General features: G+C 42.4%; 4 protein-coding genes and 1 long non-coding RNA gene across 6 annotated transcripts; 2 read left to right on the forward strand and 3 right to left on the reverse strand.

Moving 5' to 3' along the window:
* Positions 1–4,738: 4,738 nt before the first annotated feature.
* Positions 4,739–26,745, forward strand: LOC119216952 (uncharacterized). Its single transcript, XR_005120180.2, has 4 exons — positions 4,739–4,974; positions 15,122–15,236; positions 23,618–23,733; positions 25,891–26,745. It is a non-coding gene; the product is annotated as an uncharacterized LOC119216952 (long non-coding RNA).
* A 4,861-nt stretch (positions 26,746–31,606) lies between these two features.
* Positions 31,607–41,103, reverse strand: ankle1 (ankyrin repeat and LEM domain containing 1). The gene is made up of 9 exons (XM_037470263.2): positions 40,084–41,103; positions 39,515–39,667; positions 39,102–39,207; positions 38,843–38,966; positions 36,341–38,584; positions 35,865–36,033; positions 35,331–35,493; positions 35,044–35,176; positions 31,607–34,626 (listed from the first exon to the last, which is right to left on the reverse strand). The coding sequence occupies exons 1-9, from the start codon at positions 40,146–40,148 to the stop codon at positions 34,460–34,462; spliced, it is 3,324 nt and encodes a 1,107-aa protein (XP_037326160.2). The 5' UTR covers positions 40,149–41,103; the 3' UTR covers positions 31,607–34,459.
* A 137-nt stretch (positions 41,104–41,240) lies between these two features.
* On the reverse strand, positions 41,241–46,516 carry LOC119216988 (intestinal-type alkaline phosphatase-like). The gene is made up of 11 exons (XM_037470264.2): positions 46,370–46,516; positions 45,487–45,603; positions 44,684–44,799; positions 43,881–44,055; positions 43,350–43,522; positions 42,849–42,974; positions 42,656–42,725; positions 42,293–42,427; positions 41,899–42,090; positions 41,682–41,792; positions 41,241–41,523 (listed from the first exon to the last, which is right to left on the reverse strand). Exons 1-11 carry the CDS (start codon positions 46,443–46,445, stop codon positions 41,249–41,251), a joined length of 1,566 nt encoding a protein of 521 aa, XP_037326161.2. The 5' UTR covers positions 46,446–46,516; the 3' UTR covers positions 41,241–41,248.
* A 956-nt stretch (positions 46,517–47,472) lies between these two features.
* Positions 47,473–55,466, reverse strand: alpi.1 (alkaline phosphatase, intestinal, tandem duplicate 1). The gene is made up of 11 exons (XM_037469718.2): positions 55,320–55,466; positions 54,625–54,753; positions 52,608–52,723; positions 51,885–52,059; positions 51,010–51,182; positions 50,707–50,841; positions 50,543–50,618; positions 50,093–50,227; positions 49,758–49,949; positions 49,399–49,515; positions 47,473–48,676 (listed from the first exon to the last, which is right to left on the reverse strand). Exons 1-11 carry the CDS (start codon positions 55,411–55,413, stop codon positions 48,402–48,404), a joined length of 1,617 nt encoding a protein of 538 aa, XP_037325615.2. The 5' UTR covers positions 55,414–55,466; the 3' UTR covers positions 47,473–48,401.
* A 12,137-nt stretch (positions 55,467–67,603) lies between these two features.
* Positions 67,604–70,170, forward strand: srek1ip1 (SREK1-interacting protein 1). Of its 2 annotated transcripts, none has more exons than XM_037470528.2 (5): positions 67,604–67,805; positions 68,220–68,267; positions 68,443–68,592; positions 68,695–68,773; positions 69,038–70,170. In XM_037470528.2, exons 1-5 carry the CDS (start codon positions 67,781–67,783, stop codon positions 69,279–69,281), a joined length of 546 nt encoding a protein of 181 aa, XP_037326425.1. In that variant the 5' UTR covers positions 67,604–67,780; the 3' UTR covers positions 69,282–70,170. The 2 variants fall into 2 exon arrangements, with proteins under 2 accessions (XP_037326425.1, XP_062419617.1); XM_062563633.1 differs by lacking the exon at positions 67,604–67,805 and adding an exon at positions 67,860–68,002.
* Positions 70,171–70,913: the final 743 nt, after the last annotated feature.

Consider the following 70,913-nt stretch of genomic DNA (forward strand, 5'->3'; position numbering starts at 1 on the left):
AGTATGTTACACCGTGTTCACCATTTTTTATTTAAAATACTTGTATAAAAATGTTTGTCAGGACTAACACCGAGGACACTGTGATTAAACCTAGAACCAAAATGTAATTTGTCGGGTCATTTCACTTGATGCGATTGCTTCTGAGACCCAGAACTGAATTTTATCTCTAGGTCACAAAAAATGGTTGTTAAAACCACCTATAATACCACCTGCTGGTCTTCATCAAGAGGCAATATCACAATTTTAATGTAAAGAACCCCCCGCCGATCTCAAAAACATAATTTCAGTAATTAGTGTTCCTGTCATCGGGCAGACTTTTTTGTCATGAAATCTTATTTAAAATAAATCACTGCAATCAAAAGTAGCCTAGAATTAATTTAATTTGACTCACTGACACGTTACGTGAGCCAACGTTTAACATGAAGAGTAAATGATTTGTCCAATATGACACGTTAAAATGATGAGGTCAGTGTTGCTGAACAAAGAAGGACCGTTTTCTGTCATTCTACAAAGGACAAGATCAAACTCATGTTAAACAATGAGTTAGAGCGAGTGAACTAGAAGTGATTGAGTTGCTGTTAGCAGCACAGCAATTAATGTTAACTGCAAATGAGGGTTTGGAACAAAATAGAAAGAATACAAAAATAGAAAGCAAATTATAATTATGTCAGTGTCAAATGTAGTGAGTGTAATGTACTGAACTTATTACATTATTGTCTTTCCCTTCCAATCAGGGCTTTCGTACGTTGTCTCCAAAATATATTTAAAAGAAGTAGGACAATCGTCTTCCCGTACAGGTTTTTGTGCAAAAATGCAATAAGGAAATAAGGAAAATAAGTTAAATAGCATGTGAGTCTGTTCAGATCATGTTTTTAAATGAGTTACATCATATGAATAATGATTTCCAGAGGAATTGAGAAGTTAGATTTCAGTTCAAGATTCAATTAGTTAACTGCGACATTTTCTGCAGAATTACATTATTTTTGTGCCTTTATCAGCAACTGCAGCTTATACCAATTTGTGATTCCTGAGAGCGAAGGCTTTTCTCATGAGCACACAAATCCATACACGCTTCTCTGAACATTGGGCATCAAAAGTGCTAAACGTTAAATACTTCAGGGACAGAAATTTTTTGTCTTAACTCTGATATTTGACTTTTTGGGCGCACACACACACGCACACACACACTCGCATCCTCCAGACCAAGCCTCTTCCTCTCAACACGCCCCCCCCCCCCATCCAACCAACCAACCAACCACCCCCCCTCCCTCCCACACACACACACACACATGTACACTCATGTGGATATTATCAGAGGTGCTCAGCTGAGGCTCCAGGCCTGTCCGGTCCCCACGGCGGCCAGTGACCAAGGGAGGAAGTGCTTATCTCAGCCCCAGGCCCCCTCCCTCGGCCCCATGCCTTGGCTGCAGGAGCTGGGAGGCAGATGCCGTGCAGGCCCCCGGTGTGGCGTGCTACTGTGGCCAAAGCGTGTAGCGTTTTAATGCTAAAGAGACAAGCTTTTCAAACAGACAGTCCATCTCGCCGGCGTGTTTTAGAGGAAATGTGGGTGTTTGTGCAGGCCGCGCAGCAGATGGAGGTAAAGGCTTTCAGTCAGACCAACTCCCTCTGGCCCACCTCGACCAGATCAGAGCGTTTGGTGCTCACACACACGAGCATTGACACGTGGACTTAAGCCGGCTGTACTCCCTGGGTAGTAATAAATCGGAGTGAAGTATTACCAGGTGTGGTGATATTCCAGGAATAGCTTTCCTTCTTTGACTTTATACAGTAAAGATAAATGTGGTGTTAAATTGTGTGATAATGACGGGCGTAAATGACGACAAGGCCTTCGTAGATAAGTTGGTCAATGCCGAGGGTTCTTTTTAATCCTAAATGGATGCCATTATTCAATTTGATTTCAGGTGAAGCCAATTCTCTCTTATAGCTGAGAGGATCAACTGACCATCCACGGCATGCTCCCAAGGTCACGCTGCACCCTACTCTCCATTCATAACAAACTATTTTCCCATTGAAAATGCAGAGCGTTTTACAGGTCTAAGCAAGAACAGGTGTTTTAAAAACTCCAACTGAATGTTAAAGAGATGAGGTTAACAGCTCCGAAAAGCTCCTTTCGTCTCAGCGAATTATGCTAAGTGTTCACAAAACATTAATCTAAATATAGAGCTGGAACGCGCCGCAGATCATCCTGCACAGTGATGGGTCCATAAGACACCGGCACAGGCCCTTCTTCCCCTCTTTTTTTTGACTGGCATGGCTTTGAACCCCACTGCTCAAATTCCCTCCACGGAGAATAAATGCAAGCGTGTTTGTCTGTTTCTACCTCGCCCCTGTGTATTCCTTCACACGACCTCGGGGGTGAATGGATTGTGTGGGTTCGGATCGGAGCGAAAGCCTATGTGTTCGACTGCTTGCTGAAATCGCTGAATTGTGTGAGGCGCACAGGGCACCGCAGTTGGAATAGAAATGACGCCACTGGGGTTCATTTCAGAGTGAGAGCCCTTTTCCTCTTGGCCTTTAATACGCGGTGAAGAAAGACTCGCATTTTGTCTCGTTAGGGCTAACCATTCACACAGACTTACCACCCCCACCCCCTCCACCCAGAATATAGAACGTTCGACTTGCTTTAGTCCCGTTTCAGCGAAGACACCAATGGGCTAATACTTGAGTCTTGCCTTTGAAGTTTTAATCACATATGCGCATGTCTTCCACTCACACACTCACACGGGCACAATACATTCGCTGAGATAAAGTGACTGCAGTGTGTGACCCATTTTGCAGAGGCAGGATTTTGCTTTCCCGATGATGGGGTGTGAGTGAACGCGAATGCACAACCAGTATCTTACACAATGATGCAGCACGACAGGCTTTTAAACCTTGAAAAAGAAGTCTCAGGTTGTTTCTTGGTAAAAAAAAATGCTACTGTGACACTATGCCCCCCTCTCCCCCCGCCATAATGCCGTTAGCCATACTCCACGCCATGGAGACAGGCCATCTTGAAGGTACTCACAAATGGCAAGAAAAGAGGAATCGCGATCTTGAGTCAAAAATTCAAAAAGGTAGTTCACGAGGTGTGCTGTGGAATATATTTCATGTTCCTCAAGTGTAGCAAAAAGCTTCAAAAAACCCCTGTACATGCTCCTCAAGCAGTTAATAATCATTGTTTCACGGTGTTGGAGGAGAAGGGCGGAGATAATGTTTTGTGTCGAGATAACGCGGTGCCTTATTCCTGCCGCCTCCTGTTAACGCATGAGACAAATGGAATAGGCGCATCGCCTTGGAGCCATCCAAATGAGGGCGTCTGCCGTGAAGTGAAGTGAAGGAGGAGGAGGAGGAGGACAACGCCGACGAAGAGGGAAGGGGGGCAAGTGCCACAAAAATCAGGGAGCGGCTGCTCGACCCTCGCGGCGCATCACGGCAGCAGTCAAGTGAATGTAGAAAACAAGGGAAAGCTTTGCGGAATATTGATTTAATGCCGCAGCCGGAGCAGAGGAAGATGCGCGCACTAGATTACATGCGCTCTATTTCCCACCCATACAGAACCTTGAGTTGCTTTGCCTCCACACTCTGGAGAACCAGAGAGGGGGGTGTTTTTGTGTCTGTTTTCACCCAATGTGAAGTCCAGTGTAAAAAAAAATCAACTTATGAATATAATAGAACAGCATGAATATATAAAACCTACGCTCCCTTTGTTTCTATTCATATCAATTAAGGGATCTTACTGCTCTACCACAGTACCTTTGTTGATATCCACCTTTAACTCCAGCTCCCCTTATCCTAAACAATGAATTAGCTTTGGAACATGTTAAAATGTGTTGTAAAGGTTGGGTTAGGTCTTAGCACCAATAACTGGAAGGCACTAGGGATTGGTCAAATAAAAATATTTCAGACGATAAAAGGTGTCATTATTTTGTAGAGCATTAACTTCTTTCTTTTGTATTTCCACTTCTTTTTATATCATAAGCTGGTAAAAATGACGGTATTCCTTATATTTGAGCTATGATCGTTGCTTTGTTAAGTACAATTTTAATATTATCCCCAATCCACATGTATTACCGGCATTACCCAGCAAAAACGTGTTATTGGTTGAATACAAAATTACAGAAATAAAGTGTTAAATATGAATTGCATTAAGGATGAAGGTCAATTGAATGACACGGTTCTCATCATCCGGTGAATGTATCTAACTTCCACCTTGACGGATACAGTTACTGTTCCTACGCTATATCGTTTTACATGTTACTTTCTTTTTTGCTGTTGAAATCTTAGTTCTGTACATCATAACGCTGAAAACGTTCAGCTCCAATGATGCTTCATTTAGAATGATCCACCAAGTTGACAGTAACGTAGACCCACCAGACATTTTCATTCATTCCTCTTTATTAAAGAGACAGAATGCTTGCATGCCCTCTGTGTAACTCGTACATGTCAAAAAAAAGAAGAAGATGATGATCTTTGGAACAATTTGTTGTTGCAAAGACCCCCCCACCTCCCCCTCATCTCCCCTGGCTATTAAAAATTATGCACAGTGAGCGGCACTCACATTCTTGCGCACGGCCAAGAGAGGAGGCGCCCGCCCTCCCGTTCTAGGCCAATGGCGCCACAGGAGCCTCATTATCCTCCGGCCCGATAGGCCAATAGCGCAGCTCTCCGCCGCTCACGTGACGCCTTCCTGTGCGCTCCCTCTCCTCTCAGAATCTCGATCCCGGCGAGTGCGAGCATCACTGAAGACTTGACACCGGCGGAATCGGACGTCCCCCCCCTCCCTCATCCCCAGTGCTCCCCAGACTGAACCAGGTGTCCTTCTTATGCGAACGGGAGCGTCGTCCCACGTCCTGTCCGCGGCAATCTGTCCGCTTCCGCCGGAGGGACAGACTTTTTTTTCCTTCTTTTTCCGCGCCCCAATGTCAGAAGAGGCGCAGACCCGAGACAATGACGCCCAGAAGTTATAGAACCGTAAGTAGCACGATTTTGTATTTTCTTGTATCTCTTTTAATAGATGACGTATTGTTCCCATTACGTAAAGTAGAAGTTCTATTGATCTAGTCCTATTTTAGTGGACTTCAGTTTTGACTGAATGTCCTAAATGACTGCGTGTATGACTTTCCGAGTGCTTAGTGTCTTTTTATTTTTATTTTTTTTAATTTACAAAGGCTTCATTCAAATGTGAATTAAACATTAAAAACGGTTCGATAGTCTCATTTCACAAATTTGACTTCGCTCGACGCTTGAGTTCAGTTCGCGAGCGGAGCTCGTTTCGTCCGCTCGACGTCCCTCGCGCGTCTCAGCGAACGTCCTCCGCGTGTGTGTCTGCGCGCCATAGCATGACATATAGAAAGAAAAAGCTCACGGCAAACCCGCTGACCCCAGACAGGCTGCTCAACCGGTCCACACGGTTCAATGAACACAATTAGGAGGGGGGGAGGGAGGGATGGTGGAGTACTTGAAACGCACTAAAACAGGGCTGCACTTCAATCCGACCCGACAGGCAGGATGAGGGTGGATCTTCAATACCATTTGTGACATCCCTAATGCTGCCACACACACACACACACACACACACAAAAACTGCACAAAACTGTAAAATGTTTTTCTTGTAAATCTTTCTTCAAACATGTTAAATGACAGTGAATTTGACAGACAATCAATGTGGTCATGTCTTTCCACTAACCCTTTTATTGATTGGAAATTGGGCGACAGACGGGTCAGAGGAGGAAGAGGAGGGTGTGAGGGGGGGGGGGGGGGGTGTCAAAAAATGTTTGTACATCTTAGAGGCAAAGCAACCTGTGACCTCTGATTTTCCTGATTTTTCCACAATCAGAAGGGAAAGAGTGGCGGGCCGGTGCCATTTGATGTTTTGAAAGGCTTCAGATGGCTTTAATTAGGACCTATAAAGTCTGTCTGCCCCATTCTCTTGAGGCGGCGCTCTGGAGAAGCGAAAAGGGAGGGGAGCTGAAAAAAAGAGAAGAAAAAAAAACAGAACAGAAAGCGACACAGAAAGTCACTTCATCGAGGGATCGTCTAATGAAATTTTTATAACCCTTGGTTTTTTTTTTCTTCTTCTCGTTACTCCCTCCCACCCTTCTTTCCTTGATGCTGGTGGTAGACGAAGCCCTCTTATTCCCTCTTTGTCTGGCTGTTGAGTTATCTGCATCCCCCCCCCCCCTCCCCTCTCCCAGGCCCTCGACCTAACTACCACCTACAGTCGGCCAGACACCTGAAGGCTAGACATAATGATCAAGAGAAGTTTCAGTCCGTCTGGAGCAAAGCCAGTTGTTTGAGGTTTTCTTCCTCTGCTTCTCCTTCTTTTTTTTCTTCTTTTTTTTTCTTAATTCATTCTGGCCCGGATGGCACTATACCCGTGCCTCTGCCTCCTTATCCTTTCTCCATCCACAATCAAGACCCCGCTATGTTGCGTGTGTGTGTGTGTGTGTGTGTGTGTGTGTGTGGCGCAGAGTTGCAGTTGCATCGCTCCTGCCACTGTGCAGCCTGTATGGATGTTGGATGGAGCGTGGGTGACTCACACAGCTGCAGTACACACGCTCATGAGGAAACATCAAAGACTTCTGTGTGTGTGTGTGTGTGTGTCTCAGTGCGCGCGTGTCAGAGTGAGATTTCAGCTAAGCTGTTCTGACGAGCCTCTGCAGGAATATGGCCTCTGTGCCTTTTAGTTATTTCGATTTGGTTCATTTACTTGGCTTTTTAAAATTCTTTTAAAGCATTTCTTATTTGTACGAAGCCTATTTTGATTTTTTTTCTCTAAAGCTCGACGTTGTCCCTTTTTTCAGTTTTTCTCGTCTTGTTTTCCGTCGTCTCTGGAATTTAAAAGAATTGAATAAATATACTGCTATTAATGAACTGGAGTTGAATACCTTGATCTTCCGAAAGGAACATTAAATAAATTTGCTGCTCATAGCTTCCATTTTGCCCGTACTGGAGTTTTTTTTTTTTGCCGCACCTCGAGTCCGACGGTGGGCGTCTTTAAATTCCGTTTGTTAGCCGATGTGGCTTCTGGAATCGAGCTCCAGGAAATTAGAAAAATACTAATTGGAAGCGATAAAATTTGCTTTGATGTGTTCGCTTTCATTTCGACGGACGTATTCGTCTTCGAGAGCGTTTTCTCAATATGTGTTGGTCGGGGATTACGTCATTCGGCTGCTGCTGGGTTCGCTAGATAAGAAGCTAGCTCGCTTTATGGAAAATGGCCGATTGGAGTCTTTGTCTGACGGCGCAGTGGAAATCCAGACGTACGGACTTGAACGTGATGTTTTTCTGTTTTAGTCGAAAGAGCCTAATCGCTTAGGGGGCTGTTTTTGTCAACTATGTCATTTGTTTTTATAGACTTGTTTGTTAGAAGATTATCCCCTACCAGCTGGGCTCCCTTCGTACCCTCAACCTTGTAATCTTCTCAGATATGACATTTTTTTAAAACAAGTGTACAATTTGCACAAAGCTCCAAACGGAACCCGGCCACAGGTTCGCGTGTGTTTTCCGCGTATCGTCGCGTCAAGGAGATGGAGGATTTGTCTTCCTCTGCCACCACACTTTGAAGGGGGAAGCAATAAAAGCTCAATGGGTGCAACAAGCTGTTTTTCCCCTCCTACACTTTGAGGCTTTCTACCTGGAGATGAATAGGAGGCCCCTCCATAGCGAAGGGGGGGGAGAAGACAGCATTTTATTGAAGGCTGAGGATGTGGGGGGATGCGCCGCAGACACTCCGTGTGAAATAGTCCAGTCGTACCGATTTGCCAAATAGCACGGTCTACTGAGATGAAAAAGGAGAATAATCATTATTTCAGGTGAAATAACGGCATCATTTTCTATATCAGCCGTCTGTCAACATGTTGTGAGCGGTAACAATGTATTGAGGCTTAAGTAGGTCAGGCGGGTGTTACGTAAACATTAACAAGCTGTCTCGTTAAATCCCATTTGATGTAAAATGCTGTCTCCGTGCCGCGATAACACAACGCCAATGCGGATGACATTGGACAATCGCAAAGCCTCAGATTAGGATTCACGGTGACCAGATTTATGCGTGAAGGAGTGAAGTCACGGTCCGGAATGTAAATGGCGGAGTCATTCAATTACCACTGTGCCCTTTCCCTGGGAAAGGTCCCCAACCGTGAAGAGGTTAATTGTTTTTGAATGTCCGTCCGAGGGGAGAAAATGGGCGAACCGGAGGGATAATTGAGCTGCCGATAGTTGAGTGGATTATGTATTACTGCGCCCCTTCCAGAGGAGAAAGGAAAAGGAGGTGAATGAGAGGGGAAGGGGCGAAGGAAAAGGAAGGGGTGGGTTGAAAGGCCTGCGTTGTGCGTGACGTGCCCCGCCGCGGTTGCCTGGCCTTCTTAGGAAGATGGAGAACTCCAATCCTGTTTAGCCCACAAAGTGACCCCTTGACCCATGGCATGCTTCTCCCTGCTCCAGGTGCAAGCCCTCACTGCTGGCAGCTCACACACAGAAAGCTGATTTTTCCACACGCTGTGCGAGCAATGGGGGTGGGGAGACATTTACTGAAAATAAAAATCTTCTCAATGTTTCCATTTCTATTTTCAGGGGTTGAAGATCCAAGCCTTCTGGACGGGTTGGTTATTCAAGGCCTATTCTAAAATTGTGTCGTCACTGAGAAAGGGTGGAGAAAAAGATGATCGGACGTGGCGCAGTAATCACAGACAGTTAATCGGAGGGATGTCATGTATAATTAGTACAGTATTTGATAACACCACAGCAAACCACCACAGGCCATTAGGGAAAGTTCCCTGATGCCATTAATGGGCGTTAATAAAGTACAAGGAAACCAGGATGGAACGAGCCCTCTGAACGGCCCACTGGCTTAAGCACCGTGAGGTTAATGGACCAATTTACATACTTTCTGCTGCCATCTGCGTGGAGTGACAAGGCAGATGCCCGCTGCTCGCTACTGTAGCTCGCTGCTACTCAACGCAGAGAAATGGGTCAGCTCCACAGAGTTTTGGTTCAGCATTTAGCCTGGGGTCAAAAACACTAATTTAATTAATTGGGAAATCAATGATTCTGAAAAGGTCCTGTACGAATATAGTGATCAACCAGACTGCGTGTGTAGTATGCTTGATCGGATTCAACCCTGCTTCATATGGGCAGATGAACCCATCAACGTTCAAAGTGGTTGCGGTGGATGGGGTCGGATTTGACTACAACTCTGAAGGTCACCAGCCGAATCGATTGTTCTCAATAAAAAGTGAGGCTTATACGAGGATTACACCCTGAACCCTGACTCATTAAATAATGTTAATAAGTCAGGAAGAAAGGACTGATCTTGGCTTCGGGGCAAAGACTGAGTTGACGGGCCCGATCCGGAGGAATCAGCGCTCACGTGTCCGGAGACTGGGGCGAAAGGAGGATCGCTGTGCGTCCACCTTCCTCCCATCTCTGTCATCTGGGGTTTCACATCACAGATCCCGCCCCCTCCGAGCGCTCTTTGAGCCGAGAAACACCGCGAGCTCTGTTGGCGATCAATAAAGCAGTATTTAAGTAAAGGGATAAACCAAAAAGAAAAACCAAAGGCTCTGGCGTCTCTCCCCCTGCCTGCTGGAATCAGATAAGGCAGCAGGGCCTCGCAGGAAAGGTGGTTTGGCCCCAGGGCTGCTCCTCATGACGGAGATCCCTCCGACTGGCAGCCACCTCGGACCGATTTGGTCCGCGAATTAGAAAAAAAACCCAAACGTCTTTGCGTCTATCTGGTCGCTCTCTGATACATGTACACATGGAAGAGCAGTTTAAGGGTAAAAGGAAGCATAATGTCTAATCCCCGCTGCTCTCTCTCTCTCTCTCTCTAACCTCTGCATGTTCCTCCATGGATGATGGCTTTCACCTCATGCTTCACTTACATGGTTTAAAGAAAAATAAAATCACGCCGGTTTTGCTTCACAATGTGTCAGAGCTGGTGCGAGTGTTCGTCTCAGATTAGCTCTTTGTGCCATGAGGAGAGAGGAAGGAGGAGGAGATGGGGGGCGGGGGGGGGCAGGAATGGTGGAACAAAAGCACCGCGATCCCAGTTGAAAGGAATCCTTTGCACAGTTTTATGAAAGCTGTGTTTGTCCGGTCGAGTTGTTCTATCAGAGCCTAACAGCGAGCGCGGTTTTAAAATGAGGAGGTGAGCTACAAAGCTGGCGAGGTGTCGGGTTGGAGTCATTTCTTAGCTCAGCGCTCTCCAGGTAAAAGAAGATTATGCGCTCTGGAGTTTTTCCCTTTCTCTTTCTTTAAAGAAGTCTAATTTCTAAAGATTTCTCTGAGCTGAAACCAGCGCAGCCCGAGCCTCTGTTCTCAGAGCTCAGCTTGTACAACGGCTATGTGTCGAAGATGAAAAGACGTGGCTCCAATATATTCCTTTTAAAATCACCCCTTAAAACTGCATAGTTTCAATTGTGTTTAATTCAAAAGCAACTTTAAAAAAAAAAATGATTCCAACTTTTGAAACTTTAAATAGGAGGGTGGTACATTTGCGTTGAATGAGAGTTCAGGTAAGTGACCTGTTTTTTACTCAGACAAAAGGAGAATCTGTTATTTTGGTTTCAGGGCCCCCTATGGTAATTCCTGGTGACTCACTTCTTTCCAAACCATTAAGGCTTTAAAACTTCCTTTCGGATGAACCACACAAATTCCGAGTTTTATCGCCGATGGGGGACCATTGGGCATAATGAAGTTCTGTTTCTTAGCACGAGTTTGGGAGGCTCATGATTATAAATGCTTTTCTCATTGTCTCCCATCATCTCCTGCCTAATTGAAGACAATATAACGAGACAATGGGGTCTCGCTCATCATTCTGCATCGACGGCATGCTCTATGGAACGTGCCAGTCGGTTAAAAGCGGGGTGTTTTTGTAATGGGAGGGTTGTGTGTGTGTGTGTGTGTGTGTGTGGATACTTGAATATGCTCCAGCTTGTTTAATTTGCACCAAGAAGATGGACAATTAAACAGCAGCTCCCGGGAGGTTCATTTCTGTCAGCTTTCCCACTTCATGGCCGCTTGCTCTTGAAAACCTCTCTCGGATGTGTCTGGGTCATGCATTAGGGGGTGGGGTGGGGTTTGTGGGTGGGAAAGGGGGGGGGGGGGGTTGCGCGGGGGCCTGCGTCTGGAGGGGTTGTCTCTGATGATTAGGACAGCCGAGTATAGGGAGAGTCCCTTAGTGCCTGGCCTCCTTCACCTCCCTAATATGTTCTGAATAAGTCCCCCTCCGCTGTGCGTTTGTTGTTGGGTTTGGCGGGGCGGGCGGGGGGGGGGGATTATGTCTGGCCATGGTTTAGGAGTGTTTGTCATCTGCCCCCTCGAGGCCTGCACCGGCTTCTTTGTCTGAGCGTCAGGCGTCGGTACAATGTCAAATCACACAATGTGGCTCTGCAATCGGGGCATCTCAGGTTAAGAACTGACACAGGGTTTCATGGCCGTATTTATTGTGTTTAAACATTTGTTTTCAATTTCAATTTCCTCCATATCAAACTAAAATATTGCAGACACTGCATATTCATTTAAAACTCCAGACTCCATAAGCCCATTCTGCAGTCGCATTTTGTATTTTTTACATGTCCGTAGATATTTCGTGTTGCATAAATGAAGATATTCTCAAATGGGGAGAAGCACATTAAGAGATGTGTGGTTAGTTGCTCAAAACGGGATCTGCCATTTTGCACTTTGACGTTCGACTGCAAAGAAAAATCCATCACACAAGCGGTAGCAACGCTCATTTCTTTGCAGACTTATCAATAATCCAGACTGCTCCCGCAGTCGCAGCGTGCATCCTTGCTAATCTACGATGGCTAGTGTGAGAAATCAATCAAACTCTTTTTTTTCTAATTCAAACAGGCGCTGTTGCATTGCTTATTACCCATTTATCCATTCTTGAAAATGCTATCACTAATGTTGTGTCACAAAGCTAACATAGAGGGCTCCTGTAAAATAAGAAGATAATGCTTGAAATCCATCAAAAACAATAACTTCCCTTAAAAACAAGGCGTGATACTTGCTTCATATTAGTTCATATATAAGGGCCTATTTAGTCTGGAATTCAGTGTCATGGTCTCCGAGGTGTTTCTATAGTTTCTCACAGTGCATCTCTGTATGAAATTGGCAAGAAAGATTCATTCATCTCCACACAATGGCTAACAAAGAGGGCACTGAGTCCTGGCCAAATATCACAAGTGACATTGAAGACAAACAAAACGGTCTCGCTGCAAACTGAGGAGGCGAAACCTCCAAATGAATGGTAGCAGTGGGAGAAAATATTTCTTTTGCATTCAAGTCCCTTGGCCGCTTGGAGTACGAGGAAATGGCAAACATTCCTCCTTCCCAGTAACAAAATATGCGCCAAATCTGACTTCCTTCTATTTCTGCACAACGACATCTACAATTTCAATCTTCATTTATTTGCTTAGAATTGTTAAACTGAGTTATTATCCTGATTTCGCTACAAATATATAAAAATATCGAAATTGTTGCTTGCGGAACATTTTTGGCCTTATAAGTATTTCCACCTCATTTGGCCGTGCCTAAAGGTAAATTAAAACTATTTTTAAGTGTTTGAATAAGCCCTTGAAGTATTGTGTCTGTAATAGTGATAGTGGAGTAAGTAATTGTGTGTGTGTGTTTTCCTCGGTTTAGGGTAAAAGTCTCGTCCGACCCACAGATATATAAATATATATATATATATATATATATATATATATATATATATATATAAAATGTATTTCTTAGTGCTTTTCTTTAGCCTGTTTTCTGTTGTAGAAGAAGGAGAATGTGGCTTGAATCTCAGCACGATTTTGGCGGATATTAAAACAAAATGAGTTCCCACCACCCAGAGTCCTCAGAGGTGAGAAAATGTGGAATCTAATGAAATAGAAATTGTTCTCGCACACAAACCTCTCTCTTTAAACACCTTTTGAGATTTGGAAGATGTTGCAGACGGTTGCGGTAGATATATCAGCCTATGCAAATCAGCTGTGAAATGATTCTTTTTTTTTATTTTTTAATGTGATACGAGGAAGCCAATGTAGTATTGATGATCTCTGCGTGAGCTGGAAGCCTCGTAGGCTGGCGTCACGTCTCCCACGTTTCTCCCAGAAGGCAATCTGCTTCCTCAAACGCTGAAACACACGCGCGAGCCACCGCTTTCCCCTCGCGGCGCGGCAGGAGTCGGTCTTCATCTGTCCTCTTGATTGATGAAGCAGGCGCGGCAGGGTTTCCGGGAGAGGCAGGAGTCTGGATCAAGGCTTTGCGCTGCATCACTCGCAACCACGGCACTAACGCACACACACACACACACACGCACGCACACATTAGCTCTCTTCTGCTCAAGCACTTTTTTTTCTCCGCTGTCTCCGTCATGTTCTCTCTGTGTCTGTCAAAGCAAAGACTGGAGACACAGGCAGTGTAGACGTGCATACTGAGAGACATGACATTCACAGCAGTGCTGACACATACAATGTCGTGGCTTAGACAGCGTGACACCCACACACACACACACAGAATGAATCGGCATGGCCTTGGCCGTGCGTCTTTTATGAACATAATGTTTTGGATTAGTTGGGGTTAATGATCCGATTGCCTTGGAGCTGCCATGATGTTTGTGGATCTGTGTGTGTGTGTGTGTGTGTGCGCACACATACGTTTTGGGGAAAAGGCAATGTTCTACTGTGCTATGTCTCCATCACTTCGAAATGAGAGAGGCCCAAGGCCCCGTTACAAGAGCGGTACTTATGCTATTAGGGAGATGGTTTCGTTGCACTAGCAGTGGTACCGGGACAAAACGGCTAAAATTACCTCTCTAACCTCGGTGGGCAGCTCAAGTATTTTTTTTTGCATTAATGGGAAATTATATGTTGTGTACTTCTACTACAAATCGACTTTGGAATATCCCGCACATGTGTCTGAGTCGTGTAAATCTAAAAGCTTAGGAATAGAGCTGGTTCTTTCAGAACAAAAATAGAAATGCAGTCAGATTTTTTTTTTCATCTTTACTGTGGTTCTTAAAATAAACTTCCCTGTCCAAACCAGAAATAGTCCTCTGCAAACAACTTTTCTTTCTGTCAACTGGAGTCGGTGGGTTCCATGAGGGTGTAGTCCCTCCAAGCCCACCACACACCCACACCCAACCCCCCTCCCCAAAACACACCCTGAGAAAACCCTCACATCGACAAAAAAGTAGTGGAAGAGAGAATATAAAAAGAACTGTAAGACCCCCCTCTCTTTCTCTCGTCCCTCCCTACATCCATCCTCTGGCGTTCCTGACGAGGCATGCCTCCGTCCCCCGACAACCGGCATCATCCGGGGCAGGGCAAGTGGGGGGGGGGGGGGCAAACAAAGGAGCACTGTTGCTGGCTCGCTGGGGTTTATGCGCAGGGTCCACGCGCGAGTGGAGGGGGTGCAGGACGGAGCGAGACAGAGAGGGTTTATCATTAAGAATAGAGATTAAAAATGTGAGGAGAGCAGGGGGAGGGGGGGGGGGGTCTGTTCTCCTCACAGTAATAAAGAAGACAGTTATTTTTTCACACGCATCCAGACACACACACACACACACACACAAGCCTTGCTGCAGTTAGTTTGAGTGAGTGGGAGATGCAGGGGAGGGATGGGGATGGTTCATTGTTTCCCCGCCATTGTACAACATTTGCTTAACCCTCACGCATTATCTGTGCAGCTGTATGCTGCAAATAAGATGGGGCGAAAAGCGTGTATGTGTGTGTGTGTGTGTGTGTGTGTCTGTGTGTGTGCGTGATGCCTGGTGTCACAGCTGTTAGCACTATCACCGTAAGACACCACCTCCACACATGCACACAAACCGCAGTTTGTTCAAGATAAAATCAATCTCCGAGCGGGACAATTACAGGTCAACTTGGTCAAATAGAAATTGAGTGTTGAAAGGGACACAATAACAGGCAGGTATGCAAACTGTAAACGGGCCGTACAGGGAGAATAATAACCATCATCAAATGGCTCCTTCTTTTTTCCACTGGTAACTAGTCCTCCCTGACCTCAACCTCAACCGTATTCCTCCATCTTTCCTCTGCTCTGCATTTTTCTAATGCGCAGTGGTGGTACTAACAGTTTTCTGTCCTCTTTCCTGTCTATAAAGGGTATAAAAGAGATGGCAAGTGAAGAAAAAACCCCAACCGATCTAAGCCTTCGCCGCAGAGGGAAGGAAGGGAAGCTCAAGAGCAAATGAGGAGAAGACGAGCGATGAAAGAGAGGTAGGAGAGCTTGGTTCCTCCCGTGTGTGTGTGTGTGTCCGTCTGTCCTCTGTTTCCCTTACACCTGATTGTCTGACTGAACTGTGCACCTAAAGGGTTGTAGGGTTGCCTGTTTTCATGCATCAGTGTGTTTTTGATATGCATTTATGTGCGTCTGTTTTTGTCTTTGCATGTTGGACACAAAGACAACTAAAGTCCCCCCTTCTTCCCCCGTCCCTCTATCTGTCTTTTTCTTTCTTTATTTACCCCAAACATTTGATTGGTACGGTATATAATAGAATTCATGATTAATATGATATTTTTTTATATTTCTTAGTTATATTGACTGTCTAACCAATGGATGAAACATTTTGTTCAGTAGCATACATTAGCTTGACGTCATCCACTTAAAAGTGTTTCATTTATTAACAAATCTTTTTAATGTAATACAGAATTCATCAAACTAATTCATTTCCCCTTTATATTAAATAGGCAATACATAATCCCAAGACGCCATGGACACTAAAAGTATTATCATATTATAATAATCTACCATGATCTTTTACAAAATCTTTAAATGATATACAGTATACGCTTTGGTAATGAATTTCACCTAAAAATCGAACATTTCCTGGATGCAGGTTGTAAAAACTATACAAAAGCATTACTTAAAAAAGAAAACGTATTGCCTAAAGGAAAAGAAACCGAGCGGTACTGGGAAAAGAGGCTCATATTGTTTCACCGGTTTCCCAAAGCGAGCAGCCGCAGAAAGTAATCTTCTCCCTCTGTGTGAGGCTTAAAGCAGCAGAATGTCATTTTCTACCATGAAGGCACAGCGAGGACGGCTGCCACAGCACACCGATAGTGGTTCACAAGTAGAGGCAGTGTGAGGAGAGGCAAAAATATTTTTTCTCAGTTCTGGTCGTCCTCAGAGGTTAAAATAGCAATTGTGGTATTTTTTTTGTTGTGGCCCTTTTCTAATTCAGTCCAGTTTCATACTTTCAATCCCTGGAGGTTCAGTGAGATTCTTACATACATATAAGTCATTTACATGATATTGCATTATCAATGTGGTTGTTGTACAGTGTTATTATTGTTTGCTCCATCAATGTTCATGCACAAAATTATGTTTTCATTTTATTTAATATTTGTTTTTTTCCTCCATTTTTTTTTTTTATCAAAGCTGACTTTAATAAAAAGTCAACTTCTTCTTCTTTCAGGATTTCCTTAGAACGCATAAATGTTAAAATATGTTTTTAATCACTTTAACTGTACCTCACAATAATAATTTTGACAGCTGACAGAACAAACGCAATTCAGCTTACTTCAGTTGAGCTCAACTCATTTTATATCAGTCCAGTCCAGTCCAGCCCAATTCTCTTTTCTATTTTCTCTGTCTTTCACTCTCACCCACATACTTTAAAGCTGCCTGCGCCATGTACCTCCCTCTTAGTCTTTCTCTCACTAGTCACACTGCTTTTGCATGACCGAATCTTTGTTCAGTCCACAACCACCGAAAAAAAGAGCAGATTGATGTTTTAAAAATAATTAAAAAGGGTAAAATGGGAAGCTATCCTCTGAGGGATTGTCTAAGGCTAAAAGTAAGGCATTTGAATTTTTTGAATCCCCAAGGTTTCACGTCTATGTCCATGTCACCCCGGGTTGGATGTGCAACACATCAACCAAGATGGATGAGTCGGGTCACGGGTCGTACCAATGTACACAAACTCCTTTGCCTTTGGAACGGGTCAAATGATGCGAGCGTGGTCTGGGGAAGAGAAGGAAGGGAAACGGTGGTGGATGTTGTAAACACGTGTCCACCGCTCTCTCGCTCCCCCCCCCCCGTTTGCCTCCCCAGTGTGTTTGCCCTGTGTGGCGGCAGGAGGAGGCCTTTTCGGGAGCAGCCGAGTCTGCTTAAGCTGGCTTTAGACGCCGCTGGGCCCAAGAAGCACCGCGGTGCTCTTTTGCTGTCCGTTTACTGCACATGTTGCACATGTTGTGCATGTCGAATGCACGGTTACGCGTCACACAGTTTCATATTTCCCAAAAAACGCACACGTGGCAAATGACAGGCAAATGAGTCACTCCGTCAACTCGTATTGATTCACTGCAGGACCGGAGGACAGAGCGAGTAATTGTCAGGTTTCACGCTCGCACCAAATAACCGGTAAATGATGGACGGTGCGTTACAAAGGCGATGGGGGGGGGGGGGAACATGCTCAGTAGCTCAGTAGGGGGAGCAGGCATGAAAGCCTGATGGACAAGTGTCGAAAATGGTAACGTTTGTGTCCGCACAAAGGGAAGCAGAGTGCTCTTCTATCAAAGCCCCCCCCCCCCCCCCCCCTCAGCGAAGACACCCACCAACCAACAGAGGTTTAGGATTAGAGTGAGAGCTTTTATTGAGTTTGAAGCCACAGCAGTATCAAAATGACTGGATGGGGGAAAGAGTGATGAGGATGAGGGGGCAGATATTGAAAAGATTAAACGGAGAAGGACTGTGGTGGGCAGATGAGATTTCTGAGGGAGTAGGATTGCACAAAAAGAGGGAAGATGGGAGATGTTGGGGAGTGAGCATGAGAGAATTACCCACAAAAGGGAAAATCAGTGTAGAATTGGTAAATAGAAAGGAGGGGTGAGAGTCTCTGGTGTTTATATAATTTCATAAAACATTGCACTTCCTGGGCTCTAGTTGCAGCGAGAGATGAGACTTACCTGTTTTATGTCAAAATATTTTTGTAATTCTTGTTTTGCAAAAAAATGAAGAGTCTCCAAAGAGACGAAAATAAATGAGATCAGTAGGTTCCGTACTTTAATGATCCCTTTAGAGTTAACTGGTTGAAAAATAAATTTGAATAGGGAACGATTGAGGTGGGAATAGGGGGAACATCCAAAGACGGCAAGTGAAGAGTGAAATTGCAATGTACTGCTGTTCCCAACAATAAACTCTTGCGTGAGAAAGAACACAGTTAAAGAAGGAACAGGACTTATTTATATTTGACTCAGCAGGAAACGGTCGTAGAAATGTTGACGTTTCTCCAAGGAGTTAAACGCTGAACTCTTGAAAATCTTCACAAGTGACGCTTGCCATCGTTAGGAAAGCAAACATTTTCTTTTCATTAAGTGCTTGTCTAAGGAACCCTGCCCGACTCCACTCCCACTCTGCAGCAGGCACATGGACCGAGTCCTCAGAGGCGCAGAAAAGCTTTGTTCCACACACTCATCGAAAAACGATCTGCTCCTCAACTCAAGATATGTTTCAGTATTTTTAACACAATATCAATGTTTGGTTTCAAATGAGACCGTGTCACTTCAAAAGACTTGGGAAGCGTGACTCAAAGAGGACAATAAATAGATAATGATCCATGCCAAAAACTTCTTTTTTTTTAAATGTTAACTTTAAGTCTTTAACTACATCCAGATATTTCATTTTAAGACTAACCAGATATTAGAAGAATAGGAGGAAATAGCCGACAAATGAACAGTGTCATCACTATTTAATATCTAATATTTCTTTTTAAAGGCTTAAAACAAATCCAAATCTGGGAAAAAATGCCAAAACAGACACGGTATATCACCGTCATATCATTATGTATAATATAATTGTACATTTTCTAATCTTTAACGATATACTTTAATTGTTGCCCTATTTCCCTTTACATCCAGTACTTCCAGTATTTGCTGCGTATTTAAAATGAATAGTAATTTCAGGCATTCAGGTTCCTAAACCAAAATGTAGATTCCAGCATTCATTTGAATCTTTTGTCAGTGATTCACACCGAGTTCATGAGCCGTGCACTCAACCTTTGCTTATTTTGATAGCGGGGGATGGGGGGGGGGGGGGGGGGGGGCACAGGGATGTATTGTGGCTCCACTTGTCAAACCACAGGCGCTGTACAACAGTTGCCTTTTTTTTGTGCCGGGTTTTATCAGTGGGTGAGAGAATGAAAAAGAGTCAAAGGCCCCCCCAAGCTTTCCATAATGCGTCCCGAGAGGAGACAAAGGACCCGCATTCACTGCTGGGCGTCGATAAGGCCTGTCAGTAGCGCGCCTGTTGGAGGCATTACCAACGCACACAAACACACGCCGAGTGCAGCCGGGTACTTATTCCTCTAGCCATTCTCTATTTCCACGCTCACGCGCATCCATATTTGCGTGCGTGCCAGAGAAGGGGAAAGGGGCAGTCGGGCTTGATTTTGAAATGAATAAAGCCAACGGCAAAAGATCAAAGGTCTTTACGGCAAAGAACCTCAAAGTTAATAAGCTCTTGAAAAAAAATAATACAAAGTTTTACTTTAACATTTTTATAGCCACCTTGCATTTACAAAAACAAAAAGAGTGTGGTTGGATAAGCTATTAGGGTGTGGGCGTAACCCCCCCCCCCCCCTCGTTTACCCTCAGGAGGAAGACTGCACCTCTGTCTGGGTCCTAAGTAGATGATGGAGCGTAGCTCGTATTCCCATTCTCATTCATTCGTTCTCATTAGCTCAGCCCTTGAGAATAGATGTGGGGCTGCTTAACTTTCCTCGCTATTTCCCGGCCAAAAGGCAAGTGTTGGCACGGGGTCATTAGCCTCACTGCTCGGAACAAATGGCCTCTGATACAATCCCCGCTGAAATACAAGCTGAGCAGATTAACCCCCTGATCCTTGGTGGATAGCATATTGAAAACTAAACCAAGGAGCGGTGATGACCAATTTCTCTATTTTTAGCCTCATCCATCTTAAATTAGCGATTTTGTGCTGGTGTTGGTTGTTTTTGCTGCAGCCCCTTTTAAGTTGCTTTCTTTTTTTAGAGGGCTTTGGATCTCTATGCACTTCGGCTAAACATCACAGTTTGCCTAAAATCCCAAAACACGGTGAGAGAAGTGGGCCGAGGATCAAAGCTGGGAGGATTTGTCTGTCACAGAGCTGCTGGGGTCGGCCTGTGCATCTCTCTGTGTCTTTATATCCCTTTCTGGACATCAATCGGTTTCCCCCCTCACACTGCCAGCTGAAAATTATAGATGATAAAAATAACAGTGCAGTCACAACAACCTCCTCCCTGGAGCAGACGCCACTTTAGTGTCGGGGAATTTTTTTTCCTCCTCTCTCTTTCATCGTAGTGTCAGGCTTCGTGCAGGTTTGGATGTTATTGGTTTTTCATCCCACCTCTTTTGATATAGTTAAACAATTCACCCGCTTGATTGTATTTCGTTATGAAAATAACTTTGTACTGTGAACATGATGTCAGGGTTTAGTGTCAGGGTACATGAAGAGATAATCCAACTGTAAACAACATAAAATGAAATTGTCCGTGTGAAAACAACTCCTCGCATTGCTGAATAGGTTTATTTTCATCTTGGGTCAATGTCTCTGTGAGGTTTGTGGCCTGGTGGCGGGCGGGTGGCTTAGATGTCTGTTTTGGGGCAGAAAGACACACCCCGAGGATGGATATAATTAAGACGAGTGACGAGTCTTTTCTTTTTTTGTGAGGAAGGAGAGTGTTTGGGCAACTGCTCTGGGTGGTCTAGCTCTACGTGCCTGTGCTTGCTTTATTTTTAAAAAAAAAGACACAATATGGTAAGAACACAGACATGTTGTGACTGAGCACAGAGATCGGTGCATATCTGTATGTTCGGACATAAAAGGTAAAGAAAAGCAAACTGTCGTCTTGTTAGGACATGGCGCAGCAGATTTAAATATACGTCTGAAGTGATCAAAGCGGTTGGAAAACATACCTGACATTCATAGAGGTAGACATGCACTTACAAATGATTCGTTCACTTTAACAAGGACGGAGTGTCGGCGCCCTCTGCATTTCATCACAGAACCAACTTCGACTACTTTTCACATCAGGCTATTCATCTGGAAGCCTTCATCCAATCAGTTAACAGTTGGATGCTGGCCTTCACTTATGTGTTTACTTAAAATAGACAAATAAAGGTACCATTTAGAGCATACATAGTCCTCCACTCTCTGAGACATCTAGTACCCTGACCATTTCCCATTTCAACCCTGGGTGGCCCAGTTGAGCCCCTTAACTCTTGTTGTGTTGGTGCTTTTTTTGCCCATTGAGCCATGCACAGAATTAGCCAAATTGAACGGGTGTGTTGGTTACATTCTTGGCGGGTTTGTTTGCTTGACCTCGCATCCTCTAGAGCAGAGCCATCACCTGTCTGACTAGCAATGAGGTGTTTTTGCCACTGTTGCACCACTGGCAGGCAAACTGCTCCATCATTCTTCTGACGTGGAACACTACAGTTTAAAAAAGGCTCAGGCCTGACCCCGGACAAAATAACAAAGCAACGATGGTCATTAAAGAGAAACATCTAACATTTTCAATCTAATCCATCCCAGACTTTTCACCAACTCAATTAATGCCGAACAAACACAAACATCCATTATACCATCGAACCTGACTGAACCTTGATATGCAACCTTTTTCTTTCCATCCTTGTAAATTGGCTCATTTAGCCACACATCTTTTATTGTTGCATATTATTTTGAGGGGCATAAACCTGTGGGTGGTCCCGTGCATTTTTTATGTACTGAGAGGCACACAGATCTGTTCATAAGTTATAAATTGGTGACTGCGTGTGGGGACCGTGTTTCGTCAAGTCTGCTTACTCGGAGTAGAGGAAGAGGAGGCCATGGAGTGGAGGAAGTTGAGAAAGAAGCATAGAAAGGAGCGGTAGCTGAGGAATACGGTCCTTCGGCAAGGCATGAATAGTAAATGGCGTGCATATTGTGGCAGATGCAGGCAATTGAACAGTTGAACTTAAGAAGAGAGGCGGGGGGGAGGAAGTTCTTAGTGCGGCATAAAAGCTTTAATTTCTCTCCCATCTGTGGCACGCAGCTTTCCTGCGTGGCACCGTTTCACTGTATTTAACATCAAAGTGAAGTACGAACAATCCAGGCAATTTTTCATCTGGCCAAGGTCGTTGTTCCTTCCCATTGAATGTAGATCCGGCTCAGAGGAATTCAGAGGAACCATTTCACTGGCAAGCCACCTTTCTGCCACGTTTTGGACAGAGCTTTTATTCTTTTTCCATGTGCTTTCATTCGCAAGTAGGTTTGCAAATATGCACATTTCATTTTTGGAATTTTCAGGTCCATTTATTACATCTATGGTGTGTTTATTTTTCTACCCTTATGGTTTTGCTACTGCTTTATATTTCATATGCGACTCACTGCATGTAATATGAAGCAGGGCATATTACTACTACAATGTCAATGTTGACGATGGCCTCTGACTCTTCAGAAATGTTGGCATTGTGGGCGTGGTCCTGGATAATATTTAAGCTAGAAGACGTACCTGTTTACAGTGTTTACACAAACCAAAAATGGAACTGGTTTGGGCTTGTGAAGCATACTTAGAGGTTTTTGCTTGAAGAAAAAAAGTGAAAAGAACTCTTAGAACTACAAACAGGAGGGGATCAAAGAAATCAGCCAGAGCTGCCAAAAACGATGACTAGCTTAGTTGATGGGGAACATTAATGCGCTTATTGACTACAAATGAACCCTTTAATGTATTTATTTATAACAGATTATATTATATTGTATCCCATTTGAATTGGCACACTCGGAATGGTTAATTTGTACTTAAAATGAACTGTAAATGAATCCCATTAATTGATAATACCACCGTTCACACTTCTTTTTCCCGCACTCGAGGTCCAGTTGGAAAGTCTAATTGTACGTTTGTCAGTTTGCAAATGTCCTAGTTTTTTTTACACTTAATATATTTTTTAACCACTGTAAATAATTCATGTTCAATAGAATCTAGTCGACTTAAGATGTTATACTTTTTGATAATTCATTCTGTCACATCACTCCCACCCTTCATGTGCTGGGGGCACATCAGACACCAGTTTCTGTAAAATGCATCAGAGTCAATGCTGCCATTATGTCGCCATTCCTTTTTGTGTTAAGGGAACGTCCTAGAGAACATTAGTGACATTTCATCATTACTAGAAGAGACGTAACAGCCATCGATTGTAACACTCAATCACTTGGATGGTTTTCATCTGAGAGCAAATGGGCTTGGAAAGCTGATTGCATACTTTAGTGTTAGCTGGGCTCTTGTACTTGTTTCTTCAAACAACTTTGGCTACTTTTTTTTTATTTTAGCATAAATCATGTGTTAATGTAAACGCACAGTGGCAGCTTGTCATTGTTTCTCAAGACCACCCAGGATCTAAATAGGAACTGGATCGGGTGTCAATGGGTTTGTTGTACTTATAACATTAAAGGGCAAACTTACTAGAACTAATACTGTTACGTTACATAAGTCAGTTAAATAATAATTATGTTAAATAATGTTCACGTCACCAAGCCACTGCGTTTAATGTCCCAAAAAATGCTCTATCAAAAAACACCAGAATTGAATCTCTGCTCTCTTCTCTTGTGTTTGCATTCTGTCCAGGTCCAGACATGAAGGGCGCATGCATCCACACACAAACACACACGGGGACCGGCACCTAGAGTCTGTCTGCGGTCTGCCTCCTCCCTGCAGCACCGACACACAACACGCCTGCTACGGTGAGAATCTGAGACCACCGAGTTAGACCATAAGAAGAAAACAAGCTCATTATGCGCTGCTATTTTGTCCTCTGAGTAAATTTAAAGCCAAATGGACATCTCTGAATTCACAAATTAAAGGGTATTAGCTGGTCAGTGATTTAACCTCTAAAAATGAGTTTGCTAGTGGACACAAGTAACTAGTTTGTATAAATGATCCAATTTGGATGACTCATTCTGGAACAAATCTTAATTTATGCAATTTCATTTTCATTTTAATTGTACGCTGTCATGCATGCCATTTTGTGTGTGTGTATGTGTGTGTGTGTGTGTGTGTGTGTGTAAGCACGTTGCTGCTTCATTTTTCTATTTCCATCAGTCAAAACCAATCTCCACCGGTCACGTTTAACAGCCGCAGCACATAACCCGTAAGCGCCCGTATGCGACCCCCGTTTCCCACCCCGCGCCCCTCCCAGGCGCACCGGCATCCCGCTTTGCCCTCCATCCGAAAAACAACAAAACAGCCGTGCTGAAATTGCAATGTGTGCGTTAGGTATTCGCCGCTCTTTGTCTTATCTTTTTTTCTCGCTCCGCTAGTGTGTTTGGAAGGGTTCAAAGTTCATTTTGACGTTCATTAAACATTAAACAGCTGGCCGTACTTCATGTGCGTCTCAGGTTGCCGTCACTGAAGTTCACAGAGAGGTTAAGAAGGTACTAATGCAGTTCTAGACTCTAGAGTTTTTGGCCTTCATAAATTACATTCAATAATAATTTGTCCTAGTGAACCCCGCTTAATCAACTGTTTTGAACACAATTACTCATAAGTAGGGAACAAATATATTCAAGGATGTATCCAGGTTATCCCATTGAGGTGTGTCAATAAAAAAAATCCACTAAAAGTGAGGATCTGATTGTGTTCCTGTGTTGGATTCATGTGTTTCAATAAGCCCACATGGCAACATCACAGCATTGCAGTTTGATCTGAGAAAATAGATAAAAGAACATATTCTACGATTGCTGCTTGAATGAAACCGTCTCCATCCTTATGGTTTCTAGCTTCAGGTTAACGGGAGCTCTCACAACAACCGTGGTACTCAGCCGCTTTAATGACACACTCCATCAATTCAGCTTTGCCTGCGCGGGGCTAGCTTGCTGAGCGTGAGGGAGTGTGTGTGTGTGTGTGTTCTGGCTATTAAAGCACTTGAGAATCAGCGAGCAAGGGACTTGCACCGCTAATGGATGTGTCTATTGATGTTCCCATTTAACAGCCCACTGTAAACGATAGGGCAATGATTGTGTTGAAGACGGAAGGAGGTAGGAGAGGAGAGGAGAGCGGCTTGGCTAGGCGATGATAATGACATGGAAGGTTATTATTTGGGGCCCTGCGGAGTCTCTATTGTGTGTGTGTGTGTTTGAGAGAGAGGCACTCCTCCTCCATCTCTCGCTCCTGTCGCTCTCCCAGTCTATTGGCTATTATTCAATTCTCACTTTTACTTCCCAGTTTGCCCGTGTCTCACTACTACTGGTTTACTGCTCACATCCTATTGTATATGCCTGTTGTAAAACGTATGGGGGGGGGGGGAGTCACTTTTTTTGGCGGTAAATAGAATAGCAGAAAACGTAGTGACGGACAGGCAGAGAAGTTCTTCATTGTGATGTTCTTGGGATAGCAGCTTCCCTTTGAATTATTAATTTACTCACCAGTGGTTTCTCCAGCTGCGGGTGTGTGTGTGTGTGTGTGTGTGTCCTGTCGGTTCCCATCAGCGTGTGTGTGTGATGAATATGAATACAGTCAGTCAGCCTGCTGGTCTGGCAGGAGAACCCCTCCAGCTGGACTCAGACCCCTGCTCCAGTGGGCCCGTGTGCGTTTGGTGTTTGTGGTTGTACACGTCAGCCTTCATCTGTCAGGGGCGCGACGACCTGAGGAGGATACGACAAAACATTTAAAAGACCCACAGCTGCAGCACAAGAGGAAATGCAGCCCCTTGTTCCATTTATTTACACCTACAAATAACCTTTACAGATTAGAATATAATATAGTTAGATAGGAAATGTCATGGAACATGAACATGTTTCAGTGCATGTTCAATCCTGCCAATCTTACCTTCTGTCCTGCTTGTTTGCTTTGCAAATTGTTTGCAAAAGTCAATCTCTCTCTTTTTGTGTCTGTAATCGCAGGGCAGCAGATAAAAGGAGAGACGCCATTCCAGCTGTGAGGAGACGGAAGAAGTCAACATACACACAGACACACACACACACACACACAGAGCTGGAGGCGCGTGAGCAGGTGAGCATTAAGTCAGGCAGCTAAACAGATCACGTCGCGGTATGATATCTGCAGACAGGCAGACAGAGGAGGCCGGTCTGTACCTGCAGGCAGAGAGCAACAACTCGCAGCCACACTCGCCAGGAATTTCCTCCTCCTGAGACAGAGAGAGAGAGAGAGAGAGAGAGAGAGAGGCTTCTTTTGACTGTGTTTTAGGCAAATCAAAGTAAAAGCCTAATTACAAACCGGCCCGCAAATACTCAATTTCAGATGCTTAAACAGCATTTTTAGATTAGAAACCAGAAACAAATATTTACTACATTATTTTTATTAAAGCATGAGAGACCTGTACTTCAGGCCAGCGATGCATAAAAATAAGAATTTATTGAAACATTACTAATATTAGCAATGAAGGCTGTTTGTGTTATTCCTCAGATTATAAACCATCTAGATTGTAAAACTTTCTGTTGCTGTGTTTTTATATTCAAATCAGGTCATGACGAAAAAAAAATGTATTTCTTTGTAGTTTCCCACCAGGCAAAGGTTTGCTTTTGCACCTGAAATTACTGTTATGGAGTAATAATCATTTGAGGCTATAGTTAAGAGGATAATGAGATGAACTCTCCCAATATTTACCCTTCTTTGGTTGATCTGCATAGTTTTCAATTGTTGGCTTTTCATTCATAAACAACCTGCTCAGCATATGTATGCAGCCGTCTGTGGTGTCCATAATCACATTCAAAATAATTACCCTTTGGGGAAAACCCGTTACCGAGTTTTGGTTTCTCTACCGAGCAGCATTTCCCTGAACCAACTGGGGTTTTTGTTTGTGCTTAAGAAACCTTAATGGCAGATACTGAATCATTTATTTCGAACTTGCGATGTACTACTTTTTTTGGATGCATTATCCACATTCCGTAATCACTGTTATTCTGAAGCTGTTGTTTTTTTTCCTTTTACAAAGATCTCTCCGTATTTAGCCATAAAAACGCACCAACAAACGTGTCCCAGTCCCAGCTCTCCCCACACCAACCACCACATCCACTTCTCTGAAAAATGATCCAGTGGTTAAATGCCAGAGCTGTCTGTGCCATTAAGGCCAGCGCGTTTGACGGAAGGGCGACGTTACATGCCCTCTCCCCTCCTCCTTGCTCTGTCTCCTCTCATTCCCCTCATTCTCTCCCCTCTCCGTCTCTCCCCTGACGGCACCCCCCCGCCCCCCTCTCGCCACCCCGCCAACTCTTCTGTCCCCTCCCTACCTTCACCGCCCCACATCCTGGTTTGAGGGCTGATGGGCAGACCGCGTCATTCAAATTAGGGCCACATCGTCAGCTCGGGGCCCTTGTCTCTCTGGCTGCGTGTCCGGATCTCTCTCGCCCTGCTGTCAGCCTCGTCCTGCGGCCAGAGAAGACCTTATGAAGCAACATTACTTCTCATCCACTTCTGTCAATTCCAACTCTGTCACTCAAATCACGGCTGGCGAGAGTGGAGAGGGGCAGGGTTCGGGGGGTGTCCCTCGCAGCAAGGACTGTGCTTTTTGGCCCGGGCGTCAGGAGATGTGTCAACAGCAAGCCGACTGGATTTGTTTTTAGGTATTTTTCGAGTTGAGAGAATTCTTAGTTTTTTCGCTCCAGGTCTTCAGTGGGAATGACGGAGGAGAAGCGGCTCTTGTGATCCGAAGGAGGAATGAGAAGTAGCACGTTCATCGCTGCCAGTTATTTAGTCGAATATCCTTCTTTAAACATTCTTTTAACATTTTAACCCTTTTAAAAATAGTTTTCCTTATAAAAGGATTATTTGTCAGGGCAGGAGTTATCCAGCGGATCATCTTAATGACTTGTAGAGTCTGTAGAGTTTGAGCGCCTTATTTCCATATCATCTTACCACATCTTGACTCACTGCCACAGTTTTATTGTCGAGTCTTTTAATTGCCACATCCCCCTCTGTGGCATCGGCTTTTTGTTCTCACCAACTGCATTTTTCTATTCCCGATAATAAGCAACGATGATTCAGACAGAAAAAGAAAAAAAAAACTTTGCTCGAGTTGGGTGACAGTTTCTTTACTGGTATTGCTGCAAGCAGAAGAAGAAAAAAATCCACGTAGCCACATCATAGCGAAACAACAGACGCCCTTGTTGTGGATGAGTCGATAATTTCATACCCAATGTCTTTCTCATCTTCTACCTGGCGTGAAGCCCTCGAGGCTCCGGTGCCTCTCTAGAGGCCGCGCGCGCTGCGCTTCAATACATGCGACTGGCTGCGAGCTTCACCCAGGTGCTGCATTAACAAAAACCCTGCTATGAGTCAGGAGTTTCAAGATGACTTCCCTCATCTAACTGCTACATGTGTTTCCACACAGTGACAGTGTCTCTGGTGTCCTTCTGATCCCTCAGTCACGGAAGTTAACAGTGCACATACTACTCAACCACGTTGCAAGAGAAAAGAAGAGAAAAAGCCAGTTCTGCTTATTTTAAATGCAAGACGCTTTAGTAAGAGAAGGCACAGGGGATAAACTGCATTTTACTCTCACACACACACACGCAAATTTTCTAAGGTAAAGTATGTGAATGACACCAGGTGCAAAGAATGAGGACAAAAAGCACCATTAGATGTTCATGACGTATGCATGTATAGTGTGTACATGTATTCACCATCAGGTGTCTATTTAGAGGAATTTAAAAGATATAATCAGTATGACTCAGAGCATGAAAGAGAGATCGAGTGAGAATTCGAGTGAGAAGCCTCTCCAACCACAGAGAAAGCCGGCTTCGTCTGCATCTCCAAGCGGCCCGTCGTCCCCGGTCACCGTCAGGTCTGCGCTCGCCCCAGTGAACATTCAACGCTGTCGGTGAGTTTCTGCCATGTTTGGGAAAACCATCGACCGTTGATTGTACCCTGTGGCGAGCTCACTTTCACTCGCCGTCTCAGAAATGAAAGGAAACCTGGTTGAAACCCACGCAGGGAACTCGCACACAGGAATGACCAGAGACCCCCAGGAAGCATCCCACGAAGAGCACGGCTTACATCCATGTCATACAAAGCCCAAACCACAGCAAAGGTCACAATCAACATTCATTGCTGTCGGTGGGTTTAACTGTGGAAGAGCTCACTGAACGATGAATGCAACTGTGTCCCAGATTTCATCCAAACGTCACGAGGAATCGCGTCACGATATGCTGATGATGGTGTTGTTTATTTCTCTGACTACTCCCCCCCCCCAAACACAGGCATACACAGGCAGTGAGAATTGTCCTGTCGGCTGAGATTGAAGATGAGTAGTATAGATTAAAGAGACAGTTGGGAGAAAATGACCCTTAAAGCAGAAGCAGAGTATGGCTTGCTTTGAATGTAGATCTAATAACCGATTTAGTTGCTATTAGGATCCAAAATCATGAGCTTCTTTTTGCAGAAAAATATAGTTGCATATTAAAAGTCATGATTGTGTCAAAATATTGTTCAAAATAACACCATCAGCTAAACCCGTCAGTCTTCATCCAAATATATTAGTATTATTCTGTTTGATAGGACGAATCGAGGACGCAATCGTATGGTAGGTGTGTCATTTTATCCTCACCTGTTCATTTAATGTGGAATAAAATCTAATCTTTCTGCTACTTGTATTGCTGTATTTTATATAATAAAGTCACCAGTCTTCAATGATGTCGGGAGTCCTTTTTCTTTACATCGTTCTTCTTTGGTGTGGCTGGAAGAAATTTCAAAGCCTGCTAGTGGCACAGCTGGAACGGAAAGTTTTTTTATTTTTACAAATAACATCATGTCGCCTCAAATACACCTACATCATGTCAAAAAAAAATCAAAACCCTCTGGGTCCCAGGGAAGTAAAAGAAGAGAAGAGGAGGAAAAATGGGAAAAGACAGGTAATGTGACGAATGAATAGTGTATTTATTACTTAGTAGTTATTGTTGAACTAACTATAGACTATAATACGCTACAGCAAGTCTGAGATCCTGATTGCTGGTGGAATTAGAAGCATGCAAAGGGGACCAGCTGAACGTATTCACATACTTGATAAAAGCCATGAAGTGAAATATGTGAAATTTGTTGAAATATCAACACATCTTTATATCTAAAATTGTTTAAGGCTGACATTTCACAAATCAACACTTCGAAAGAGCCTTTTACTTCTGCTCAGAGTCCCGGCTATCACATCAAATCAAGCTTATGCTTCCAAGAAACGTTTTTTCATAGTTTTTGTTGTATATCAAATATGAAAAAAAAAAATCTCAAAGTGGGGAGAATAAACAAAGTCATAGTTTGGTATGCATTTAAAATTGTGTTGCAAAGATTACACTGCAAATTACAGAACAAGAATATAAGAAATCATAGTACAGTACCAACAAAAAGAAAAATGTAGTTTTTCGTAGAAAATGTCATAATACTATCATACAATGATGTAACTGATTCAAAAGTGAATCAAATGATATGCCCTATAAATATAGAAATTAAATAGTGTGTTGTAAATAGTGCTGTAGGATGTAGTGCCCATGTGGTACGTCACAAAAGGCACTAACATATAAAAAAGTATAATATGTATAGATGTCATAACAGAAAGTAATATAATATCCTACAATGTCATAGAATGGTATGCCATAAATATTTCTTATTATATCATTCCAAAAAATGTCATAGTATACTATAGTAAAAAAACATAACCATAGTAATATACCATGGAAATGTATTAGAAAGGGTAATTCTATATAATACCAATAAACATTGTAGTATGCAACAAAACATGTATTGTAGTTTGTCATGAAATAATCATAATATACAATCTCAAATATGCCCTAAAAATGCAAAAGTATAGTGTAACCTCGCATATCATAAAAATGTGATGGTATTGAATGACATGAAAATGTCACAGTGTACTGTGGTAGGACTAACACGTCATAAAAATGGTAGTAATCATATAGCAAGTAAATAGATGTTATAGTAGAGACTTACATGGAAGGTTGAAAAACATGGCAGTCTAATGGGATATGTAATGTGACATGATAATAATTGTAATATGTTAATGGCATACTATTGTATGCCAGAGTAATATACCATACTATTGTATTCCATTATATATGTATAATTACCATACTACAGTATATATAAATATTATATTATGTAATAAAACATGAGAATATCATGACAACAAAAAAAGGTGAATTGGGTAGTATAACCTAAAAATGTAATATTATATGTTGGGCTGTTAGTGAACTTGAATTTGAGTAAAGTTATTTTTAAATAACCTTTGTCATTTAAATATTTTGAGAGGTAGGTCCAGTTGTGTATTTGTCTTATTATCTGTAATTTCAAAATTAAAAAATGTCCTAAAAAATGTCATACCAAAGTAGTTAATGTTATTAATTGATGTCATGTTGTATAACAGTAAGCTACAGATGTCACAGTGTGTATGTAAAAAAACAGAAAATTCTAAGGGCAGAATCGCTCACATAATTGATATCGATCCTTTGAAGCTGTCGCTCGACGCTCATACCTTAAATTGGGCTCCGAACATTTATCCACCATTCAGCAATAAAGAGTTTAAGAAAGCAACTAACTACAACTAATTTACTTAAACCGTCAGGCTTAATATGTTTATTTCCAGGACCTTTGTATCATGTGATTTAAATGTATTTGTTCTAAGAACATAAAACATGTCGGTTTGTGGAACCTCGTGGCTCTGATTGGCCGATCGGATGTTGAGCTGCATGCAGGGGGGACTGTTTTTGATTTGACTTTCGCTGATATCTTCGGGACTTGGTTGTCTCTTCTTCCGATATTCATTTGTTGTAATTCTTTATTAATTCAACTCGGTGCTGCCTCAGAATGATACCAAGTGCTTTGACATGAAACCACTGAATAAAAGCTGATGAAACAATGACACAACATAGAGAGACAGAGATATACCTTTGTAGATATATTTGTGTGGTCATTTCCATAATAACTGAATGAATAACATACGTCTCGACATCACAGCACAAAGACTTAAGACGGGGAACACCTCCTCACTGCTGTTAGTCGGAGAGATATGGACCATATGACAGTTCAAGGTACATCGTTTGCTAACATCTATTATATATTTAATAAAATACAGGGAATTGCAAGGACTTGGCCTAGAATACCAAGTAAAGGCTTCTTACAGTTGATTATTAACAATTGGGTGCTACACTACGTCTTAGGGAATGTGGCTAAAACAAAGGCCCGAGAGAGGGTCACAAACCCATGTAGACTGACCAGTAAGTCTGCGGGTCAAACCCCACGTCTTTATCTCGAGTCTTATCTGCTCTGAAAATGTCCAGACGCAACTTGAGTGCTCGACCACTACGTGACCTTCGGTTTGAGAGACTTGTTCCTGAAACAAGTTTATTAGTTCACATTGTGCTAGTGACCTTTCGGTTTATAAAGCCAATGTAAATGTAGCAAAAGAAATCATCTAGTACAGCATGTGAAAAAAAGAGTAGTATACAATGTAAAAAAATGTGGTACTTATTAAGGATATATATTTTAGTATCTCAAAAATAAAGTTTAATGAAGATGAGACATTTTTGATGAGATACTACACTATGACTTTATTTTTTTATTGGGACTAAGGCACAAAGAAGCCAGTCCCAAAAGAAACTAAATGCATCTCAACACGGTGGCCCAAAGTGCCCCTGTGACCCCTCATGAACTTTAAAGACGTTCCTGTTAAATGGTTCAGAGTCTGTGTGGGATGGCAATGGTGTAAATACAAACAAGACAGCAATTTGTGACATATTGAGTTAACATCAAAATGTCTTATTACACCCTGATTCCAACGTCCCAACAGTTTGCTTGAAGGGATGAGAGGTAATTGTCATATAACCTATTTACATGTAGTTTGTCAAAGCAGTGCTGAATGAAGACTAGTTACTATGTGACAGGTACAATTCTAGACTGAATGAAAAACAAGTAAAATACTTAATTTGTCCACTAGAGGGACAGCAGATAACGATCCAACCAGCATGTTTGTGTCAAGTGTATTTTTCTTTTGACTATATATTCTGGTCGAGGGAAGATAAGTAGAAACACACAAAGTGGATGTGCATGAATGAAAAGAGAGCACCGCAGAACATGTTTGCGTAAATGATGGACACATGAATGATACATTTATTTTTTTGACAATAAATCAAACATATCAAACATAGCTCACAATGAGGCCTTTTTAGAAAAATAAGAACTGGGAAAAGTCCATGCACTCCTAAAGTCATTCATTTATAGTTTAGTTATCATAGATAATGAATCTCATGAAATTCTTTTCATAATTACAAGTAAATACCAAAGATCAGGTGTTTTACTCCGTGATCTTATGCTTTGATTTACTTTAAGCTGGGGATAGGGGTGTAAAAAAAATTCTAAAACAAACATTTTTGTTCACAAACAGTCCATATTAATGCATTTTGTGTCTACTAAAATGTTCAGTCCCTAGATAATTCATCAAGTGCATTACATTGGAGAGATAATAAATGATGATGAGGCAATACATTTGTGCACAATGACATGGGATAATAAGAAAATACAAAAAAAAAAAATGGAATTCTATTTAGCATCAAACACAATGTTAAAACATCCTTAAACCAGTAATATGTGGCAATACAAACTAGTTCTGTCTCCCTACCTTAACAAAAGGGCTGATGCACAAAACTCAACCATCTAGTTCTACACTACAATTGTACTGTCACACCTAAAAGAAGCGTACACATACACAGATACCTATCAGCATCGGACACTATCAAATCATCAGCTTCCCTGCAATGCAGATTTTTTTTAACATAAACAAAGTAGCACAAGAAAAGAAAATGGAAATCCAGTGACGTAAGCAAATTTCACATTAAGTTTATAAAAATGTAAACATCTTTGTTGATCTATCCATCAAAACCTATAAGGCTAAGAACCAGTTTCCAGCCTCTGCTAAACTCATATCTTAATAGCACTACGAAAAATGTCATTCTCTACCAGGCTTATTGGGTAAATGACACTCACAGCTTGTTTCGTTTTTCCTTTCTGAATTAACTTTTGTATGGGAAATGTGAAGACAATTCGATTGTACTGAAATGCCTTTAAATAAGTTATATTTTGAAGCAGTCATAAGTACTACAGAGAACAAACTTTGCTCTGTTCATACGTTTTTGCTTCTGAAAGACTTGCAGCCTACCACGTTTGATACTGTTGTCACATCTGGGCAGATGATTAAAAGCAACGCAACGAGTCATTATATTAAACACAATTTATATTTGGAGCAAACAAGGGAAAAGATCTTAACTGATTGTATATCGTAATGGATTGAGATGACGGATTTAACAAATAACAAACAATATCTCAGGAGGTTTCTTGTCATCTTGATTTTTTTTTTTTCAAATCCAAAAATAGTACATTTGTATCCTGAAATGGTGGTTCCTCCTCTGCATGTTCTCATTTGTCTGTTGTTCATACACCCCCCCGGAGTGGTAGGTGCTACTGTCTGATGTCTGCTGGTCTGAGCTGCCTCTCACCCTCTGCAAGGAAGATCTGCATGGCCCTGTAGAGCAGGTGGACGCCTAGGTCCCGCTTCTTCTTCACCTGCCAGGTGGACACGACTCCGTAAAAATCCCCTCGCTTCTGATTGGTGAGCATCTTCAAGCCTGGTGCCATTGAAGAATAAAAAAAGGGGGGGGTTTAACACGCTGAAGTGGAGTAATTCAATGGGTTTACGTATCGTTGATGCTGTTGAACATTTAACAAATAAATCATATGCTGACAGGAATGTGGTACTGTCATACGTTTATCTACATACATGGAAGATGCTATATAATGAAACCCATTAAAACCAAAGTTGTTTAAAATGACAGATTCAAAAAGAAAACAAGGCAGCACCGCTACACAGAGCCATTTGTAGAAAAACAGTTGACGGGTTATTAAATGCCACTGGCAAGGTCATTAAAAAAATAGGTATGAATATATTTGTCACATGGAATAGGCTTTAAAACATTCTCATGGAAAAGGCATTGAAGGAGTGATTGAAGACCCTTATACAAAGTTTCAGCCCTGGCCGTACTCACCGATGGCTTCCACCATGCAGGCCTCTCTGGTGTAAGCCTCCACCGGAATGACATTCTGGAAACAGTGCAGAGAGACAACTCCCTGCTCCGCCTTCCACACCTGAAGGATGTGCTGCACCTTCGGGCACAATTTCTGCACAAAGAAGAAAGGGAGAGTATTTTAGAGACCTATCTAAAGGAATTGTATGCATTCAATTCATTTAAATTGACTCTGATGAGACTGATCAGTGTGTGTGTGTGTGTGTGTGTGTGTGTGTGTGTGTGTGTGTGTGCGTGTGTTGCCTTACCTTGGAGGTCTTGTCTCCTTTGAAGTACTCTAAAGCCTCGTACAGGTGGCTGTAAGGACGGGAGCGCTTCCCTTTGCCCACATAAAATATTGCGTTGGTAAACGTCTGGAAACACTCCTGTAGGGTCATGGTCTGACTGCGGAATGGAAGGTTTTTTGTCACTCTGGCGAAAAGAAGAAGAAGAAAAAAAATGGTGATTAAGACGAGGTAACATGTCACTCCTAAAGTAACACTGTGAGTTAAACAACGCTAGTGTAGTTTTATCTCTGTTCATCTTCTAAGAGTTGATAATGTAGCTGATGACTGCATTCAATCCGGTTTGATTATCCCAGTGACATTTGAGATAAATGACAACTGACTGACATAGGTTCTTTCTCCTGATCACAGGACCAAATAAGAAAAAAAGAAAGAAAAAAAAATCAAATAGCTGCTTTTTATTCTAAACAGAGCATTCTGTTGTGATTAATGGCAGTACGTCTATTCTCAGAGAGCCGTAGGAAGAGAGATAAAATCACAAATCAAGAGCCGGCAGACCTCGGGTCAAGCAGCAGGTAGTTGAAGCTGGACTTGATGAGGCCCTCCCTCCACTTTCTGTTTTGATCCGGTTGGTCGAACTGCTGGCACAAAGCTTGCTCGTCAGCCTGACAATCGGGCAGCTCGAAGGTCCGCAGGGCCCGGCACAATTCCGGGCTATAGCCCAAATCTACAAAGAGTAACACAAGAAAATGACTTCCTGTTTCCGCCACAGCATTGATAAGCTAAAGGATAATAAGTGTATCAATAAACCTCTTTTGTGCAGTGCATCTAATCGAATCCACCGCCCCCCCCCCCCCCCCCCCCCAAAAGGGTTCAATATCAATAACAAGTTACATTTTCCACTCTCACGCTTTGCTAAAAGAGTCAACACAAGGACAGAAATACTATATTAGGAATATATAACAACAATAAAAACCCATTCTCCTCCTTAAACCGGTCACAACCAAACCAAAGGTTCAGAAGCCTGCCATTACCTGTGTGTGGCTGGTCCGATGGCCTCTGGGGACGCGGGGACTGGGCCGAGGACTCCTGCAGCAGCCGACGGAGCCGTCGCATGTAGACGGGCCGCGTGCGGCTGCCGATGGGACCCGGGCTCTCCCCCAGCGCCAACAGCCTCGACCTCAGCTCCTGGTCCGTCATCCCGCTGGTGTCCGGCGGCACCCTGTCCTCGCCGCCTCCCTTCTTCGCGGGCGCCGTCTGCGGCGGCCGGTTCTCCTTGCCAGCCCGCGCCAGGTCGGCGCGCCAGTCGTACAGGACGGTGTCCTCGGTGCTGCTGGCGCTCATGCTGGAGCTCAGCGAGGTGTTTGCGGTCGGCGGGACGTGGGTCTCGATCAGCTCGTGGCCCTGCTCCGAGTCGGTGTACAGGTACTCCACGGCTTCATCCAGGTCCTGGATGAGCGGCCGCCCCCCGGGGGTGTAGGACAGGCTCGCCAGGTGCTGCGGCCTGACGCCGCACGACAGTCGGCTCATGCTGTACCTCGGGGTGCACCCGGTGCCTGGAGTGCAGGGGAGGTCGGAATCCTCCCTGGACCTCCTTGGGGAGAAATAGGTGGAGCTGGAGGAGGAGGAGGAGGATGAGACCGAGTCCAGAGGAGAGTCGTAGTCCTCCGTCAACAGGACGTCCTCTTTTTTTAGGCCCTCCGGGTTGTCCTTGCCAGCAGCCGCATTTAGAGGATCCCTCGTGGTTGCCTCGCTCGTGCTCGTCCGATCATCAGTCAGACAATCCTGGCTTCCAGCAAGCTTGTGGCCCTGCATCGCCTGCACAACCTCCGCAAGGTTTCGTTCGTAGGCGTCCATTGACGAGTCCTCGCTTCCCTCCAGTAGGACCGTGTCACACAGAGTGGAATCGGTTACGCTTCTGGAGAGGATGAGCGTGTCCGCCTGGCTGCTGCTGACACTTGGACCAGCTGTGAGGGTGGAGGATGGCGAGTCCCTGCAATCAGCAGCATGTGCTGCTCCCACTGTGCCCCTCCCCGAATAGGACGGCGTACAACAAGGCGCATGTGGTGAACTGTAAAAGTCCTCCCTGCTCTGAGACCGGGGCGTATGGCGCCGCGTTCGGACCGGCGCCGGGAGGTTCACTTCAAACAGAGAGGACGTGCTGAGGAGGCTCTCGGAAGGTCTGCCGGTTCTCATTGAGAACCGACTCAACCTCGAGCGAGTCCGTCCCGTTACGAAAGGACTGGTCATGAATGGAAGCGGCGATATCTCGGCCGCTTCATCGCGCGGGGGGGCTGCCGCAGCGGCGTCACTCGAGGCGTCCAGCACGGGGCTACCACAAGGTTCCAATTCAGCCGCCACAGGGGCCCCATGCACAGCGGGGAGTGGAAGCTGCCCGGGGCGCAAAGAAGCGTCCAGTGTACTGATGTAGTGCTCGCTCTCGCAGCTACTATAATGACTACTACCAGACCCACTGCTCGCGGCGCTAGCGGGGGAAAGGAGCGGCTGCTCTGGTATATCCACCTGAGGCTCTGAAAAATACTGGCCCTCCGCTTCGCCATCGCTCTCTGCCAAAGCGCCGTGACCAACGACCGTTTTCTCCATGTCCTCCACCGTGCCATCGCCGCTCTCCCTGCAGAAAACGTAAACGTGATCCGGCGATGTGACGTCGAGGCCCTGCTTGTGCAGAACGGTGGCCATGCGCTCGGAGTCCAGGAAGTCGGAGTACTCCGACATGTCGAACGCCAAGCCCGTAGTGCACGGTTCAGGAGATTCAGGACTGAAAACAGGGAAATATTCATCATCGTTTCTGAAGCTCACACTCTTGCGACTTGCCTGCCTGCAGGAGAATACTGGGAGAGTGTCTCTTCTAGAGGCGGAGCTTCTGTCCTCAGTTGTAGCACCTTGTTTGTTCGCTTTTAAACCGGACGGACCATCGTCAAAAAAGACCTCCTCTTTACAAGTGGGCATTGCAGCTGCAGGTCCCACTGCAGACACACGAGTGCTTGATAGTATGGAGGGACATTCGGACGCACAATGCGAGGCGGGATTTGTCCATAACTGGCTGCGATGCCTCTTTGCGTCCATATCAGAAAGTGTGTTATATGATAATCCTCTGCAATCTGGCCTTCCGTTAATGTTGGACAGGTTGAAGAAGGATGAGCGCCTTGTGCTGCTCAATGGGGCTTCACCAAAGTCACTTATCACGGAAGAGCGGGAACTAAAGCTGTAGTCCGTTTCAGGATAGACGGACGTGTCCGTTTGATCTGAATACACAGCTGTGGAGAAAAGAAAAAAAGAAATCTTTCAACCAGATTTAGGAAGGACACTTTAAGATTCTTTAACAATCACTCATTCTAGCATTACTGTGTCATGACCATTTGCTTGCAGGCCACCATGAGGTTAAACTATTGGCCGGCTGAATACATATTACTACAAAAAAACTACTTTGTACTTTGCATTCAAGTGGTGGGATTCAGATGAAGTGTTTTAAGTCACCGAGGATAAAACAAAGGCTATAAAAAAGACTTTCTCACAGTATTGGAATTGAGGTAACTCGTCTTCCTCGGTTTCCACGGAGCTTAACTGGTACTCCTGAAGGAGCTGGGCACATCTTCGATTCTCCTGTTGCTTTGCAAGCTGCCCTGGTGTATGCCCTTCCTAAAGAAACGAAGGACAACAGCTGTAAACCAAACTGAAGGACACACTTAAAGCCTTGATAAGAGCACAGGTGTGGCAGCATTTATGGGAGAAAAGAAAAGATCAATACTAAAAATAATTAAAAAAAAGGCTTACATCGTGTTTAATGTTTGGGTTCCCTCCGTTAATCAAGAGCAGCTTCAGATTCTGGTAACACCCCCACAGTGCAGCAATGTGAAGAGGAGTCAGGCCATCCGATGCCCTGGGAGAAATATTTACATCATCACTAATAGTGACAATATTTAAACAAATATCCAAATAACTGAACATTTTGGATATAATGGAAAGTTGCTGCAGGTGTTATGGGATGCAAAAACACTCTTAAAAAGCTTAATCTATTCAACGTTCATATACTCCAGATGAAGCATTTGTCAGACTGATCCAAATACTTTTTCCAGTCATTTTAAAACAATTTAGAATAAACAGGCATCATACTGCAGTTGTTTGGGAGGGTCAAGAGTAAAATGCTCTAACAAGGTGTCATGGTGATTCACTACTTTTGTCCATACCGGACATTGGGGTCTGCTCCATGTTGCAGGAACATTTTCAGACAGCGTGTGTTTTTCTCAGTCTCTTTGCCGGCTGCCAGATGTATCGCAGCCACCCCTTCACTGGCCACCAGGTCAGGGCGAGCACCTTGGGAGAGAAGCAGCTGCACGGCCCTGCCGATCAAGAGACATCTGTTACAACCTGACACATCTGTTGTTTTGGGGAATCCAGCTGTGTTCTATTAGAAAAGGGCATGATGTCCTGCAACAACGAGGTGGCTTTATTTATTTGAAATAGAAACTTTGGGTGGTGAGAATTTTGTAACGGATATTAATGGGTGATGGTATCTGCGACTATATCCATTCTATAATAGATAATATAGGTATAACCACACAGAAGGAAAGGAAGCAATCACATGTAAACAAAGGCAGTAACAACTTCTTGAAACAATCACTTAACGAATCACCACAACTGCACCAGGAAATGAACTAGGATGACGTTAAAGTCATGTCAGATGGTTATAACGCTACGTAAACACATGTGCGTAAGATCAACAACAGGGAGGTCCTAACAAACACAAAGAGATCACCTCGGGTCCCCGTCGTTCACCGCTTCACACAGCTGACTCTCGAGCCTACTCTTCTTTCGATCCATGACCAAAACCAGTATCGCGGTGTCAATGTTCTGGGGTCGAGTGTCAGCACATTTCGTGTTGGACCATCGCCGAGTCGAGCGCTGGGTTTTACTTTTTAACCGAGATTAGCTGCGCATGCTACGACGAGAGCTAACAGAAACATAGTCGGTCAACTAACGTTCAGATAATGGCGTTTGAAAACGCAGTCAGCCAACGGCCATTGTGTTTTATCTTTAGTTGTGCGTCTTAACCAGATTAGAGATGGACTCCTGTTGTTTCCTAACTCTAAAGACCGATTGTTTATCAAGTATTTTTAGCTATTGGAGGAAAAGACGAATGTTTTTATTGAAATTCCCTCCAAGTTTTCAAGCCCTCCTTATTTCTGGCATCAAGCGGAAGTCCCGCCCCTTGCTTTCTCTGATTGGACAATGCTGGCATGTCACGTTTTTTCCACTTATCAGAGTCTTTGATACTTATTATTTATTTCGACCTAATGTTGGAATCATTTTTTTCTTAATAAGATTAGCTACTACGGATCATAATGTTATGTAAAATGTTTTCCATCAGAAATCTCAGAATTTTTCATTCGTAGTAATAAATTACATACTGCAGTTGTTTTGCTCACTCAACAGTTTTAATGCAAATACATACTTGTTGTTTTAGTTTGTATTATCATCACAATAAAAGCTGTGTCTTGCGTGTTGAGTGCATACTTATGTATGAAGATATTTGCAGCAATAAGATACTGACAAACTACCTCAAAATAAATCATTTGCATACTAATAGAAGGTGACAGATATATAATACTAACCTATTACAATATACTTTTTCGTTGAGGATATCATTGCATGGCAATGACTCTGTCAAGCTTTTGGAAGAATATAGGAAGGCCCAATCCATTGCCAAATCATTAAATTACCAATTAATTAAAAGCTTTACCATTATATAACAGCAAAATTGTGGTTGATTGACAAGGTTAACGGAAAAAGAATAAATCACTTGAAGGGTATGTTATCTCAAAATTGTGCCACTATAAAAATACACAGAATATACAATGTCAATAAAAAAAAATTCTTCTAATTTAATAATCACATTGCACATGCTATTTGAAAGGTCAGGACTAATCCAGCAAAGAGAGGGAGAGGAGAAGGAATCCCATCAGAAGGAGCAGGAGGCTGGGGTGGATGGCTCCAGCTCGGCTGGGTGGGGGCAGATCACAGTTCTCGTAGGGCTCCAGGCAAGCAGCATAAGCAGTAACGTGGGCAATGTAGTTCTGCTCATGGACACCGTGGAAAAGATGTGACATGGGACCTTTGGCAAAGATGGCTACATCTTCTATGCCATGGGTCTCTGAGTCCAGAGGCACAGGAGCCTGCTGAAGGTAATCATTACCCGCTGAGAAAGAGAAAGACAAAAGGAGCATTATGGTAGTTTTCTAGCACAACAGACTCTACAATAGGTGACACCATAGATGCTGTGAGGCTACAAGATAATAAAATAGTTATGCTATGACACCACAAGATGGAGCTGCTAAATAACTTTGTCTCACTTACATGAAATGTCCTCATTCATATCAGGGCGAGTTCCATTCCGGTATCCTGGTCCATTTCCATACACAGCAGTGGTGAAGTTCTTTTTGTCGTTAGCTTTTGACCTGGAAACCCCTGTAATTCACAGGACAACTTGTTATCTACGATTGTCTGATTGTTGCTCAATCATCAGATCTCCTCCGGCTCAGATCGCGAGTCAAATTCTAAGAGGGAATTTTACCTAAAACAGGGTTTCCCCTTGCAGAATTCCCTCCGAAGGCAAAGACGTGGGAGTGGTCTGCAGTGACCACAGTCAGGGTGTCAAGCTCACTGGTGAGTTCAGCTGCGCGCCCGATGGCCCGGTCAAACTCCACAGTCTCATAGAGTGCTTTTTTGGCGATACCTCCGTGGTGAGCATGGTCGATTCTTCCGCTTGCAGTCCAAAAGAAAGCACCCAATATACATATATATTTTATTTGATTGGTAAGGGAGGTTTTAGATTGTTTTGATCTTTATAGAGTGTTTGACTTTTAAAAGTTCATCCATGGTGTGACAGAGACAGTTACATTGACATGTTCTAGACTAAGCAGTGTTTTGCTGCCTGGGAAATATGTAGAGAAAACAACAAGACTTATCTTCTACAAAAAGGTAAAATCCCTTTGGGTTCTTGCTGAGAATATGAATTGCTTTCTCCATCATCTCTGTAAGAGAAGGGTCCATGGATGGATCACGTTCCAACTCGTAACGGCAGTCTTTGGGCTCAAAGAGACCTGATTCCAGAAAAAACAAGTTCAAAGAACTGAGAAACACATTCTTGGAGTTTTTCTGAAACATTGCAAAAAAAATGAGATTATAAAAATGAAGATAATCTAATTTTTACTCAAAATACTGTTTAATCAAACCAATTTGTGCAAGAAAATTGAGCGCACTCTAAAGTACTTAGAAGTGTCTTGAATCATTAATTGATGACAGAATGGGGAATGAAAAAGCTTTCTTACCCATTAAGAAGTCTGTGTTGGAAGGGTTGACAGCATCAAAATCTGCTTTGTTCCACACATATCGGGCGTTCTGTAGGTAATGAAACACAAGAAAAAACATGAGTTGGAAGTTTTTGGAAGTGTTTTTTTTGGGAGGAAACTCCTTTCATACAACTCATAAAAAAATGTAACAGCAGCCAGAGTGACCATTTACCTTTTTTGTCCTTAACCACTCTTCAACAAGATTTAGCCCATCATTTCTGGCTCCTGTTCTAGTTGGATACTCAGGGTCACTAGTGGTCTTTGAAAACATGTACTCACGACCTCCACCAAGAATGACCTTCAATCAAAGGACACAGTGACAGTTATATATTTCATGTATTTTAAGCTTTTAGCAGATTCACGTAACCATTGTTATGCTCATTCATTTTATTGCAAGGTATTCATCAAATCAAATGTTAACATTTCACGTTTTTACTTTATATGGATTGGTCTAGACTTATTGGTTTAACTTTTCCAACAAAAGAAAATGTCAGTGCATAGAAAACCCAGAATTAGTAAATCCACAAAACTAGACTAACTTTTTTTCTTGGCTCATCTGACAGGTGTTACTTTATTACTAGAGAGTTGTACATGCATATATGCCCAGTAATAGATGTTGTATTGAATCACTGCTCTCGATAGCTTATAGAATTACCTTCATATTAAGACTTACATTTATCTCGGTGTTATTAACCAGCTGGAAAGCAATGTCCCGGCAGCCATTTTGCAATGCCTCAGGGGGGAGGTCGGAGTCAGAATACCAGTCCCGGTTGGCAGTGTGAGCGTAGTTTGCACCAGGAGAGGCGTGCTGCACTCTGGTTGTAGTCACAATTCCCACAGACTTTCCTGTAACACATACAGCAAGTGTGGTCAATATTTGTTTACACCGTGTATATATATATATATATATATATATATATATATATATTGACATGGATACATATACGGTTATGAGATGTTATCTAAAAAAGATCAAGCCACAATAGCCTACATTACATGTCATTTTGCTGATGCTTTCATCCAAAGCAACTTACATTGCATTTTTTAACCCTAACCCACACAGTACGTTCTTGTAGTAGCAAGAACGTATGTACAGAGTAATACTGATCGGTGTAGTGAAGAACACGTAAGCAGGGACTCATCTTGCCAGGATGAGAGCATGAAACCAGTGTAGTAAAGCAAAGCTGTGTGAAGCTGATCCTACCTGCTTTCTTAGCGCGGCTCAAAACCGATTCGACTTCGTTCCCAAAGGTGGCCCCACAGTTGCTCCTCGGGGTGGCGGCAGTTACACCCAAGGTTCCGTAATTGGCCTTCACACCACACAAATAAGCTGTGGCTGTGCCAGCGCTGTCTGGCATCTGCTGGTCCACATTGTACGTCTGAAGGGACAAAAGATATTCACGTAAATTGTTTTTTGCTAGAGTATTTATCATCTCAGGCGCTTATCAAGACTTATACAAGCAGTGCACTTATTGTGTTTTTTTGTCCTTATTTTACCTGCCTAAACTTAATTCAGTGGTTTCAAAGTCGCATTGAAGACACATTTTATTCATTTTGTTCATGCTGACACACAGTGTGCATTACAGGATTCCTTGGCATGTGATGAATTTTGATGAAATTGTATTACAGGCCAAGAGTGTGAAGGATGATGAAGGGCTGCTGAAAGGCTGCATCACAATTATGTTGATAGCCTTACCAAACTCAAAATACAGCCTCTTTATATTCAAACTAAGATCGTTCTTCACATTCAGCAAAAGAGGAAAACATTTGTTTGGCTTGTTAATGTGGTTTGATTTGAGGTCAGTTTATTGATTTCTCATTTGTGCCAAACTGACTTCTGCATTCTGTTAATAGCTGGATAAAACTTTATCTCCTTTACATGAGCAAATTCCCTTAATAATACTGAGTCGGCATGTTTGATTATTTCCTGATATGTTCAACACGAGTACATGCATGTTATCCTGCCTTTACACAGCAGTCTGAATGTGTCAGAGAGAGTGGGCTGACCTTAGACAAGGCCACGTGAGGAAAGGTATCCATAACCAGACTGGTCTCCTCCCCGGATTTCCCTGCCAACTGGCCTTTGAGGATCCTGGCAGCAGTCACTGTCGGTAGTCCCATACCTGGAATCAAATAGAGACACACTTGAGTTTATGATAAAACTGCCAGGCAGGTACAGGGTCGCCATTGTGCCCCATGAAGCCTTGACGCTCAGCTAACTGGAGACTTTTAAAGGTGATGACAGACATCTGAGTTATTTACAACCTCAAGTAGTGGAGACAATACAAAGCAAATGCAAATTCTTTTGCCTTTACTAACCTGATTATATTATTTATTAATTTTCTTAAAAACAAAACATTTGTCAGAGCTTCGGGAATCTTTTCAACTAATACTGCAAATAAACAATCCAGATGCAACCATTAATAATGTATTAATTCCTTTCTGCATTAAATGTTATGAACTACATATGCCAAAAAAGCTAATTATTTTTCTTGTGGTCTATATTATTTTAGGAGGTCATTATGGTGTTATGGTGATCATTGGATTAAACGTTTCTTTGAAAATCTAAAATGTACCGTATTTCACCACAGATCTGCATAGATTCTTAATAGTGTCATTTGCTAAAGGTCAAATTGTCACTTATGGGGTTATTAAATGTTAATGATCAATCCAAAAGACTGATACAATCTTAAACATGCTGTTATCAACCGTTGGATTCTGGCGAAGGCAGAAGGCAGTAACCATAAATTTGCCTCAATAAACAAAATGTTAAATTAAAGATGTCGCTTTGATGCTGAAGAAAGACTCACCATCCCCCAGGAAGAGGATGACGTTCTTGGCTTGTTTAAGACTCCGCTGAACATTCAGAGCAGTGTGAAGGGTCTGTCTTGCCTTGTTGTTCCAGTAGCTGGCATGCAGCTCCTCCTCTAGATCACAGGAAAGATCACACAATGTTATACGCAATCAGAAGTGGCTTGATTAAATATCTGCCCACCAGGTGATTTCTATTTAACTTTTGTTTTGTCTTGTATTGCATGTGTATAGACATCAAATCCATTAGAAAAAAAGAAATACAAAGTCATAAATAACATTGACTTTTTTCTAATGATGCTGGAATAATCATAGAGGACAAGATACCATTAAAGTGAATGGCAGTAAAAAACTTAGGCTGATTATGTGACCTTGCTCAGTCATTGCTTTCTAAAGACACACTGTTATATATGAAATGACTGGAACAAGTCACTATTTCGCCTCTATAACTTTTTACACTGTTCATGTACTTGCTGCTGCAATCTGCCGTCTCTCCAGGACTTATTCGCTTCCAGGACTCTGAAGCGAGCTGATTGTAGCCTACCCCTCTCACCCCAGACAGAACCTGGCTGAGGTCCATGAGGACCAAGACCTCCCGCCACACTAACAGTTGTTTAGCCTTACATACTAACTCTTAGCATTATATTTTATTTTATTATTTAGTCCTGTTGTACATTTTCTAACTGTCTGCTGTTATGCGCCAACCGCCAAGTTAAATTCCATGTGTGTCTGACATATTTTGGTAGTAAATGTTTCCTGATTTCTGATTCCCTAAACAGGCATGTCCTTGTCCTTGAAATCCAGTTGTATAAGTATAACATAACATTTAAATATGCAGACAGGTCATTTTTGTCTAACAGCAGAAGTGTGTATAGTTCTTACCTGAAATGGACAAAGTCAACTGCACTGTAATAAGAATCAATAATCCAGCAAAAAGGAGTTCACGTGTGTTGGCCATGGTGAGACGGAAAGTTCAAAAAAGGCACAGAAGGGCTTTTTCTTTATAGCTGTCAGCAGGGAGCAAAGGGTACACAGAGGAGCCTCTCAGCCTGCAACAGGGAAACGGACACGACGTTTCATAATTGTTTATCGACACTGTGTTCTAATTATCCAGCTATCTATTTATCTGTTTATTGGTTTAGGTGAGGTTAGCACTGGTCAAACACTAGCGGTCCCGCCTTAGAGTATACCTTGCTGTGTTAGTACATTTCTAGGGTCATAACATGCAAAATGAATCGCACTGAATTTAGCAACACTTGAATTTAACCACTGTGACCATTAACTCTGTTTACAATGTTTTCATAAGGTTATACATCAACTAGTAAGCAGGGTCATTTCAGACTTCTCTCTGCAACCAGTGGAGTCTCCCTGTAGCTGGAGGTTGACAACTTTTGGCAAGACCTTTGCTACGAAAACGCAGGTTTGAGAGAGGACGGTATAATGTGAGAAGACATGGAGCGGTTTATTGTCTAGGTGGAGTAAATAACTTCAAAGCACGCTTTCAGTAGTGATGGTACGGATAAGCGCTTTAGCTTCAGTGACCACGGCTTAATGATTCAGAGATGGGCAGCCGAGGTGATGACGTGCCCAATGTTTTCTGTTCATCTTGCGGTTTTGAATGAATTGATGTGAGTCGCTGTGCAGAAGTGTGTTGAACCGTAGCACTGTGCAGTAGAGTGGTACGACAGTCTCCTCTCCTCTGGTAGACGCTATAGGGCACTGGACACCAAAACCACCAGACACAATATATATATATTGTATATACTATATGTTAATATACAGGTTTGACTTTTTTGTGTTTTTGAAATGTTTTTCTTGTTTATTTGTAAGTATTTAACAGTATTTACAGTATGTGGAGAGCAAAGAAAAGAGTCATATTTAATGACTTTTGTGGGAGCAGTGAGATTGAAGTGTATGAATTAATGCAGGAATGCACTAAACTCTCCTGTTTATTGCTCTATTCTGTTGATGCCATGGACCCCCAATTGCTTTTCATTAAATGTTCATGTTCCTTTATGGATGTTTTGGCAATATGTCAAATTGAAGAAAGGACTAAAAAAAAAAACGTTTCTTTTTTGTATCCTTATTTAAGTAACATTTAGAAAACAGTATAAAAAGACATTGAAACAAATACATTCATGTACAATCTAAATAGATTATATATCAAGTCTGAAAGAGAACAGATGAACTATTTGGAACCAACGAGGTGAAGATACAAACATGATTAAAAAAGAAATAATTGTTACATATCTTTCACTCCTTAAAGCGGTACAGTCTCTTCATGAGTTCTTGTAAGGTCTTTTGGTGTGGCAGCTTGGTACGGCATGGTGGCTTGTAGTTCAGGTTTCTCTCGCCATCATATAATTATTTATTCCACGCGGACAATGACGATCGTGTGCGTCAGCAGCTGTGTGTCTAAATGTCCACAAGCTCAACAGTGAGCCGTTGGTCTGTTTGTTTCAAGTTATTCTAGGTAAAGCCTCACATAATACTGCATGGAAATAGTAAATTACTGCTCCTAGTTCATTTTAACTAGCTTTTGAGCAACGACAGTGCCCACAAAGAATAAATTCAAAAAATAAGAAGAGTACAAATCAAGCTATTAAAAGAAATAGTGCAAGTTAGTAGTCACGTTCCGTATTATATTGCATATTTGTTGATGTTGCAGCCTGCAATGCCTGACTCTTTGTGAGTTTGTATTTGAATACTACAAACATGCTGAAGTCTGCACTTTGGATTCACTCTTGGTTGCTAACTGTATTTGTCTGTCCCTGCATTCTGAATGATCAGCCTGTGTAAATAAAAAGATTGTGTGTATATGTACTGAATGCATTTTAAATCCATCAAGTGTCTGTATTGCTATATGCATACAAAGTATTCGTGTTTGTGTGTGTGTGTGTGTGTGTGTTAGGGGTCATCTGAGTAACCAGAGGAAGCTAAGTAGGCCAACCAGAAGGCTCGATGTAGGGTTCACACACCCGCTTGAGGTGTGGCTGTGGGGGTGAGGAGGGCAGTTCTTGTAGGGCTCCAAGCAGGCGGCATAGGCCATGACATGTGCCACGTAGTTCTGCTCTTTTACCCCATGAATGAGGTGAGCCATCGGGCCTTTGGCGTAGATGGCCACATCCTCCCCGCCGTGCGTCTCAACATCCAGCGGGACAGCCGCCTGCTGCATGTACTCCTCATCATCTGCACAGATACGTGTGGGTTGTAGAATGTAAATAAACACTTTTAGGAAACTCTCTGCTTGGACCATAAACCGCCAATATAAAACAGATGATGTTATAGACTATGTCAATATAAATTAACCATGATGTCTCACTTTGACTGGGTCATATATCATCCACGTTGAAACATTTTTAACACTTTTAAATCCATATTGTGGACAAAATAACTACAGTAACTAACTAACTAACATTGTCTTTATCGGAGTATGGATGCTGACTTATAATCCTTCATATTTATTCACAGAAATACGTAATGAAATCCCTTTCTTTTAAATGCTTGTGTACCCAAGATGCCAAAAAAACATAACCTCTGGTCCATTTAAAAAGGACAAGATTTGGGGTTTTAAAAGGTACTTCAACCCTGGGCAGTAGTGTTTTTTGACTTTCCAGTAGACACACTCATGCAAACATTAAAGCCAATGGTGCAGAACCAGAGGCGGAGGAACTGGATCTTTGCTGCCGACCAAAAATAAATACTAACATCTATTTTTTAAGTACAGTTATGTTTACTAAATAGCGGTCTGCGCTGAGAACAGAACAGAGGACGACAACGCCATGGACGTCATGTTTCATATTTGCTTTCCAGAGCAAAACACAGGCGTGAGTCAGCCGTAACCACATTGGCTTACTCTGTCTGTACACCCGGACGAGTGAAACATCTGAAATGTATTAGTCTGTGCTTACAGTAATCCACCATTGTGATGTTGCCTCTGGTTCCGTTTATATGGACGTAGCCGGGGCCGTTGGCGTACAGGAGACTGGTGAAAGGCAGTTTGTCATCAGCTTTCTTTGGTGCCAGACCTTAAGGACAAAAAATGGCAGAAGGGGTTGAGGTATCTTTTCACATATTTGGCTTAAAAATCTCGCAGACTCAGACGTACTTTAAGAGACAAATACAAAAGTTGCAAAATACGTAATCACAATATCAAATATTGCGTTACATCCTCAATATATATATGAATGTATAAAATCTGTAATTTTAGAAAAATTTATATATTTGATGACAGTTTGTATCTGATTACAATTCTTCATTTGAACCATACCGAAAATGGGATTCCCTCGAGGTGTGTTACCGCCAAATGTGAAGACGTGGGAGTGGTCGGCAGTAACCACGGTGAGGGTGTCATACTCCCTTGTTAGCTGCGCAGCACGCTGAATGGCTCGGTCAAACATCACAGCTTCTGTCAGTGCTAATTTGGCAATGCCACTATGGTGGCCATGATCTATTCTCCCTCGTAACACAAGAGAACAAAACAAGGGAATTAGACCTGCCTCGAAACATCTCACTCGCACTACACTGGACTCATTCTAAAAGTGGCTGAAAGGATGACGAGCTTTATGAGAGTTTATGTTAGAGGACGTTTCATGCAGTACTCATCTTCAACAAACAGAAAGTATCCTTTTGGATTCTTGCTGAGGATTTGTATGGCTTTCTCTGTCATCTCCACAATGGAGGGGTCTCGCGTTCTGTTCCGGAAAACTTCAAATCTCATGTCCTTTGGCTCAAACAGACCTGGAACCAACCAAAAGAAGGATTTCTTAGGCATTACAGAATTAAAATAGAACGTACAGTGGTATTACCGCATTTAAAGAACAGTTTGGGAAAATGGGTTAGCCGCTCATTTGTACATTCATAAAGATAAAAAAATTGTATTCGCAAATCAATCCCACATTATCACTATTTTCCTCTTGTTTCTAAGCCATTGAGATGGTTTCTGAAACGAAAAGAAGCTCACCTGTCAACAGCTAGCATATTGTGTGTTAATGTACATAGTGTGCCTATGTTGTTGTATATTGTGATTCTTTTGCTACCTGTGTTGATACTCACCCATTAGCCGGTCAGTAGCTTTAACATTAATCTCATCAAACTCCTTCCTGTGCCAAACATAGTGAGATTTCTTGTTCTGAAATTTCAAACCAGAATACACTTCAATCTTTGAATCAATGCTTAATATTTTTGAAATATCAGAAATCACTGTAAATGAAACCCACTGGTTTAGCCTTCAGCCACACGTCAATGAGGTTCTTTTTGTCTTTGCGGTCCCCTTTGCGAGAGTTGGAGGTGGGGTACTCCGGGTCTGGAGTTCCTTTCGGCGTCATGTACATCCTCCCTCCCCCCAGAATCACCTTAAAAATGGGATCATTATGTTTAGTGGCTTATGCTGATCTTTGGAGATGGTTTTCACAAAACTGTTGACTGAAACTAAACTACCAAGAATTGAAGTTCTTTCACCCTATTTTTCATGCGTGAATACTCATGTCATTGTTTGGCTTGACGGTGTTGTTCTCACATACATCAATATCAACATTGGTAACCAGTTGGGTTGCTATGTCGACGCAGCCCTGCTGCTGGGCGCTGGAGGGAAGATCTGCGTCGCTGTACCAACTGCGGCTGACGGAGTGCGCGTACGCAGCGGCTGGAGAGGCGTGCTGGACACGGGTGGTGGTCACTACACCGACTGATTTACCTGGACAAGGCAGAGAGACACTTCAATCAGAGGCAAAACTGTAAAGGCAATCACGCACAACGTGAAAGCTAATTTGCAAGCTCACTACAAAAAAATCAACGAGTGGTTCATGTTAAGTGCAAACCTTCCTCTTAATCTACTGAAGCCATCTAAAAGAGGTGAGAGAGCTTCAAGTTAACTGTACGACTTTTATTTCACTAGCAAGGCTTATTTTTACGGAGATGAATGTGTGAAAATTAGAAATACATTTAATACATTCATTCAAAACGTTTTCTTACATATAACTTTGTGTTATCGGTACCACCCTTTGAAGTTGAACTTTAAAAACAAAAAAGTTGTGTAATTTAAACTCGATAGACTTTTTACTCCAGTATTAATATGAATGCAGATCATAGAACAAATAATGCATAGCACACGTAAATACAGCGGGTCTTTCTAATCTTTCTAATGGTGGACATTAAAGTGTAAAATCATTCACAAAACCAATCATTAATCTTTATTAATGTATTAATCTTTTAAGTACACGTATTCTGAACATTGAACTTTAGCTACTGCCGCTCAAGTAAATGTATTGATTGCATGTTATTTAATGCCAATATAGTCATTGCATATCTTGAGATAAGAATGCAATTCAGACCAGTTGCCCTTTCTAGCACACGCCACACCCAGCATTCTCAGCCGGGGGCCAACGGTTGTCTTTACCTTGAGCTTTAGCACGTCGTAGAACCGAGAAGACCTCATTGCCAAAGGTGGTGTTGCACTCGTAGGCCACTGCGTTAGCGCTGAGCCCCACTGTCTTGGCGTTGGCCTTCACCCCGCAGTGGTAGGCTGTGGCAGTGCTGGCGCTGTCTGCTACCTGCTTATCCACGCTGTAGGTCTGTGGAGTACAAACACAAACACCTTGATTGGAAATGACAGAAATAATCATGTGTCTCAAGTAGTGTCTCCATTTTTGATACTACAGGTTAGACCCCAGAGACACGCTCAATACTCAGACTCACTCAAACTATCACTTACTTATAAGCCATAATAATTTAGGGATCATACTTGGCCCTGAAGCTGATTCAAACCTGTCTCTACCACTATGTCAGCATTTTCAGGTAAAGTGTTGTTTTTAACCAAATGCCTTTACACAAGTTTTGATGATTTAGTTTGGAGCGGGATGGCACGAAGCAAGCCGCAACGCTTTAAAGGTCAAAAGCATGTATAAAATGGACACACAACCACACACATACACACGCACACAGCCCCTGACCCACCATTCATTAGTCACACATCACTCTTTTTTTCTCTCTCTCAATGTGTCACATTTTACTGACTTTGCAGCTTAACTCACATTTGCTCCTTCAAATCATATCGCAGTAGACGCACTATTTAACTACAATCTTTATTGAATTGGATCAGCCTGATGTGTCGTAATGTCACCTTTGACAGGGCCACATACGGGAAGGTGTCCATGGCGAGCATTGTCTCCTCCCCCGATCTGCCTTCCATCTGACCTCGCAGGATTCGAGCTGCCGACACTGTGGACACACCCATTCCTGCATGGGAGACAATGATTTACAGGCAATGTCACTGATAGGCCCCATCTATATGGCTCTTCAGCTTCGCCATCTCAGTCCACTGACATTTTGAATGGGATCTTGTAGAAACTGACGAAGCCAAAAACACGGTCCTGCTGTGAAATTTTTTTTAAAATCCAGATGCAATATTTGTAAATGTGTCAGACTGATTGAAGGAACAACAATAATGTATCCACTTATGGATAGAGCATTTAAGGCACTTGTTTTGTAGGAGAACTAAACTTTCAAACAAACTCATGACAGAGACCGACTCTTGCGGGCATGTAATCAGACAACTATTGGTCAAACATGTCTTCTAACAGTTTGGCTACTATGTCAAAATCTGTCAACATTGATTTTCTAAACAATTATGCGACCTGTTTTATCTCTTACTGTGGTCCAGTATTGTAGTTCACTCCTGACTTTGAAAAACATACTTTCCGAAGCCCATGGCACAGTTGCGCAATCTCCCTTGACATCATAGTCATGAAGCCCAGAACATGCTCTGGGCATTACTGGAGGGATGCACACAGAAACCTCAGCCCAGACCACCCAGAAACATGACTATGACATCTGATTTAAAGCAGACATTCTAGGGGTTCACAGGAAGACGCTCCAATATATGTTCGGTTAACCAGCTCCATTTTCAAAAAAATATATGTGCCTCACCAGCTGTAAATTTACCACACCCAGGACAATTACTGTGAAGAATTATGAATTATGAATCAAATCCAGTCCGGATGGAAAGTTTCGACAACTGGAAACAATTCACAGTTTACAGTCACTGATTGCCCTGAATGCCAGGTTGAGTTGAATACGGTTACTTTTGAAACAGAAAACACTCAAATGAGCAAGTGAATGAGATGGTCTAGCAAGCTGTAGAGTAAATGAGGGGAAGGATCGGAGTTAACTGGGACAAAGCAGTGAATCAAAGAAATAAAATGAAAAATAGAAATTCAGCCGCAAGCTTCATCCTGTCCTCTTTGTTTGTGTGCGTTTGGCTCGGTATACAGAGCTGCTCTGTACACAGCAGAGGCACGGTAGCAGCAGGGGAATACACAGTGATGCAGACCCTGCACACTGTTATTTGCTAGGGATTACACCTCCATGTGGAGCCTAAAGGCTCTTTGCCAAGGCCCAGAAAGGCCCGACCACAATACAAAGTAAAGAGATCGAAACCACAAACTTCTAGTGGGTCAAAAATGTGACTGGACATGGGATTCCTGTCTAATATACCTTTAATATACACCATGAAGGTGCTGAGCACTAACTCTGTGGCACAATGTGTTATGGGTTATAACAGGGATGGGTTGACATTTTGATTGAATAATGTGAGGATGCGGATGCACAAGCACCCATGTGGCGACACTCGCATCATACAGTCGGTTTCACACTATTCTGCTCATAAGCAGTGTTAAAAAAGGCTAAGAAAGTTAGCAAGAAATGAATGCAAGACATGAAATTTAAAACTACAAGCTCTAGCTTCGTTAATATTGTGTGGAAGAAAATGCGCTCATAAAAAAACGAAGTGTTCGTTCAACCAGATCCCTGTGCTTAATGTATTTGCTACCTGATTCACTAATCCATTTTAAGCATTCGATTAATAGACTAGCTGTCCAAAGTGTTTCTACAACCAACTCCCACAAATCTACATTCACACCTGCACCACCAGTCACTCACAGTCCGCTCTCCAAACGACTTTCCCTCTTTCCATTCTGTGCACATTAAACACTGGACGCTTGAGCACTGTCATGCATGGAATATTGAGCTGTATTTGTCATTGACGCTGTAAGAAGAAAGCCTATTTTCTTTCCGATTTACATCACACCTAGGTCCATGTCGAATGTTTGCTGGAATAGATAATGACAGCATTAACCTACCGTCGCCGACGAACAAGATGAGGTTCTTGGCTTGGTGCTCCCGAGGGCGGAGTTTGAGGGCAGCATCCAGTGTTGCTCTTGCCTGAGCATCCCAATAGGCTGGTTCCCTTTCAAGTTCATACAGTGCTGCTATGTGGAAACACAAATACAAATGGATATGTGGGGAATCTGGATGCGTAAGGAGATCTTGCACCTTGGTCTCTGCATGGCTGGAACTGTACTACTTCAGTACATAAAAGCCTCAAGTGAATTCAAGCATTTGTGTGGGTGCCTGCTCACTCATGCGTCTCGGTCTTTTTCTAAAACTTTGAATTATATTTAATGTTGGGTTACAAGTTACATTTGGAGCTGTCCAAATGTCAAATACGGCCATGAAGACACTTTTCATTCATGCCCACTGGGAGCCACAGTGAAGGACTTCAAGTTGGAACTTTTTTTTCTTGCCGCACACAAAAACAACAAGAAAGACAAACAGCCGACCCCATATTTTAAATAAATAGGCAGTGACAGGCAAAAATATACTAACAGATGCTCCTATGCATCCACACAGTGCACAGTGCTCAACCACAGTCTGTCCCCACACACTCACCCCTTCCAAGGTTGAAGCTACCTGCTTGCACGTCCATTTGTCTGCCCACAAAATGCCACTAATACCCCAACCGCAGGCAGCAATAGTAAGTCAGTCGTCTCCTCACCTTGGCTCTCCATAGCGGACCGGCCGACAGCCAACAGCATGGGGCCCAGAAGGATGAGCAGGTGACGGTTGGCCGTGCATTTCGCCGTTGGCATCTTTAATCCTAACAACCCGAGAGGTTGGAGAGGTTGACAGAGAGCCGACTTTCAGCACAGCACACCGACACCCGAAGAGGCACCGAGGCACAGAGTGAGTGGGGCTGCTAAGACCACTGGCCCTGCCTTTTTAAAGCTCCACTGGGTGTGTAGTGAGGACGGGCCCCGAGTCAGCTCATAGGCTTAGAGCAATAAAAGAGGGACGAGAACATTTGAGAGAGCCAGGAGAGAAAGAGAGAGAGAGAGAGAGAGAGAGGCTGAGACCACACAAGAGTTCTTTACCATCACAGCACCTCTGCTCACTTTGATTCAGTACGCACTACCCCCACTTGGTTGTTTTAAAAGGTTGCTCTAATTTGCCTGTTCTTCTTTTTCCTGGCTCTCCGACTCTGAACTACATACGATAGAAATTCGAATGGTTCTTTGATGTGGCAGTGTATACTGGGTATTTTTTATCCAGCAGTATTTAATAGGAAGAGAAGAAATGGCTTCCCAATTTGTGTTGGCATCCATCATGACACAAATCTCTTTTTCCATTTCTTTCACCCCATCCCCTGGAAAAACAGCCCAAGGGGGGGAAAGGGGAAGCTACCTAATCTTGAAATATCATTGAGAATGGTTCTGCTTTGCTTTTCATGTCAGGAAAATGGTCATATTTCCATTTCCCCCCCTACTGAATTTTTGCTTTTAAAAGACCCCAATATGTTACCTCCCTCACCAAGTCGTCTTGGCTTGTTCTTCTGTGGGAAGGGAGGCAGGGGGAGCATTCTCTCTCTGTGAGGTAGTGGAGACCGCCTGTGGAATGAAAATGTCTCTCCTCTACGCAAACAGTTAATGTGTGAAATGAAGTGAGTTGGGCCAACTGTGTTCCACACCGCCAGAGGAATCAAATCCCCAAGGAACCCGTCTCGCTTCGTGAACTTGTTAGGCGGAATCTCGTTACAACTCAGAGCCCTGGAAGACCTCTGCTTTTTTTGCCAACCGCTCACCCGTTGCCAACAGGGGTTTGCAGTTAGTCACATGTGCCTAATCAAGCCTGCAATAAAATCATAGCAGTGATCTGGGTAAAGAGGCCTCACATGATGCGGCCCACACCACATGAACTGGAAATTCCAGCAGCAGAGTGAAAAAGTAGGAACCCTTGTTGAGGCATGTCTTTCTTTCTTTTGCTTTTGATAGAAAGTTGATCTTGTGTTGGGAAAGTCTAATTAGTTCCACGCACAACAAGTGTAAACACCTGGTGGCTGTTTAAGGTCTCAGAGCGGATCATCCAGGTTGAGCTTTTGTTGGATGATTACACGGGAGGCTTGAATCCTTGTGAGAAGCCAGGGAACTCCTGGGAATTTAGAAAAACACAACAACTGTTGCAGAATTAAATGATGCCCAGCTATACACTTATTTCAAACGTGACCTGCTATGCATGAAAGATGTCCCAGGCATCTGATGGAGAGCAAGTGTATATTAAAGTGGGATATTTATAGTGCAGCAGATGTTGACTGTTGATCTGACAGAGCAGAGGAAACTTTACACTGTTGTCTTTTGGCTTCTCTGTCATACGTTCAATCTAATTTGCTGTTGTATATCTGAATAACTGTAATCTACAATGGAGATGGATATTAACCGTTAATAAAATGTAATTTTGAAATCCATTATATCGATTGCCTCATGGAAGTATGGAAGCCCATTTCCGCCACAAAAAAAAAAAAAAGAAGGGTTAGAAAGTCGAAATTATGACTTAAGAAAGTCGAAATTATGACTTAAAAAGTCGAAATTATGACTTAAAAAGTCGAAATTATGACTTAAAAAGTCGAAATTATGACTTAAGAAAGTCGAAATTATGACTTAAAAAGTCGAAATTATGAGATAAAAAGTCGAAATTATGACTTAAGATATGCGCATGCGCAGCTTCCGTGACGCGGTCACAACGTCGCTGGTTTTGCAATGTATACGCTATCCTTTGTGATGTTGATTCATACACGGAAATTAATACTGTTAGTAATCAGCGATGTGTTTTCTGTATTCCTCAAAGGGGGATGACGTTACAGCAACATCAACATAGCTACTGGTTTTTGAACCTACTGGTTTGGCTACGCGTGCGTGTTTGTTTTGCCCCGACAGCGGCAGAGGTTGTCTGCCTCGGTCACCTGGGGCCTGTTTCAATAAGGAGGTTCAACCAACTCTGAGTTAAAACTTGAACTCTGAGTTGACTTACCCTGAGATGGGAAACTCTGAGTTTTCGGTTACAGAACAGCTGAAATGAGTTAGTTCAATCAACTCTGAGTTGACCTACTCTGAGTTAAGCGCGTGGACCACAACTATAAAAAGCCATTATCAATGGAGCGCAGATATTACGAGTCACCATGGCAACAGCGCCAGACAAAAAGAGGTCTTCATATTTTTCACCAGCAGAACTGGATGTGCTTATGCAAGCATATGGAGAGTACGAACATATATTTTAAAAAAAAAGCAACACGGCTGCAGCGGCGAAGGACAGAGAGTTAGGAGAAAATAGCTGCTCGAGTCAATGCGTAAGTTTACATTTGATTTACTGTTATACAGTGTTGTGTGTAATTAATTTCTATGTAATCTAAAAACTGTAATTTAATTCCGTAATTTAAAGTAAAATCTGATGTAATTGCATTAAATGCTGCATAAACTATAAAGCAATTCTGTATAAAACAATAGTGGATTTAACATCAAATTTTAAAAGATATATTTTTTCAAGAATAATTCATGCAATTGTATAATGTTTATTTGAAAGCATTAAAAGTGCAGTTTCTTGTCTCTCCTTGTATTGTTCAAGTGGTTGAAGTTGATATGGGATTTAGAAAGTAATTAGTAATAAGTAGACCAATACTTTCTAGAGATAGTCATTATTACATTAATCTAATTACACTGTTGAAGAAGCCAGTTGTAGTTAGTAATATAAGTGACTTGCCCAACTGTTATAATATCAGAAGTGAAACTGGAAGAAGAGTGTGTTATTCAACCTAATTTTAATTTTCATGTAGGTGCAATCTTGCACATTAATACTGTGGATGGACCTCCTGTTGACATAGTCCGCTTCATTTTCGGAAGGTGCAATGATGGGAATATGTGTGCCATCAATGCATCCAACCACATTCGGAAATCCTAAAAGGAATTCTATTATTAGTTTACTTCCAGGGGTCGCAGCAATATGCTCTTAACTGAACGTCATTTATCAGGTTAGCCTCATTTAAACCGATTTATACATCACTGACCTGCAATCCTGTGAAACTCCTCTTTGATGGCTTTCACGGGTTTGTGCCCAGGAAACAGCACAAAAATTTGGAGAAAGCGCTTAAGAGCGAGGCACACTTTCCTTACAACTCTGCAAACAGTAGCCTTACTGATATGTTCTGCATCCCCAATGTTATACAGAAAACTACCATTTGCAAAGAAACGTAATGCAACGCAAAGCATCTGCTCGGATGTTAGAGCACGGCCGCGATGGCTGATGTTTCTGATGTAAGGATGGATGAGATTATGGATGTATCTTATTGACTGTAAAGAAAAACGGTACCGCTCAAATAAAAATGAATATGGATATGACAAAAAATCCACTCTGGGTCTCAAAATCCTCTCCCGACGTAAATGCAACTCCCTACGGATTAATGCAGCCTCTTCATCCACAGGATCGTCCATAAAAGGACATGCCATTTCATTCACTTGATTTGATGCGCTCTGCGTGACTGAAATGTGCGCAATGAATGAATACCGAAAGAATGAATGAGGTGATTAAATACCACTTCCTCTTTAAAAAAGGGGAGGAGACGAAATAAACTCGGGGTTTCCCGAAGAAAACCTGCTCCCGACCAGGTTAGGTTCACAGAGTAAGTTGCCATGGTAACTGACTCTGAGTATAAGTTACCTCTCTTTCTGAAACAGGCTTGACTTACTCTGCTTTCTCAGGTTTAACATACCTCCCATTCTGAAACAGAAAACTCAGAGTTTCCCTCATTTCAGGGTTAACATACTCAGAGTTTTCACTTAACCTCCTTTCTGAAACAGGCCCCTGATCCGTCACACATTCGCAAACATATTGCTGAAAATGTTCAAAATGCATCCCATATCCAATGCAGCGATTACGATTGTATAAGTGAGCACTACATCACTGCCACGTATAAAGAAATACAGAACATACAAGAACATACATTTATTAAAAGATCGCCGCAACCTGGATTCGACCCATGCAGTCGAGCAAAACAGAAACACTTTATAAGACAGCGGCGCTACGCCGTCGGCCAACCGAGCTGTCCGGTGCCGCTGCTGATTTCAATACGTCTTATAAAGTGGCACATCGTCAGTGGCAAGAAAACCTTTTGGTTCAGGGTGAGCCAAGACAACTGGTTTGGTGGCGTATCATGGAACACTTCCAAACATGTGTATCGATACTTTTTTCGCGAGGCTGCAGCCTGGAACCACCGAAACATTTGGACATAAGAGGATTTTATGTTCAGACGGTCATACAGTGACGTGCATCACAGACATTTAAGAAAGTAATTCAAGAAAATATATATTAATGAAAGATCGCCACAACCTGGATTCGAACCATGTCGAGCAAAATAACAACATATCCAGGACGGATGCCTTACGCCATCGGCTACTGGAGCTTAGAGGCTTTACGGCTGTTTTTTGTACTTGTCAAATAATTGCACATCGTCAGTGGCTAGAAAACCGTTTGACCTTTGGAAGCTGCGCATGCGCATATCTTAAGTCATAATTTCGACTTTTTAAGTCATAATTTCGACTTTCTAACCCATTTTTTATTTTTTTTTGTGGCGGAAATGGGCTTCCATATTATGGAAGTATATGTATTTTCAAATGGTGAATATTTCACTTTGGTATGAGACAACATTCATGCTGAGGGTTCTTTTTTTTGCACAAGAGAAAAGAGTCATAAGCTTGTGGAGATCATCGTATCTAATTGGTTGAATCCTACTTCAAATCCACATCTCTTTCTGAACATAACAAACGGCGTTGACGATCAAATGACCAACTCTCATGAGAGGATTTGGGGGGTTTCAGCACAACGTATTGGAGCCTTGGAGTTCCATACTGAAAATCATCCCCGTATCCCAGTTGTCAATTGGCAACAGAGTGAAAAGGGAGACGTTCAAGTTTCTTGGGAGTTCTTTTGAAAAAGTTTATTTCTGGGGGAAAGACCCTGCAAGACTGATATGTACAGACCATAAAGGGTTTTTAAAGGGTAAAGAAATATATACTAGTTTACAGTTACACAAATCCCTCCCCCCATGCATCTGCCCCCTGACTCAGACTCTCCTAAAAGTAAATTACCAATGCTATACGCCCCACTGCTTCCATTCCCTCTGCCAGGCTCCTTTCACCTATAGATTGTGTAAATTACAGTAATCAGTCAGATTTTCGCTTCAAGACTATAATTTATGGAGGGAAATGTTTAGGCTCAAGTCCAAGCGAGGATATTCGTGTGGGTGGTGCCAGACCACACACATACAATTTCAAAGAAAGAGTCAAATCCATTTCTCTGGCTTTTTAAAGATGTCCTATATGACAAAGGTGGTGGGGGATCAAGTTACGGAAATTGATGGCAAAAGATGTAAAGTTGTAGATGCTTAAGATGGTATCAAAACAAAGGGAGTGAGGCCGACGTCCAGTGGGGGAAGAAAACGCCGAAGGAGACTGATGGACTGCCAGAACTTAAAGAGAATAAAAACAGAGACGGCACTAGTGGAAAAATGCAATGATGCCTGCGATCTATTTGTAAGAGTGACCTCCAGAAGGCATTTGAGGAATATATCTTCAATTCAATTTAAAGAGGTATCATAAATGATGTAACCCCTTTTTATGTGAAGCACTGGTGAACAGCTGGATGGCCGATCATACAAGATTTTACTACTGACATGCAACTCAATTGGGGGACCATTACAAGTGAACTGCAAAGGTGCTCAAGAGCTCACAGCAGCTATGGCAAGAGATCGCTGCATTGACATCAAACATTTGATAGCTTTGAAAAGAGAGCCTCCTAATTTTTTTATTGTACTCATAAAGGAAATATGCTGTGTGTGCATGGGAGTTTGCTGTGTGTGCACGTGTACATGTGCGTGAGATAATGAAAGAGTGAATTAAAAAGACCATGCGAGCAGGACTAATGAAAAGAAAAGTCTGCATTTGTAGGAGACAGACTGTGTGTGTGTGCGTGTTGTTATTTCTGACTTCAGACGTAAAGGTTATGACGTGTAAAAAACTAAATTGCTGTGAATTCATATCCAGACTTTTAACTCCAGTTTTGCATTGAAGAATATAATGCATTTGACATCATGTCATGAAGAAAGGCTTTCATGGGCACACAGAGACCACATCAAATATTTGCTATGGGTTGCTAGTTTTCTATCCTAGGCCTGTTTTCTCGATCTCTTAGCAACATGATGAATAGAACATTCTGACTCACCTGCGTGGCCACATCTAGCGAGGAGAAGTTAACTGAACAATATTATCTTGCCCCTAAGCCCTAAAACCTCCCCTGTTTGTAGTATTTAAAGCTGTTGTAGTTCTCCCCGCTTTGCTTTTCTTGCTCCTCTTCTGCCTCTCCTGTTTTCTTGGGACTCCAAATGCCGAATAAATACAACCTGTTTCTTTTATACGTACGTACGTACATACGTTTCCCACCTGTCAAGGTGTCAAGAAAAAAAAAGGTTATTTTCCTTCCACCACTACAATTTTGTAGCTTTGGAGTGCATCTTATGTTTGAGGCAGAGAAGGAGGCGTAAACTCCCTTTTTGCACGGACATATCTTCACCACCAGCAGTACCAGTTTGGGTCAGAAATATCCATCAAATCAGAGAGCGGGCCCATTTCCCTCCTCACACTCATCCATCTTCATCCTCCACAATGCATTGAATCAATCCTTTGTGGACACATATCTGTCATCAGCTCACATGGGTTAGTTGGCCTTTGTGGTTTGCTGCAGGGAATGTTTGAATTGGTTTCAGAAGAGTCAAAAGGAGACAAAGGGTTTCAGGAAAGCAAGGAAATAAACAAGTGTGATGATATTATACATTACAAAGACATGACTATACAACAGATTTGCACTGATCCCCTAAATAGTGTGTGGACAACAGAAACCTTGAAAACAGTGAAATGCATTTGTATTCAAGAGACAATTGATTTAATCAATACACACAATGGACAGAGGCAGAGGCAATCCAACATGCACTGAAAGGTTCAGCAAGGGAGAAAGAGAGAGCCGGAGGAAAGATTGGTGATGGAAGGACAGAGGTGGTGAGGGAGCCCAGCGCAACCACCCAAAAAAATAAAATCAATTCCAGATGATTTTTTCGTTAACCTGGCAAGACCTTGGCCAGGAAGAAACACAAGAAAGTTGCCAAAAAATACTCAGCGAAATGATCACTTACTCTTTTGGTCAAATTAAATGAAGGCCAATAAGATCATTTTTCAATAAAACAGGGAAACCAATCAGTGTGGAACATCCTGAAATCAGAGTCTTGCTCTTCTTCCTCACAGTTTTAGTTTTTTTTGTTCTGAAATATGCCAAAAAGTGTTTCCTTTTTCCTACACGGCCACCCAGGCATGATGCTTGTGCTTGCGGGAGGAACATTGTGTAAGGTGGTGAGGTCGGGAGACTCAACGACTGGCGCTTGAGGTCAAACTTAGACTTTATTTATTTTATTTTGCTACTCAGACCTCCGTCCAAAACCATCCTCCACGGCGCCCTTGGTGTCCGCCAGGTGCTGACCAGACAGAGCATGTCAGTAGCGGAAGGAGAACTGCTGTTAGATGGACGCCGTCTTGTATTTAGATGGCGTGGTAGTACACATTTACATTTACAATTTAAGCATTCAGGTCACACACTGCTGCATGGATTACCAATAAGGAATGGGGTGGAAATATTCCGAGCAGTACACTGCACCATCTGGGGAAAGTGCATGTGAGAAATTTAAGAAAAATGTTTGTTGAAGAGGTCAATCATCTTTGATCCAGAATAAATGTAACACGTGTTTGTTGCTGCAGTAACATTACGAGTGGGCATTTTTATGGTTTTATTGTAACTGTTGAATGTTTTTATTGTTAAGGAATGTTTCTTAGTGACTTCACCCATAAACAGTAAAAGACATCATCTTAAAATATAAAACATACAGATGTACAATATCATATGAAAAAGCAACAAATACAGAGCTTGTTAAAGTGAGAGGTGTGTATACAAAGGGTAGAGAAGAAATAGCCGGAGGGAAGGAACTCAAACAGTTTGCGTCCGCCTCGGGGTCCTGGAGGCAAACCGGTCATGTAAGAACGGCAGATTGCAGCCAATTACCCTCTCAGCAAAGCCAATGATACGCTGCAGGCTGCCCTTGTGAAGTGCGCCCTCCTCGCTGGCAGGTTTAATTCCTTCACACTGTGTTGGCTGTTTGGGACGTTTGGATTTGCATTCGTCCGGAATACCACAACCATCTACCTTGTCTTTTGTGTTTAGCTCTCGGTCATTTAAGTCTGCTACCGGATAACAGATGGTCCTGTGGGAAGGGCTCGTCCACACCGGGGATGAGTCCAATGAGCTGCAACAGAATGACGGACTGCTGACTGGAGGTGTAGCGTTGGTGTGCAAAGAGAAGAGCAGCGGGGGAATAAAAAATACTGCTTTGGTGGGACAGTCAGGCAGGAAGTTTGCGATCCACTTGCAGGTGTGGTCAGGCACGCACGAACGGGAGCGCTTGTCCTGCAGCAGAGACGGCGATTGTAGAGTCAAAAGGCACAGATCCTGGCGTAGGTTCCTGCAGTGCAGGTGGCTGGAGGGCGAAGCGAAGGGCCGCGTGGACCGCTTTGTGCCTGTTGGCTCTGTACGCTCACTGCAGGGAGGGTGCTCAAAAGACTTCATAACCACACAGGTCAGGGCGATGGACCCCCGACCATTTGGTCCTGTTAATTCTTGGTTTATAGGGGGAAGGGAAGATGGTTGAGGTCTTGAAAGGGGTTGGTAAGTGGCATTTTTCCAGTGAGTTGTTGTTGTTTCAGGAAGACAATTAAATGCTGAAAGAACCACTTACTTAGCCACTTGTCTACTCTTTTGAGACGGGATTATTTAGCTGGGCTATCGAGTTTGGCTGTTTAGCATTTGAAAGGTCAGAGAACTACGTAGTATGTGGGCGGGAAACGTGAATCTCATCCTCCTGAAGCTTCTTTATGTTGGCTTCTGTCTTTGAGCGAAAAAGAGACCACCAGTTTTTATAGTTAATCCTGTTAATCATATTGAATGACCGGTTTGTACACACATGTACTTTGGCAGTATCTGTTTCACCCTTCTGATATAACGTGGTTTACTGATTGACAGTAAATTAGTGAGTACAAAAAGTTTTGAAATCTTGCTCAATAACGTTTTGCTTTTTTCTTTTGCTGCTAAAACGTTTCTTATAACGAAACATCCTGCTGCCCAATTCTTCTAAATCCTTGATGGGGTAATGTGTTTGATGGGGTAACGTGCAACATTCATGCTGGCAAAAAAGGTCCAATGCACCAGAGTACTCTGTGTGGGGGCCAATGTTTGAAGCTGCGTATTCAACGTTTATTTGTGGCACAAACTGGATTCTGAAAAAGATTCAATACTGGCAGACAAGGAAATTCATCAATTGACCAGTGAAGTGAAATCAAGTGAAGATTGTGTTAATCTTTTACTTTCATTTTTGGTTGTAAACTCATTACCAACTTTTCATCAGATATTTTGCAATGAGTTGTGTGAAGCTTCACTTTTTTGCTTCTGTATAGTTCTTAACATGGCCATGGCTGAGGTGGGAGCGCACACAGTTATGGCCAGAGAGCAGTGTTAAAAATATCTAGCGGCAAATGGAGGGTGCCATCCCACTCCTTAAATGCAGTGAGTAATGACCAATGATGCTTAGAAGGTCCGAGAAAAGTTTTCGATATTTACTAAAAGATGTTCCAGCATGTTAAATATTGTTTTTCTTTTTACTGGAGAACTATAATTACATTTATACAAATTACCCTTTTTGTTTTCTAGACTTTAACAGATTTCAAAAAGGAGAACAGTATTGTTAAAGGCAGGGTCAGGAATAAACTTAAGTATAGCCCCTGAGGAACATTTTATCAGAGTCTTATCCATGTAAAGGAGCTTGTTATGATGTGCAGAAATGAAGTAGCTTGTCAGCAGCTTCTAATAACGCCCTCCTTAAAGGCCCAGTCTATTCTATGTGTCCAAATACGTCACAGATATATTCATCTATACTTTTGAATAGCAGAGAATACAGATGTAAGCAGTTATTGACTTAACTGGTGAGTGTGTGTTGTGCAGTTTCCCGTCATGGGCTTGAAACTGGAAGCACATGTGTTATTGTATCAATTTGTCTTCATTCTCTGTACTTTCAAAGTAAGTACAGCCTATTGCATCCAACAAAGTGTCTCTCTCGCTTGGTCTTTGCACCTTCCAGTGGTTGAAAAGTGAATTACTTACTTTGGAAATATGACAGGAGATATTGTGTTCAGAGAAGACAGGTATCTGCAGATAAAAAAAGATTTTTGCAAAGATATGGCACAAGATAGAACCACCATCACAAGAAGGATGGTGGAAGACTGACTCAAATGTATGATAAGGAACTGCTAACTCACAGAATAAGAGGAGCGATGTCGTGACAAGTGGGAGAAATGGAAGATCACGATAGCACAAGATAAGTGCACTTGAATATTTCACATGATTTATCCTGTTTGAGAGGACAGAGTAATGCTGATCGCTTTTTCTTCTTTCTTTTCTTTTTCTTCTACATGTGTTCTGTCAGTGTTGAAAAGGCAAATAATAAAGGGGAAAAAAGTCAATTCAAAGTATGTCTACACCACATAATACGGAATTAACTTGAATCAATGTATTATTATTATTACGAATGAACCATTCATTGATAAACAATTAATAGTTTATTAACAGAAAGCACAGATATGATTTGCTTGGGTAGAGGATTTGCCAAGTTGGATATAGCTAATGCTGTTTTTTAGATGAGATACTGTCACGATGGAAAATAAACACTGAAACACTGAAATAACTTTTTTTTACCAAATGAGACAAGCATTGTCAAACAGAACAAACTATGAAAAATGTCCTCGTCTATATCAGTGGAATTACGTCTTAAAAGCTATTGCAAATAATGATCTACAATTTCATCACTTCAGTCATGCAAAATAAATATGGAACAAGAAAGACTTTTAAGAGTGACGATAAAACAAAAATGTTTACAGTTCACTAAAGTTCCAATTTACATTTTTTGTGATGGTATACTTCTACATCTGCTTCAAAACAAGTCCCCATGTGTGGAACTTTTAAACTGTTGGGAAGCTTATTATGCGGCTTCACCGGATTATGCTACACTGACTGCTAAATCTGTCCGTTTTTATCATAAATCAAGTTAATTACAGTATTTGGCAGAAAGGTCACTGAGACAGACGTCATCAAAAAGACCAAGATTGTCTGTTTGTTCGTCTGTGTGTTTGTGTGCATCAAATTCAGACATGATGACAAGGGCATGAGGGCCACACATCTGTCCACAATAACATTTGTCGGTATGGCTGCCTGCCCTCAACTAACAATGACAAAAACCACAACTGGCTTTACTGGGAAACCAATTAGGCGTTAGGAAAATATTGTTTTGGAAAATGGTTATTTTTAGGAGAGTAACTTAAGAGATTTTTAAAATTATTTTCAAATCAATTCCAAATTTCATTTTAACGAACGGTTTCCTCAACCATGTTTACACACATATTAAATTAACTTATGTTATCGTTTTTATTGCGAGAATAGTTTAACGTAAGTTTTTAATATTGTCCAATGAACCACAGGCTCGGTCATAATACTAACAAATGAATATGTGAGCGTTGACGACCAAACACGTAATACATGCTAGCTAAAGCCCCTTGCACTTAGTTGTTTAGATAGAAGCCTGTTCATTATGCATAACTGTGTAAATAAAATCCAGACTATATAAATAGTTCTCATCACATCTTAAGTTCTAAACATTGTGTTTGATGATTTGTTCATTTGATCTTACCTAACTGTGTATTGTCTATTTGCATTGTTTTTTTGCAGCTCTTCAACGCTACTGGCTTTGTGCGAGGCTACTAACAGGTCCTTTAAAGCTTTAACCAATGCAATCTGTTGCTCCCGACTCCAGTCCACTTGGGGGCGACAACACGACAGCAATTCAGTTTGCAAGTCGCCAAATGAAGGGACAAAAGAAGAAGACGAAACGAGTAGCTTGTTCAACAAATGTTTTCGGCCGACGTTATTTTAGAGTGAAGACTGGTGGATATTTTAGTTGATTTGCGCTCTAATAACGTTCACCTTTCCGGCGTCGCCATGGAGAACGCAATGGCCGCCCCAGGTTGGTATGCGACGTCCTCAGTTTAATAAATCGTGGCGTTCGCCCCGGAAGTATAATAATGGCGAACAAGAGTCGGGACATGGCTGAACAAAGTGGCGCTAGCGTTGACGTTAGCGCAACGTGTTGTCTTCACACACACAGATGACAGTCGGTGTAACGTTATTTAACAGTTTACATGGCGATTCATAAGCAGCGAGGTGACTGCGAAGTTAAGTCAGAAAGAGTCGTAGCTGCTCTTAAAGCTTAAATCTGTTTTCGTTTGTTGCCCCCCACCCCCCCTCTCATAAGAAATAAATAACAGAGCCAGTCACTTTAGCTACGTGTTCGCTTGGTAATGTACGCACTATTTAGCTTCTTCGTGGACAATTTGTTATTTCAAACACTAACACACGTGTATTTGTTAACATCTTCTAGGTCCTAATAAGGACAACATCCGAGCTGGGTGCAAGAAATGTGGATATCGTAAGTACAGCTTCGACATTTGAGTTATTAAAGGAGGGTTTTATTTGTATTATGACTAATAATCTCTATTATTATCTTCAATTATCTCAATTGCCAAATGAAAACCATAAAATTGTTCATTGTGGTCCATCCATGCCCTCCCGGACTGGACCTGGACTATTTTTTTCTTTCTCAGCGGGTCACTTGACCTTCGAGTGCCGGAACTTTGTCAGGGTCGACCCACAGAAAGACATCGTCCTGGACGTGAGCAGCACCAGCAGCGAGGAAAGTGAAGAGGACGAAGCACCTGCAGCCCGAAGCAATGAGAAGCTGGGCCGGAGTAGAGGTAAAAAAAAAAAACACCCTCTGGAGCTTTCACGTTACTTTCAAACAGCTGGACCTACTTGCTTATGTATGTTATGACCATTCGGTTTTCAAATGTTTGCAGGTTCCCGTAATGATGAAAATGATGCGAGAAAAGGGCGACACAAACTGAAGAAGAGCAGCGACAGAAAGTCAAGAAAAAGGTATTTTTCCTACCTTGCACTTTTGCTTTCAATCCACTCCCACCCTGTACAACACTGTTTTATACTTTAATTAGTGCTGGAGAAAATCATGTCTAAGCGCTTCCCAATGCTCAAAAAAAAATGCAGTTAAAGCATGAAATCATTGTCGGCGTTAATTTGTTACTACGTCAACGCATTTATAACACGTTAACGTGCCCAGCAATAACTTTAATGCTTGGTTGTTCATTTGTGATGAATTGATAAATGTTTTGTTCTATTCTCCAGATCTAACTCATCAAGTGATGAGACCACAAAGAAAAAAAAGAAACGCAGCAGGTCCCACTCGTCATCAGAGGAGGAAGGGGGGAAGAAGAAGAAGAAGAAAGTGAAAAGTCGGAAGAAGAAAAGCAAAAAGAACAAAAAGGAACACGGGAAGCATCAGAAGAAGAGAGAGAAGAGGAAGAAACAAGAATCCTCCTCTTCCCCTTCTGCATCTTCCAGCTCGAGTGAATCCTCAGACAAGGACTAACTGTACAGTGTCGGGATCTCTAATATCCATGAAAAAGGTGCTTTGCAGACATTTTCTATAAGGCACGTCGCCTCATCAAGGATTTAGATGGTTAATTAGTTCAAAAATACCCTAGAGTACATTGCCTACAGCAGATATGTTTCATGCCATCATGTCAGTGGAAAAAAACGTTGTTTGAATGCTCTAAAGAAATTTCAAAAACATGTACAAATCCAGAGAATCCTGCCTTTCACAATGTTCTTGCATGCAGAGGGATCTGTTAGTGACAGCAGTTTCTTGTCATACATATTACTGAAGAAACCTCTGAGGTTCTTAAGTAATAAGTTTCCAGATGCTGTCGTTTAGTTTTTACTGCTATACATCTTGTTTTCTTAAAAAATAAAAAAAAATCTTTAGAACTTGTACCCAAAAATATAAAAGGTATAAAGAGGTCAAATTTAAATTCCAAACATGATTTGACAAGAGTTGCCAAGGACAAGTCATTTTTATTCTGTGGCAGATTTCCTTTTGTCAACTAGTGAATTTTAGACAAAAGAATGTCAGACTTCTTATTTTCCGAATTGGCTTAATGTTTAATTTGTACTAGGATGCCCTTCACATAAAATGAAACTCCTAGAGGTACTTGTGAGGCCATGTGTCTGCTAGTCATGTGATTATTGTCAAAGAAGGGTTCTCATCTAACCTCCCTCATCTCATGACCTTCAGCACATAAATTTGGTCATTTATGAACTTCATTCCAAAGCATTGTGTGTACATTTTTCGCTGTCATTGTCTGAGCCTCTTTATACAACCTTGTTTATTTCATATGCCCAATATACCACTTCTTAAGTCTACTTTTTTAGTCATCCTCATTAAGTGTTTTTTTATTGTAGTAAAATATATATTTGTATCTCTTCTGTGTCAAGTTCATTTTCTCCTGTCGAGGGCAGCATAACCTTCAAAGTGAGGGCAAAGGAAGGTAATCTTAACAATCTTTCTGAAATTTTAAGAGGAGATGAAATTGTGTGGCTAAGAAAATACAGAAAAACATTCAATCTAAATCTATCAAGTTAAACACTGGAAAAAGTTAGGTATTTGTATCCAAAGCAATTTGTTTTCTAATCTAATATGACTAAGTTATCCAATGCCTCACATTCTATATGTATGTGTGGTAAAATGCGTCAACACTTAAATGTTTATGAGCCTTGATTTGGATGTGAAGCACAGTAACTACACAGATCCCTGTATCATGAACCATTCATACGTTTGATATGAACTTTAATTGAACAGGAATGTGTGCTGGAGGAGGCAGAAGGAATACATTAGGTATTAAATAGGCATTCACACACCAATCTAAAATACTAAATGTAATTGGTACAGCCTCACACTGCAGTCTGTATCTTCACTCCACCTAGTGGTCATTGTGTGTAATTGGTCAGGGACTGAGCTGAATCCATTCAGTTAGCTGCCATCATGTTTACTGATAATGTGCCTTGGTGAAGGACAGACAGACATGTGTGACTCTTTCATCACTGCCTGGCTCTCGCTTCATTTCCCAAATAATCCCAAATAGACAGAAGATGACTATTTGGCTCAACTTCCTCTTTGCAAAGACACCTGTCTCAAACTGTGAAAGAGTAAATGTCAGTGGGG

The sequence above is a fragment of the Pungitius pungitius genome, chromosome 7 (assembly GCF_949316345.1).
Source record: "Pungitius pungitius chromosome 7, fPunPun2.1, whole genome shotgun sequence".
In the NCBI taxonomy this organism is placed as follows: Eukaryota; Metazoa; Chordata; class Actinopteri; order Perciformes; family Gasterosteidae; genus Pungitius; species Pungitius pungitius.

Bases quoted from the DNA above. Each gene is read 5' to 3' on its own strand.
- ankle1 (XM_037470263.2), bottom strand. From the start codon at position 40,148: ATGGATCGAAAGAAGAGTAGGCTCGAGAGTCAGCTGTGTGAAGCGGTG. The intron at 39,208-39,514 runs GTATGGACAAAA...TATTTCTCCCAG, and splicing joins GGAGCAGACCCCAATGTCCG to GGCATCGGATGGCCTGACTC. The intron at 35,494-35,864 runs GTCTGCCGGCTC...TCTTTTCGCCAG, and splicing joins TACCTGCTGCTTGACCCGAG to AGTGACAAAAAACCTTCCAT.
- LOC119216988 (XM_037470264.2), bottom strand. From the start codon at position 46,445: ATGGCCAACACACGTGAACTCCTTTTTGCTGGATTATTGATTCTTATT. The intron at 44,056-44,683 runs GTCAGCCCACTC...TTGTCCCTTCAG, and splicing joins CTCACGTGGCCTTGTCTAAG to ACGTACAATGTGGACCAGCA. The intron at 41,793-41,898 runs GTAAAATTCCCT...TGTGAATTACAG, and splicing joins AAGGGGAAACCCTGTTTTAG to GGGTTTCCAGGTCAAAAGCT.
- alpi.1 (XM_037469718.2), bottom strand. From the start codon at position 55,413: ATGCCAACGGCGAAATGCACGGCCAACCGTCACCTGCTCATCCTTCTG. The intron at 52,060-52,607 runs GTGACATTACGA...TGTACTCCACAG, and splicing joins CGTATGTGGCCCTGTCAAAG to ACCTACAGCGTGGATAAGCA. The intron at 49,950-50,092 runs ATGAGTACTGCA...CTCTTGTGTTAC, and splicing joins ATACTTTCTGTTTGTTGAAG to GAGGGAGAATAGATCATGGC.
- srek1ip1 (XM_037470528.2), top strand. From the start codon at position 67,781: ATGGAGAACGCAATGGCCGCCCCAG. The intron at 68,593-68,694 runs GTAAAAAAAAAA...AAATGTTTGCAG, and splicing joins GAAGCTGGGCCGGAGTAGAG to GTTCCCGTAATGATGAAAAT. The intron at 68,774-69,037 runs GTATTTTTCCTA...TCTATTCTCCAG, and splicing joins GACAGAAAGTCAAGAAAAAG to ATCTAACTCATCAAGTGATG.